This window comes from Danaus plexippus (assembly GCF_018135715.1).
Source record: "Danaus plexippus chromosome 3 unlocalized genomic scaffold, MEX_DaPlex mxdp_25, whole genome shotgun sequence".
Lineage (NCBI taxonomy): Eukaryota > Metazoa > Arthropoda > Insecta > Lepidoptera > Nymphalidae > Danaus > Danaus plexippus.
The window spans coordinates 1283539-1343271 of record NW_026869844.1 but is presented as its reverse complement, the minus strand read 5'-3'; the positions used below and the strand labels follow the sequence as shown (position 1 = coordinate 1343271).

At 30.9% G+C, this 59733-nt stretch overlaps 7 protein-coding genes across 8 annotated transcripts; 1 reads left to right on the top strand and 6 right to left on the bottom strand.

The window, feature by feature from the left end:
* Positions 1–1425: 1425 nt before the first annotated feature.
* Positions 1426–16806, bottom strand: LOC116769039 (MFS-type transporter SLC18B1-like). Of its 2 annotated transcripts, none has more exons than XM_032660021.2 (10): positions 8939–9166; positions 5155–5324; positions 4765–4912; positions 4311–4497; positions 3967–4082; positions 3595–3788; positions 3275–3370; positions 2726–2894; positions 2254–2405; positions 1426–1963 (listed from the first exon to the last, which is right to left on the bottom strand). In XM_032660021.2, the coding sequence occupies exons 1-10, from the start codon at positions 9047–9049 to the stop codon at positions 1792–1794; spliced, it is 1515 nt and encodes a 504-aa protein (XP_032515912.1). In that variant the 5' UTR covers positions 9050–9166; the 3' UTR covers positions 1426–1791. The 2 variants fall into 2 exon arrangements, with proteins under 2 accessions (XP_032515912.1, XP_061382772.1); XM_061526788.1 differs by lacking the exon at positions 8939–9166 and adding an exon at positions 16738–16806 and having other exon boundaries at positions 1427–1963.
* LOC116769952 (uncharacterized) lies at positions 10600–23025 on the top strand. Its single transcript, XM_032661188.2, has 5 exons — positions 10600–10889; positions 19250–19490; positions 20452–20585; positions 21489–21638; positions 22065–23025. Exons 1-5 carry the CDS (start codon positions 10796–10798, stop codon positions 22214–22216), a joined length of 771 nt encoding a protein of 256 aa, XP_032517079.1. The 5' UTR covers positions 10600–10795; the 3' UTR covers positions 22217–23025.
* An 80-nt stretch (positions 23026–23105) lies between these two features.
* On the bottom strand, positions 23106–24529 carry LOC116770105 (protein takeout-like). Its single transcript, XM_061526635.1, has 6 exons — positions 24423–24529; positions 24262–24351; positions 23987–24134; positions 23768–23901; positions 23441–23593; positions 23106–23257 (listed from the first exon to the last, which is right to left on the bottom strand). Exons 1-6 carry the CDS (start codon positions 24487–24489, stop codon positions 23106–23108), a joined length of 744 nt encoding a protein of 247 aa, XP_061382619.1. The 5' UTR covers positions 24490–24529.
* Positions 24530–25571: 1042 nt separating this feature from the next.
* Positions 25572–27771, bottom strand: LOC116769985 (uncharacterized). The gene is made up of 5 exons (XM_032661264.2): positions 27627–27771; positions 27010–27256; positions 26395–26528; positions 25981–26121; positions 25572–25858 (listed from the first exon to the last, which is right to left on the bottom strand). The coding sequence occupies exons 1-5, from the start codon at positions 27742–27744 to the stop codon at positions 25707–25709; spliced, it is 792 nt and encodes a 263-aa protein (XP_032517155.2). The 5' UTR covers positions 27745–27771; the 3' UTR covers positions 25572–25706.
* A 1175-nt stretch (positions 27772–28946) lies between these two features.
* LOC133320065 (circadian clock-controlled protein daywake-like) lies at positions 28947–33416 on the bottom strand. Its single transcript, XM_061526790.1, has 5 exons — positions 33286–33416; positions 31256–31496; positions 30112–30251; positions 29726–29869; positions 28947–29228 (listed from the first exon to the last, which is right to left on the bottom strand). Exons 1-5 carry the CDS (start codon positions 33341–33343, stop codon positions 29071–29073), a joined length of 741 nt encoding a protein of 246 aa, XP_061382774.1. The 5' UTR covers positions 33344–33416; the 3' UTR covers positions 28947–29070.
* Positions 33417–38547: 5131 nt separating this feature from the next.
* Positions 38548–45956, bottom strand: LOC116769980 (circadian clock-controlled protein daywake-like). The gene is made up of 5 exons (XM_032661233.2): positions 45689–45956; positions 44476–44567; positions 41382–41530; positions 41120–41253; positions 38548–39354 (listed from the first exon to the last, which is right to left on the bottom strand). The coding sequence occupies exons 1-5, from the start codon at positions 45741–45743 to the stop codon at positions 39056–39058; spliced, it is 729 nt and encodes a 242-aa protein (XP_032517124.1). The 5' UTR covers positions 45744–45956; the 3' UTR covers positions 38548–39055.
* Positions 45957–50207: 4251 nt separating this feature from the next.
* Positions 50208–57515, bottom strand: LOC116769961 (protein takeout-like). Its single transcript, XM_032661200.2, has 6 exons — positions 57370–57515; positions 54031–54173; positions 52496–52590; positions 51555–51688; positions 51052–51201; positions 50208–50810 (listed from the first exon to the last, which is right to left on the bottom strand). Exons 1-6 carry the CDS (start codon positions 57437–57439, stop codon positions 50656–50658), a joined length of 747 nt encoding a protein of 248 aa, XP_032517091.2. The 5' UTR covers positions 57440–57515; the 3' UTR covers positions 50208–50655.
* Positions 57516–59733: the final 2218 nt, after the last annotated feature.

Here is a 59733-nt window from a genome sequence, read left to right as displayed (position 1 = left end):
GGATTGTATAAGATTTATCCTCTAATAGGCTAAGGAATGCTTTGATTTTGGAATTTATGCCAGCAATGTGTGAACGATCTCACTTGATACGGTGAAACCGGCTGAGACATGTTCTCCGCTTAAGGAGTTTAAGAAACTTTGTAGGTTAATTCCAACAAATTTTTAAAAGAAATTATATATTGATACAAAAAGATTTATTTAGTTATTTTAATCGTACAACGTATAAGCTGGAGATTATTTTATCGAGCTATAATAAGCAAAAACAGTAGCAGTGTAAGGATCATTTTTGTTTCACACAAATAAGCCTTCGCCTAGTTTACATTCACGACTAGTAAAAGGTGTGTATCAATTGGAGTGACAGCGCCTGATGAAAAAATAAAGCTAAAGATTAAATTTGGAGTATCCAAAAAGAAAAGCGTAACATTATTATTGTTTGTCGCTTCGTTGATTCTTTACAACGAACTGTTGGAAGTATGTAGATTTTGGACATATCGTATTTCATCACATTTTCAGATGAGCGAAACCATGTTAAATATCGTCAAATAAATCTTCACGTGTCACACTAATCACATTATGTACAAACTGTGTAAGTTTGTTTGCCGTGGAGAAAACGACCTGCTTTGTAAGCACCTAGATTAGCCAATAGTGTGGAACGTCCTTGCTTTCAAAAAATACTCGCCGCTTGCTAACAACTGAATACTTTATATATATATTAAAAATCCATGAAACTTGATTAAATGTTAATTATTGTTGATATTAATTAATGATATAAACATTTTTCTCGTCAGTTGCAAGCCGATGCTAATGACGAAGGCCAAAGATTATAAAATCTTAAAATGTGCATACATACTTGGGCAATTTGCAAGGAGAACTTTTTTGATTTTCCAAATAACCTCAGTGTATAAACAGAAAGATACTGGTATCGTAGTTTTTATAATAAAAGTTATATTATAAAAATTAATTTAATGGGCCATTTTATTTACAAATTATGCCAAACATTAAATATTCTGTTAATTGTCTATAAATAGTATCGTATAAAATTATTTATAAATATACATATTTTATAAATATACATATTTTTTATTTACAAAAGTTACTTATGTGTCTTGACTCTTTATATACCTCCGTTTTAGAATATTATCAGCTAGAAAGACAATCGCGAGGGGAATTTATTGGACTGTACTTCTTTTCTTACTTTTACGTTCCTACGTAGAGTAACCTCACAATGTCACTCTATTTGATTCAAAAAAACCTCTGCATGCATATTTTCGTTTCATAGGCATTGATTAAAAAATCCTTTTTTCGGTTTCGGTGACTTCAATTAAATGCTTTAGGAATTATTATCAAATAAAAGGCATTTTCTTTTATTATTTTGTATTTATTAATCTACAACTTTAATACAGTTTTAAATATTATAATTAGTATTTACAAAATCGGTAACTATCATATGAGTATAATTTTTGGTATAAAAATAAATATATTGAAAAAAAAAATAGTTTATCTTGATACGTTAAGCATCAAATAAACTATTTTTATGAACTCCCTAATACAACCTTAGCGATTTTGGTTTTTGTTCATAAATTTATATATATATGTATATTCATTAAAAACTATTATAACAAATATTTGAAAATAAATTGCGGCAGCGCTCTCTATGGAGGAGTTATAAACAAAAAGTTCGTAAAGCTTAAAACAGAGCCATCTTTGGGTGGACATAAACATATTTGACATAATTCGTAGGAGCGCCATCTGTGCTTACAAAATGTAACCAATTAGTTTTAATCCGCACCATTATGTAACGGAGAGGGACGCTCTGAAACGGTGGTCTAGGCTGCCGTATGAAGGTCGATATCGAGGTGTACGTTGGCTCCAAGGACTCCGACGGTTCTTGTAGCTGGAGCAAGCTATGAGGCTGTTCATTGCTGGCGGGCGAGACTGTTCCACGCTTATACCATACCGACGACTGAGGAAATAATAACTCTCATTAAATAAAAAACGACTATTTAAAACCTGTGTTTTAATGCTAGACTCAGATTTTGCTTCTCAGCCAAAATTTCAATCTAAATTGTTTGGAACATTAATTAGCCAAATAGAGAAAATTAATTTTTAGATATACGCAGATATTTTTCTTTCCCGCTAGGTCTCCGCAAATTCTTTTTTTCGTGGTAGATTTTTCTAACCAAAAAAATATATTAAATTGTAATTGTACTGACTGAGCTGGATAACAGTAAATAATATATTTTAGCTAGGTACCTCTTTGTTCTGGTCGCCGGTTGCATAAACTTCTCTCCTATGAGAACACTCTCATCCAGCGTTCCGTCCAGCTGCACGAGGTCGCCAGCTGACACAGACACCTCCATCTTGGAGCGATCACATGAGAACAGGAACAGGAACACCGCTACCATCTAGGGTTATGATGATAATAGTATTAATAGATGTATTTATGGAAATTTACCTTGTCTTAATGTCATAGGCAACTTTAGTAGTTTTTAAAATTGTTCATAGATTTTTACGGTATTTATTGTACGTTACAGTTCAACTTCATATGATAACACAATTTATTATTGTTTCACGAATATCAATACAGCAAAAACAGTAACAAGGTCCTTGAACGTAGAAGTCGAGTTTACATTGGTGTTAGACATAATGAATTCAGCGATACAATATAATGTACCAAAGGTTATAAAAAAAAAATTTCGCAAATATTCCAGTAGAAGAAACTCACAACGCACAAATGAAGGATAACTACAAACTGCGTGGAATTCCTGAATCCTATGGAATCGAATAATAGTCCGGATACAGTGGGTCCAATGAAGGCGCCCAAAGCAAACGTGGACGTCCACATGCCTGAGACCAGCCCATACGTTTCTATTGAATTTGGGAGACCGTTTGAACTGAAATAAAGAATATGAAACAAAGATATTTCAAATGAATCTGATTGTTTTTACTATAAACAATAAGTTTTTGGGATAGATATAAAAAAAGTTTTAAATGTACGAGGCGCTATGCTTAGAAATGATAAAGGTCATGAATTTCCTTATTTTAGCTGACATGAATTGTGATTGAGAACAACAAGGGTTGTAGTGAAGTATTCCATTTATTTTCTATAGGTAGTATTTAAATTAGCTTCGAATTAGATATGCAGCGTACACTTATCACAAATATTTAACTGAGGTTGAGTTGGAGGTCATAATTCAGAAACAAATGCGCAATAAATTATTAGAGGTTATCGATAATACTATTCGAAGTGAGTAAAAAGTATTAAAATACGTACATAGCAGTCCCGAGGGCGTCAGAGAACGAAGACACGAGTAAACTACCCAGGCCGAGTCCATGGAGTACAAGTCCGAGTATTGTCATCCATAATAACCTATAGCACATATAAAATATGAACAACAGACTCCCTAACACATTAGACATTTAGAGATTATTCAGCATATTGGTTAGATAATTATTGGTTATTTTTTCATACCTCATGTTCTTTCTTATCGAAAACATCTTCATCTATCAAGCGAAAACCAAAGATGTTTACGTATTTAGAAGCACCAGTAAAAAATATGGTGACAGCGTTTACAAGAATTTAATCAGACTTACGTTGGAATTTCCATAAAGGGTGCTGGCCCGACGATTAGAAAGGCTCCAATTACAAACATATGTCCAACAACGGTAATGTATTTTGGTTTTATTGAGGGATGGTCACAGAGCCAGCCCCAGCAAGGAGCGGACACCGCGTAAAGACCACCGTTGATAATGAAGATTAAACCCAAGATTATCGGTGAGAATTCAAACTGAAGGAACAAATTCCATTATTCGATTGACTGGTTAATTCAATTATATGAAAAAAATACCAAGGAGAAAATATTAAGCTGTTAAATAGGTTAGGGATTTGTATGGAAAGGGAGGATTTGAAGGGAGAAGTAGTTTGTTTCTCGAAATATTATAAATTTCGTGGTTTGTTTATATCACCTGTCTCAAGTGAGGTTCCAGCGTTGCCTGGAGGAAACCAAGACTCAAACTTGTGGAGGTTATCGTTATTGCTGTTAAAAATACACCAGGAATCTTGAGGAGCGATATCATCGTCGCTGAAAATGAAATAATAATATCAACAAAATGGTTCACCGGGTTTTTAAAATTTTTTTTTTTGTAAGTATATAACAAAATATGCACGTCATGGAGAAATGTAAAAAATATATCCTTATTTAGTTAGAAATGGGTGTTTAATTAATGCAATAAGAGTTTAAATAAGAATATTCTTGCTGATATCAATTGGTTTCTGAATTTATTCAACATACTGTACTGTCAACACTTACGTCCAGTCGGCCTTATGTCTTCATCGTCAGGGGTATTGGGTAAAGTGAGGTAGCAGAGTATGGCAGTTAGGAAGAGTATAAAGCCCAAAACTGCAAACGGGAGATAGTATCCTCCTACACTATATAATGATCCACCGACCAAAGGACCAACGATCAGACCGAGTCCGAAGAATGTTTCCAAGGAAGCCTATTAACCATAGAAATATACAGGATTTAGCCAAGGAATAAAATTCAGATAAAAAATTTGCTATTACAAAATTAAAGGCGTTAACGACAATTGAGATTTTGATAATATCAATATAAAATTACAGTGCTCTACATGATTAAATGTAATGAGTTTGTTATACTATTATGTGTTATAAATAGTATTATAATATAATCATTTAATTATAATAACTGCCGACATGTTTAAATAATAATGTTTATCATTAGTTAAAGCAATCAATTCACTTACAAACATAGTAGCAACATTGTTAGGGAATTCCTTGGCTATGATAGCGAAAGACGCTGTAAGGAAGGCAGCATTCCCCAATGCTTCAACTATTCGTATAGCAAAAGCCAGCGTAACAAATAGGATATGACCTTCAACTTTGTCCAGCAACCTGTCAAAATTTATTTACAATTTATAATTATTTAGGTTTAAACTGATTATATTACGATTTGACATTTATTTATTAGATTAAAGATATGTACTAAATAAAGAATTCTGATTATAATGGCAAAGTAAGTTGTATCCAAATGGAATTACAGTTTCTAGTAGATAAAATAGCATTAACTAGACATCCTTATTAAAAACTATTTAGCCTAGGTTTTATGTTCCTTCATTCTAGTACATTTAACATACCCGAATAATATAGCACATGTGGAGGTTGTTAAAATGCCGGTATTGAAAACCATTTTTGGGCCCAGCTTGTTCAGGTGAGCGCCGTAAAAAGGACTAATGATGAACACCACCAGCTCAAATATCCCGAAGACCAGGCCATATTCAGTTGCTGAACAGCCTTTCAGTTCAGCCTAAAGAAAGAACATAAATTTGTGAGTTTTCCTTCAGATATGCATTAGGATAAATATCTCTAAATATGTTTAATGAAGGGACCTTTTTTTAAGTCTATCATTTATTTGAAACAAAAATACATTGGAGATGCATACAGATTACAATCGAATCTCAAAGGTGACAAAAATTATCCGAAAAATTTACCTCCTTACAAAGATGACATATTAAAAGCCTTTTTAGTAATTATAATTATTTAGATGACATTACAGAAGATTATAATTCCTTTTACTACTATCGTACCCATTAACTCATTTAATAAAAACTATTGTAACCGATATGGCAGAAAAATTATATATTAAATATTTTTGAATATCTTTAGTTATACTTAACATATCTAGAACCCCCTTTCATTTGTCCTATAATGCAAATAATATTCTACCCAAACTTCTTTTATAGAGTAAAGAAGATATAACATTCTGATAAATTTACGTTAAAATTAAAATAGATCGTCGTTCAGCATATAAATGAACGAAAAATTTCAACACAGAAGACTGTAATTATACGTGCATAACTTAGATACTTATCGGCTATGTGTTAATAATCTTGTTGGTATCTTAATGTGGCATGGTTAATGAAAATTGGTTTTTTATGACAAATATCCTAAGGAGTTTGGAGTTTAGGTAGTGTTATAGTATATTCTTATAGGAAACCGTCTTGGATGCTGTACATATTAAGTTGCAAAAACTGTACATCGTTTGCGGTATTACGTTCCATAGAAATGATATTAATGAACGTATTACGAGACGTTACGGCCGTTTAATTTGTTCTGGTCCTAAATACATTGATATAGCGGCGTCGTTTCATTGTTTTGTCTCCGATAACCTGAGGGGTTATCAGTTTTACGTCATTGTAGGATGAACGGTTGCCTTACGCACTGGCAACAGGACATTTCTTATCTCTATGCATGTTTGATGCGTTATGTTACTATAGGGACCGTATAAAAGGAATTTGGGAGACAGTATAAGCAACTTACATAGTTGTGGCATGATTTTACGACCACTCATTAAACATATACATGTTTATATTGAACGAATTGTGTGTTTATATGAAGCGTGTTATGCAGGTGTCTGTGTAGGTAATCCTTAAGAAGATAAGGATTTTGAAATAAAAAATATACGATCATTTTTAGGAAGAATTCATTAAAGAAAAAAGACAGTGAAGTGAATACATATTCTGTTATAAAAGAGATATCCAGGAAATTTTAATATCATGACATTTGATGAAAACTTGTGTTTATTTAGTTTTAAATGTGGACATGGAATCTAAAAAAATGGCCATCATTGGACAGTTTTCCAACTGGAGATTAGTTTGGGAACAACATAAAATATATTCACTGAAGTTTATTATTTAAGATATTTAAACATTAGTTAGGAGGATGTTTTAACAGATAACTTGTTCATGACACCAATAATACCTACAGAAAACTTGTCGTCTGCGCCGAATATAAGCAAAGACCGAGGGCGAGATTGAACCGACCCTGGACCCTGTTATCTCTATATTTACATAACGATGTTACTGTTTAAAGATCATTAACTTAATTTTTACATTTTTAATTGCTAGGGTCATATGTTTCTGATCTTCTCTTCATTGAGATGGTCACCGTTTTATGTAACTGTTCAAAGGAATATGATAAAATTATATGAATTTTTTAAAAGCCTCCAACGCTTTCATTGTCATTTAACGATTATACAGCAAGCCTGAGAACTTAGTCGAGTAATCATTTAAGAAAATTGCCTTACATTATTTTAATTAATAAAGCTGACACTATACACTGTTGGACCTACATATATACAAAACACATCATAGAACAACCGTGCTTAAACTAGCTTTCAAATAAAACTATAAATGCATCGAAATCGGTAAATCTGTTTGAGACCTACGATCCCACAGACAGAAACACAGACACCAAGGTCAAACACCTCTCTTTTTTCTTGGGGAGTTAATAAAAATAATATTTTGTTCCAATGCTGGGGATTGCTGAAGTGTGACCGATCAATTCTTAAAACATGCAAGTGACATCATAGTTATACGGCTTATATGTGATTTACTTTATCATAAAGTGAAATAATGCTATTGATATTTTAGTATATAAAAGTTAAAAATACTATTTTTTTTTCCTTTTAAATTTGGTCTAATATGAAGCTTTTAAAAAGTAATCAGTCACAGAATAGTAATCGCCTACATTTATGTTTTTTACTCATTAATAAAACCAGCTGCAGAACCTAATCTGGCTCCCAGCGTGGAGGTTCTGGAGTTTGATCACGTTTATTTATTTTTATATTTGTCCAGGTCGATTGAGAGCAATGATGTGAAGAAATCTGCATATTTTGAAAAGAATTCTAATATATGTCTAATATACGTTCACATTGTGAGCTGTCGCGTAGGTTATGTGGACTATACTTAATAAAACCATTTCGTAAACGGTAAGCTTCATTAAATCTACCTTCACTGGAATTAAATCCAGTCCGCCAAAATCTTTTACGCGGTCTTCCTTCATATATTTGATATTCTTAAATAAAAATGTTGCTTCGAGGCCGTCACATGTATTCAATATTTTAGGTTAAAAACAAAAGGGTACTTCGGAATTGATAAAAACTGCCTCTGACAAAAAAAAAAATTGCCATTTTGTTTTATTTGTCAATAATTATTATAGAGCAATTACCAGAACTATGGTACTTATTTTTTTTTGTTTTAAACCTTTTATAAATTAACCTCAAGAAAAATGAAAAGAGCACGTCTTGAAGATTCTAAATCTGTATGAGATGATCAAGGGTAAGGAAGCATTTTAGAAGGGTACGTAGAAAATTAAAATCCTCTGTATTTGTGCCGTTAAAACAAAAAGTATCCATTATATTAAATATTTTTTTTTTATGAAATATTCGATTTGTCATCAGCCAACTACAAAATATGAAGGTTAGCTTTTCACCAGTATGAATTTACGGATTTATATAAACTACTCGTTTTATTTGTCTGCCGTTGTTATTATTGTTTTTGCTACCTGTTTTTTTCATAATATTAAGCCTATATAATTAGTTTTTTTAATAATTTACAATCATTGGCCATTTACGTAAGAATTATTTAGAAACATTCCAAAAATATCCAATAATAATGACTAACAGATGGAAGTGTTTCTGCATTTTATTAAAAAAATATTATTACAATAGAAATAAATTAAAAAAAGATGTTTCGATTACCAGCTTAGGATCGATGAAACACAAAACTGAAATATAAGTTGCTTAATACCAAATTATAATCACGTAAGAGAAGAGATTACAAAATTAATTTCATCGGATCCTTTTTTTAACACAAATGAATTACTTAATTTTGGTCTGTTTAGCTTTAAAATGGTTTAAATTGAATATAAAATTATCTCAATTTATATAAGAGATACATGTGTAAACGAACTTTCTGGAAAATTATTTATCAGTACGAAAAAGCTCACAAACATTTGCTCTCTACTACAAGTTTATATAATAACTAAAATTGCGAAATGAGGAAATACCCCTCAAGGTCGCCCGCCACAAGAAAAAGTCCAGAAGCTCAATAAAAGTACATTGGTTAATGTCAAACTGACCTCATGCGGAAAAAACGGAGCCTGTAGAGCAACACAGATAGCGTTGCAAAAATCAGCAGCTGATATGACGATCACAGTCAACCACTGCCTCCTCGTGAAGTTGAAGCCCATTTTAAAACACAATATCACAAAGATAATTTTAAAATTATATTAACATAATGCTCATGGAACACGTATATATTAAATCAAGCGTCTTATTTTCTAGACGCGCATAGTGAACTAATTTCGTGACATCTCGATTCGAACACCCCTATACATGATTATATCAAGAAGAAGATACATTATCTCCCCAGCTGCTGTACATTGAAGATTGATTAATAAAATATATGTTGTTTTACACGTAACAAGCAATGTATTATAAAAAAATTTAACCCATCAATAATTAGGGTCACGTATACTAAGTGAATCAAGAGTGTCGTGATAAATGGGCATGATAAATATCTTATATTATTAAATATATTTCTTTTAATTGTCTCCATTATTGTAAACACAGTTTCTTATCAAGAATTCGATGAGATTTGGTGTCAATGGCATGGTAATAGTTATATATTGCCACATTCAATGTGTTTCAGCCAGTTAATTATTAATTTAACTAGAATATGATTTATGTTGACACATGCCAGTGATCGCTTAGCATTTTTAAATGTAGAACTCGTTATCGTCTTTAAAATATAACGTTCAGAAACCTGTGGGATAGTACGTTAATTGTAAAGACTATATATTTTTTTAATTGTTAATTCATAAAAAATATGAGTATTTTATGATTTCATATAATGTTACACTGACGTTCTTTTCTATTATTATTACAGATTAGACATTATTTACAGAGAAAATAGGTTTTATATTGTCTTATTACAATGAATATAACATATAGTTTATAGATCTCGATTTTCTTTATTCATCAATTTGTAAGACAAAATATTAACATTATAAAATTTCATAAAAATGAAGTGAAAACGTCTTCTTAAACGTGTTATATAATGTTATATATTATTTATTTTTAGTGTCATGGCTGTTCAAATGATGCGAAAGCTATATTTTGTAATCTGTATAACATAGGCGTAGGATTCTCACGATGTATTAAAACGAATTATGTGATAATGCTCAGTTACTTCAAAAATAAATATATATATAATTACGTGCGCGTAGACAAAGGCTGTTGGCATGAGTGCTATTTTAATTGACCTTTGTGTTAGATAAGGCCTTATGCATAACGTCCTTAATCGTGAATTGTTGTATTTTCAAAAATGGAATCTACATAACATTCCATTTTTGAAAGTAAAAAAAGTAATTACAGCCAAATTAATTTTTAATATTTTTATCGATATATAAAAAAGGTTTATTGTGTTAATGGAAATTATTTTTTCTTCATAACTTTTATGTAATATGAACAGGCGTCGTCATACTATCCTGCATGATATAAACATATAGGAAAACTTTTATATGGGTGTATTACGAACGGTTACTCAAGAGTTGGAGATTAATCAGATCGGTCATATGGATCGAATATATGGGTATTAATAGGGACAAATAACAGAGTCCACGTGGGTTTGTAAACAAATGTGGGGGGAATAAGACGAGGGATGTCGAAAACATAGCAAGAATAAAACACAACGCGTGATGCTTTCACTTCAAACAAAATGAGACGCGAGCCCGTCCGCCCAACCGACCACGCGACTATTGCCCACTGAATCTGCCGACCAGCGGACGCGGCTGAATTCGAAAAACAATCGAACTTTATTTAAAAAAAAAAACGAAATAAAAAAAATAAAATATAGTGCTTCATGTTTGGTGTTTGAACTGTTACAGAACTAAATTTTGACTTTATAATAAAAAAATATTAAAAAAAAAAGGAAAATGGCTCGTTATATTTTGAAAACGCTACTTTTCTTCTGTTTTACATTTGTAACATACACCGGGGAAGCTGCGGAGAATGATACGCCTACCATATGTAAGTAAATTATTTATTCAATAAAATCCAGTATTATTAAATAAATCCTTTTTGCTGCACAGAATATATATACAGTTTCAGAAAAATAAATGGTACAGATAATATAATATGAATTGTGAGTTTTAATAGTCATACAATTCTTGTCAGTGGATGAAATTCAATTGTTTTTAAATCTATTTTGCAATATTGGAATGTTTGGTATTATATTCTGGTTAGTGGCCCGCTGATGAAATATACGTTTGGCAACTTGTTCTGTGATGAAAAACTCTGACCCCCGCCTTTTTGCGCTTTATTATTATATAATACAAATATTATTCCGCAACGCTAATGCCCATGTTTAAACTGTAACGGTCCAAGCATAAAATATAGTGGGTTTAGCATGTTCCAAATAAATCAATATAAATTTAATGAATGTTTTCTTTTTTATTATTTTTTTTATTAATTCCGTTTTTATTCCTTCAAATTGATTGGTGACAGTCATTATTGCGAAAAATAATGTCAATGATGCTGAATAAGTCGAGGTTGTATAAAAAAAGAATAAAAAAAAAATATTTTATTTTATAATTATTTAATTTTATTGTATTCATAATTACAACCAAAATATTTCTAACAATTAATTATAGAAGAGTCATGTCACTACGACTTCAATTTTTTTTTATTGGTCTTTCGCATAATATATAATAAATAATTACCTTAAAATTGTTTTTGTCCAACCAAGATTTAAAATAAAATTAGGATGTTGAAAACATTGTTATCTTTAGATCTACAGTGTTATGTACATAATAGTTAAGTCAATAAAACAACTAACTTTAAAGAATAATATAAAGAGGAATGTAATGACGTTATGTGAATTATTTTAATGGACATTGGCATTATAATTTCAAAATAACGTATAAGTGGACAGTAATAACATAAAAAAAAAATGTTGAAGCTATTATGTACGATATATCAATACGAAGAATTTATGTCTCCATGCCAAGGTCACTTTCGACGATTTCGTTAAGAAACTCTGTTTATTGAGCGGCCACCATGTTTGTCGTTGCGCATACGGTCACGTGACCAAAATGGCCGACGCGGAAGCGCGTTCGGTAATTCATATTTTAATTTAAATTTACTAAACTATATGACAAGGAAAATATGTAAATTACATTAATATGGTAATATTCATAGTCATTATGTTCTTGTGCAAGGCTGATTGCTTTAATAGTTGTTCTTGTTACAACTGAAATAGCTTTTATAAGGCTAATGAGTTAATTGTTACCTACATATAATACGTATCCCTGTTTATGTTAAGTCATAGAAAGAAATTGATGCTTATGACTATTAAAAATAATAATATAGAAGAATCCGAACCCTTATATTATGAGTCTCGAAATCATTCGACGGAACATAATTACATAGATATTTTATTCGGGTTCTTCCGTTTTCACATTAAATTTAGATTTGTTTAAAAAAAAATCAATTGCAATTACTTAAAAAAAGGAAGAATCGTTATATTTCTTCAAGAAAATAATATCTCAATGTTTTTATTGTCAAGTACAGAATTCAAATCACAGTATGTACAGGTCATCCGACAGAATCTGACAAAACATCTAATTAATTCAACACACGACAGCATATCCTTGTGAATCTATTCTGACTCAGCATTTGCTTAGGACTATTTTAAGAAATAAGGCTTGATAGTCTTTATACGCTTTGTTCTCTTTTTACAATAATTAATTTTATTTATTTATCTGTTAACAATGATATATAAGTTTCTTGGTAATGTCATCATATTTTTGACATTTCTATTTAATGATAATTTTTTATCTGTGTAATAACGCTATATAGTCCTCGGTGTACCACGACGTCATTAAAAAAATATACTTAATAAACGATAATTGCTTTCAAACTGAAAATATTTATTTCAGACGAGAAAAGATACCATTTTTGTAAGGGCATGCAGCCGGTAAATAGCGCATACAAAAACACAGCTCAGATTACATAGGATTTTTCTTATATTTTCGTCTCAAAAATATTTATTTCAATCATTGCTTTCGTATCTTATTATTTTTCTGAAGCTTATTTGATGTATCGTTTATTTATTTATTACGAGCTGTGCCCGCGACTTTGTCCGCGTAGAAAAAGTACCTTACAACAAAATTTCTTCAAAAACAATGTTAGAAGTCGTATTAGCAGTTTCAGTGAGTATAAAAATAATTGTTGCATTGCTCACTTGAAATAAAGCTACATATAACTGTCCATGAGAAAAACAGGGCGTACGCAGATCTACACCGACATAACTATTGGTTTGTCCCTCGGCAATTAGTACATTAATTAAATACAACATGTCATTAGTAAACCCATTAAGTGTTCAATGCAAGTAACTATACACAAGTTTGGTTCAAAGTAGTTTAAAAATATTCTCATGGGAATGAGACATTTTCTCGCGGAAAAAGGTACCTTAAATGTTACATCAGGTGATCAGCAACCCCCATATAAAATGTTATTGAGATCCGTCCAGTAGTTTTTAAGTTATAAGTGTACAACAGACAGACAGACAGAAATTTCAAAAATCATATTTTTGACATCTGTTTCTTCTAGGAAGACCCCTATAGGATTTATTCTCATTTATTTTCAATGTACAGAATTGACCCCGTGAACGATTTTATTATATGTATAACAGATTAAACGGTTTTAGACATTGTTTTGCGTGTGTAAACTTATTACTAGGGAAGATCATACGGTTATATAAGTCTATGACTGGAGTTTAAGTGATGCTATTGAAGGTCTAAGAGGAAAAAAACCCAAGAAATTCTCGGTCTTTTTTACATTGAATGTTTATTTAAAACACACAAGAATGAAAGAAAGGTTTTTATACATGTGACAAATATATATTTTTAAAATAATATTTTTTCACATTGTTGGCGTCACTATTTAAAAACTAAGTATATTTTTATATGCAATTCACTTAAAATTGTCGGTTTAAGTGAATTGTATTACTATATTTAAATGAAACTAATATTATTCGGATATACTACGCGTGTTTTATTTTTGTTAAAAACTACATACTCCCGACGTTTCGGTTACTTTTCAGCAACATTGATCACGGGCAGACGAAATGTAACTATGTTTATCAGTCTCGCACAATAACAAAATTTTTCTTATGTTTAATATAATTTAAAATAATAATTTTTTAACTCTATATTATACAATTTTTAGTATTTTTTTTTTAATTTAATATAAATATAAATTTAAATTAAATAGTTTTCTTTGGTAGCTAATACATTATTTTTGTCGTTTTTCTTTATGTTTTTCGAATAAATAATTGTGTGTAGCAAGTCTAAAAGTGAACTTGATTCTTGAAAGTGATCAACATACAAAGTGACGTATTGATGAAATATTGTTTTATACAGTTGGAGATTTGAATCGTTTGTTAAATTTATTAGAGAAGAAAATTAATTTTATCCGAAGTAATTTAATGTAATGAAAATTTGTTTGGTTATAAACAAACAAATAGTTTGTATAATTTTTTTTTCCAAGAAAATATCTAAGCATGAATTTAAAGGAATGGGGATTTTTTTTAACTCATAACCATCCTCTTTTCTTAAGTTTTTTTAAAAATATTTCTATAAATAAACAAACTAGGGTTTTATTTCTAATAAAATAGTCTGCTCGACGTTATGACAAAGACATATAAGTTAAAAATGTATAATTTGTCGTCTAGACTTAAATGTTGGGAAATGTTTGCTATCGCGTCTCTGATAAACTTTAGGCCTTTTGTTCTGGGAGTGCTCATAACCCATTAAGAGTCACACTTAATACTGACTAGTCTGGCTTGATTAAGTAAATTGTACAACTGCTGGAAACGAGATATTTTCCAGCATAAGAGCTACAGTTCAGTATGACTTAAGTCCGACTAGTTTTTTTTCTTATTTAATTAAGATACTATAAGGAGAAAATTATATTTTTTTAGCAATACATATATACATATATAAATTTCTATATTTTCTTCAACAGTATTCTATAATTGTAACATATGAGGGGATTATTCAGGTAAAACATTTCTTTATATGATCATTATCACTCGTCGGGAAGAAGCAGAAGCATAACAAATACATCATCAATAAAATCATGACCATCAGGCATTAGTATTCACACACACATACAAATAAACACACACACAAACATACCTACGGAGACAATAATCCATTTACTATGCCATATGTGAGGAAGAATATAACGATATTGATTTATTGTTTTGGAAGGTAGTTCCATAGCCTTTGATTGTGTTTCCTATAACATTTTTGTATAAAGGTTTTCCTGGCTGCTTTTGGAACGTTTTATAAAATTTTTAAACGAGTTGATTATCTTTATACTAGAGCATTATTGTTCGTCATGACGTTGTGGAAGGTACCTCCACATTTTGATAGTTTCAATACTAAAATAATCCCTTTATAGTTATGCTTTAAACCTGGAAAAAAAACAGCAGTATAAAATAACATTACCGTTCTATTTGGATAAATCTATGAAAGCCTTACTTCGTATCCTAAATAAAGGTACTCATTTCGTTTAAGAAAGAGGCTACTATTAAAAACTGTATGAATTTTTATGAACAATTCCGTCTATAACATTTTTGCTTAACCAAACACATAAAACTACGTCCAAATGGTATTAAGTGTATTTGCTACAAACAAGATCTTCGTTTGTTAATATATAACGAATACGACGAAAAACCTTTTGCAATTATTTAAACTGGACTAAATGTTTCATTTAGTTAGAGACGTCAACATAGCCTTGCTGCTCGTATGAACAGCATACGTTTTAAAGAGAACTTCGTGCTGCGAATAAAATATCGACTATGTATTGGGCAACAGTGACATACCGCTCTATAAAATAGATGACACTGACCCAATAATTATGACCGGATAAATTGCGCTTGGGTCACATGTGCAATTTTGGAGTCGTAGTCAATTTGACTTTTGTTATCAAAATTGCTTCAAGGCTCTAATTTAATGCTGTCCTAAATTATTTTTTTTTGTTACTTAGTACAAATTATGTAGTCGGACGAGTTCTTTTGTGTTCGTTATGAAACGACTTCCAAAAAGAACGGAGTACTGAAGCTGACTATATTCTATTATACAGTGAGACTTATAATTAAATATATTTTTTCGATACTCAGAATAGACAAACAAAATATTATACACTATAATATTATATTAAATTATAATAATAGTATGTTATAAGAATGAATAGCTAGCAGAAGATACATAATAATAACAGCATTAATAGTGGGATAGTCCATAACTTAATTGCTTACAATTTGCAATATTAACAGAGTCGTTATAGTTGGACCATTGAGCGTATGAAAAGAATTCTTAAAGGCCTTGACACTATTGCAAAGATTTCGAAACTATTCTCGGCATCAACTTACTTTTACCCTCCAGTCATAGAAAGTATCGGATGACTGCTCATAATAATATCAATATACGTTTCCCACTTACTTTATTTCTGTTGTTATAATATGTAGGAATAAAAAATATTCATACAAAATTAGAAACTTAAAACATCATAGAAATTAAGTTATCTATATAACGCAATATACGTTATTTTTTAAAGTGATTCGGAGCAAAGATAGAGAGAGAGAGTGAGAAAATTATGTTTTACCTCAGACCTCTTATCATATATAAATACTATCTTTATCTATTCGTCTCGTTTAAACATAAAAATGACTAGACTTTTCCAATATTTGTTATTTCAGTCGGTGGCTTAAACAACAAAAATTACTGAATGTAATAACGGAAGATTGTTGAATGCCTTTTTGATATTTAACATAAAATTAAATAAATACATTTATATCCGTTCTTACCGTCACGACATTATTTCCTCACGACACTTTATGCATTATGTTTACAACCAGAATTGTTTTTCACCGAGCTCGGTTACGTTATAATTGTATTACATCAAAATGCAGTCCAGATTTTATCTATTCACAGAGCAGAACAGGGCAGCGTCTTTTATGTCTGACATTACGTAATTTACAATACACTAAGGGCTATAAACTTTCGAAGAGATTTTTTTAATTATTCTACACGCTTACCCTAAGTATGAGTAACTTTATTTCATTCGTAAATCTTCGCGCTATTATTAGTGTACATTATTTAATGAGAAATGTTAAACGGTTCGTATTTGGTGTTAAGATACAAACTTAGTCTAGCATGTATATTGGACTAGTGGAGCCACTCTAAGCAGTATATTATAGCATAATGAAACAATAAATAACCTTTGAACAATTATGTTATTTAAATAAAACAAACACTAAGGAGGCTGGTGATAAACAAGGACCTGTAATAGGCTATTTAATGTGGTCCTAAAATAAAAGTCCATAGTGTTTCAATCACTTTGCAATTAATTTAGGCGAAAAATTGTGATGTCCAAAATTATATCAATTCTTAAGCTATGTAAGGTTTGTGATATATATTCATTTAGCCCCAGCTGTCATCACACGAGAAACATACAAACTTGAGGGAAGTATGTTATTCGCCTATACTTTCAGTAAATATATATTTTTTAAGTATAATTGCATTTAAATAAGCATAAAATGTATTTAACATTACCTCATAAATACGTTTTGTATGTCAATATATATTTCGGGTTATGTTACAGAAAGTTTATTACCGGTCTCTTTAATAAAGACGATGATATTTAAGGTAATATTTTTCGCAATTTTTAATTATTATTTATGTTATAGAAATGATTTAATTTTAGGAACGAACATTTAAAACAGCTGTAACAGTGTTGTAACAATCAAAAAATATGAAATCGTGCCTCGATTTAATAATAATAGATTAATAATTTAAAATAATCTCATAGAAGAAGTCAAGATCATTTGAATAAATTTGTCTGGCAATAGTTTTGCATCATGTTGTATGCGAATTTCTTACGAAGTGGGTTTCCGTGTCGCTTACATAAGTCTGTGTAACTGACCTTGTGCAACAGTTTGTTGGACAAATAAAATCGTTCAAGTTCAAAGTGGTTTTGTTTTTTTTTTTTACATTTTTATTTTTATTTAGGCTCGATTTATCTTAATCGTTCTATTTCTGAACGAAAGTCGCGTCAGTGTGCAAATTGTTGTTTCTGTGGCAATGAAAAAATTTAAATATTTTGGTTTAATTTTGCTGTGGAATTTAAAAAATACTTGTAACATTACAATAATATTAGCAAAACTTAGTCTGATGTTAGTAAATTTACTTATTTAATTTAATAAATTAAGTTACATAAATATACACATCTTTATTAACAATATCAAATATGCAATCTTCTCATCCATGGGTTCTATTGGATTGGAATTAAATTTTCTTATCGGATTTTTATTAATTTTTCATATATATTCTAAACAGAAACAGTACACTCAATTTCTCAACTTGTATTACGGTTTCCCACTAAGACTATACCGTGAAATATAGAAAGTTCTTCACTTATTTACCGCGAACAAGATAACTTTGCATTGAGGTCACCACCATCACCATCACCTTGCGACAAGTGACCAGTTGACCACCTCACAACAGCGTCTATCACAAATACATCATATTATATAACACCTGTCATAGTGACAGATGTATTGGCTTATATTATTTTGACGTGTACATTGACTCAACTCGAACGTAAATTCAGCCAATATATAAATAGCCTTTATATTTATATCATTTATTAACTGAAATTGTTATCTTAATATCATTAGTTATTTATTCATAATGATAATAAATAAAAAATTCCGTTTAGTGAAATACAATAACTGCTGTTTCTCACACTTGCGGTTACTTACATCAAAATATAATTGACTTTTTTAATCTGCGAGTCCATTCTACTTCTATAAGGCGATCGTTGGGTCGTTTTAAGGGATGTCCGTTAATTTTAACTTTGTTATTAAGAAAAATATTATATTAAAATTGAAATCAAAATATGGTAAAAAATTTAATATAAAATTTTCAATATTTTGATATGAAATGCACATTTATACTATAATATACAACATTAATATTCATGTCACGAAGAGCAAAAAGAAATATGAATTATTTTGAAATAATACATGTAGTAGGCTTTGTTGAAGTAGGTAGTTATTATTTAATACTGCGTTATTACCGTGTTAGTCATAATTTTCATACATAGTTACCACGTTAACTGCAATTATTCGGTAATAACTATTACACTTGATGACGCACGAAGTAAATGCGAGCGTTATTTACTGTTGTCCCACAAATAATCCGCATAATAACAAATCAATGTTTTCCATAAGAACTTGAAATACTAAGGAAGTGATCAAAATTTTCATAAAGTAATTTATTTATGACTCGTCTTTAGAATATATTTCTGCTTTTCAGCTGAGTATCTTCTACCATGCAGCCGCAGCGATCCAGATTTGGACAACTGTATAAAGGGATCGTTCAATCATTTACGGCCCTACCTAGCGAGGGGTCTGACGGACTTAAACGTTCCACCAGTTGAGCCTCTGTTTATAGACAAACTGGTGATGGAAAATGATGCGGGACCAGTACGAGTGAGAGCGACCTTCAGCAACATCACTGTAGTCGGACCTAGTAATTATACTGTGACTAAAATCAGGTAACGTCAAACAAGATATTTATATACTCAAGTAAGCGTTACCTCTATTTATATATAATTATCGATTAAATATATTTTTTGTCACACAATATAATTTCCTACAAAATTGTTATTTATCCACTGTCGTCCAAGTTCACAAAAGTCTTAGTTTACTTGAATAGAATCATATTTTTTTAACATCTCCGATCACCCAGAGTCTTAAGCAATCATAAAACCGCTAAAGATTTTGTAATCAGCTTTGACAGCCACTAATCCGTCTTGCACAATGTTTGGTGAAAATCAACATTAAGTTGGAATAGCTCGTTCAACGTCCGACATTAGTTGCTCGTAAATTCGTTGTGCATTTTAAATAGTAGCAATATTTTTCTAATAACGACGATTTCAACAGTACTATTATCATACAAAATGTACGAAAAGGAAACAATATACAATGCAACATATAATAATTACATCTCATTCAGTACGACAACACAATACCTAATGTATGTCAAGATCAAAGATTATTGTCCACTTTGGGGGACATAAAATTCATGGAAAACACTTTTGTTGCTTACGTTTGTCTTGTTCCTATCCTAAAGCATTGTTTTGGAATTTGTGAGATGCGTATGTTTTCTTGACACTGTGTAAATAACTAAAAATAATTTGCATAAATCTTCACACTCTTTTGTTGATTTATCAATTGACTTGAGAGATCTAAAACGCATGTTTTTTTTTTATTTTGGCATCAGAAAGAAGAGTTTAGTTATACATATTATTTGTATATATTTATCCTTCCTATTTGTGTCATTGTTTTGTTGTCAAACTAGAACTAATTGATGGTTTTAATCCAAAATATTGTTGTTTAACTCCTCTAAATTTCTTATGTAGAGAATAATGATTATATAATCAAATAAGCTTTGGGTTATCGATAGTAACAAAGTTGTTGGTGTGATACTTTATATAAAACACGAATTAATTGCAGATCTGACTTGAAAAAGCTGAGAATCGACATGGGGATCGTTCTACCTCGCATCGAAGTCACCGGTCACTACGAAGTGATGGGTCAAGTTCTTCTTTTCCCCGTTCGCTCACAGGGAGACTTCTGGGCTTCATTCAGTTAGTATCTGTATATTATAGGATTTTTTTTAATATCCGAGGGAGTAAACTAGCGGACGGCCTGCCTGATGGAAGGTCACCTTCCTACGGACATCTACACCGTAAGGGATGTTGCGAAGCGTTGCTGACATTGATTCTAGGAGCAGAAAAGGTGGAAAAAAGGATAGGGCAACCGGCTTTCTCACTCATCATATGAAACGCAGCCTTTACAAACTACTTAACGCCGATCTTCTGTGAGAGGGTGGTACTTCCCCGGTCGAGCCAGCCCATGTTCGAGCTGTAGTAACTAACCACAGCTTAGCTCTACCACCTTAATATATTTTATTAACAATTGTATAATATTCTGGCATCAGGTGAGTAATATAAGGACAAAAAAGCAAATAAGATGACTATACCATGCAGACTTTCGCCAATATAATGTATGTGTGTCAAGAGCACAGTTAAGTTACAGAAAGCACCCATGATGTAAGAGAGGTTATCGTCCACACCTCAAGGTCGTCTCCTGAAGTAACTTATTATTTTAAATGTCACTCTTGTAAACTTGTCTCATACAGATGTTAGCCTCGATTTTATTTGTCGTTCTGTACTCGTATTTATTTAAACTTTTTGACTGCGTTTTTAATTTAAATGGCAAGAATTTAAATATGTTATTACAACGGACACTCGGAGTATTCTTTTGAATGAGTAGAGGATGAATATGTTTTTAAATAAAAGTAACTTTGAGGTAGATTCTTTTGGGTTGACGGCCAATTGATAAATTTATTAAAGTCCTTCGTAGAAAAACGGGCGTTCATGATTTGTCACGTAATTAAAATAATGTAGCCCGCCGCTAAAGAAAGATTGCATTAAATTGAAAAGAGCTATTAAAATGACAAAAAGAAAAGAAGAGATTTTGTATTACAGACGACGTTGTTGCTATCGTGAAGATATTCGGGAAGGAGATAGAGAAGGAGAACGTTAAGTATATGACGGCAGACAGGATGGTGGTGGACTTTAAACTGAAGAGCTCCAGGTTCAAGGTCAGGGACACCGTCAACCACGGCAGCGTCATTGGTAAGTTAGGCACTTCTTATTGTACTTACTTCTATTTCAAAACATATCTTACAGGGTGTTAAGATATTCGAAACATATGCTTTCAAAGTCAAAGTTATATTAATCTGACTCTTACTTTTCTTTAAATTAAAATATATCTATTGAAATATTCCCTAATTATAATTAGGATGACTCGAGGATATGCTTTAGGATGACTAGAATATCAATAATTCGAGACCAGTCCTTTAAAACTAATAGTTAATTCTTCTGGATGTTTTTTATCGATCGATGATAACCAAAGATATTTGTGCCTCATGGAGCTGATATCTTGAGTAGACAGACCCAAAATAAAATACTTGGTTGCGGTACGAGTTTGTAAGTCATTGTACAAATGTATTTATGTTATCGAATGTATTCAACATCCCCACACAATCCATATCGTCTCAGGGGAGGCGATGAACCAGTTCCTCAACAACAACGCTCACGAGATCATCGATGAGATGCGACCAGCTGCCTCCGCTGCCATAGCGAAACATTTCCGCACCTTCCTTAACGCGGCCTTCGAGAGAATACCTATCAACGTTTGGTTGACACCTTAAACTTTATCACAGTTCACTGACAGCATAAGATTCGTCAAATATAAAATTAAATAATTTACACTTAATGAATAAGTACAAGGTATATTGTTAAGTAAATTTTAGTTTCGTAAATGGACTTTTCAGTGAATTATATTTTAAAATAAATATTAATCAGTTTTGTGAGGAAAATAATAGTGTTGAAGTGTGCAATCAATCCATCAATCAATCATAGCGTGAATTTGATCCAACAACCATACTTCTTCAAATGTATGTGATAGTTTTGTTCCGTACATGACTGTTTGTTTTATGAAATATAAACAAAAGTGTTGGAAAATATGTGAAATAAGATGCTAGACGATTGATATGCTCGTCTGTGTTGAATGAAAGTTTTCGTCGAATAATTTCAGAATTACAAAGTTTATATCTAACATACGCACATATATGGAGTATTTTTAAATTTTATTTTAAAACGCTAATCACGTTTCTGCATCAAACCGTCACTTCATCTTTACGGACCATTAAAAATATGTTAAAATACAGAGAATTTTTAAAAAATATGTTCAAATGATCAGCATTATTTTCTTTCGATATATATATATATATATATTCGTAATCAAATTCGTCTGTTTAATCGTGACTGATTTTAGTGTGATTCTGTTGTTTCATAAATCAATTTATTGAAAATTTAAAGTATAATTAAGTCAAATAAGTTCATCTCGATATTAGGAATAGGACATTTATTTATTTAGTAAGATAGTTAAAACGTATATGAATTGTGATGTCGATAGAGATTTAGGGATTGTCTTAATGAATAAACATTATAAAATTTGTGACTTATTTTATTTCGTACTCCATATTTTTGATAGCTTAACAAATTAATATAAATAAATAACTAATAATATATTATTAATCACGTTAGTAAAATGTCGTCAGCGTTTAAAGTACCAAACGAATGATCCGCCAGCGGTTTAAAGAAACCTCTCAATGCTTTTTCTATAGGTACTTGGAATTCCTGTGACAATTGCTCCCAATTTTCATTAAGGAATTTATTTAGAGCGCGTCCTAAAAAAAACAGATTTTTATATAAACATATAAGTAAATCCAACTTTCAATACAAAATATGGTCTGTATACTACGAAATACCAAAACTACATTTAATATATTTAAATATAAGTGTTAAATAATAAATTCAACGGTCTTTTTGGTCTACCTTCTCATACTGCCAATTAATTCTGGATATCTTACCCAAATCTCCGTCACCACCGAACATGTTGTCCAACTTCACAGACGCGTGCCCAGCGTGGAACTTAACGTCAAGGTCTCGACATGCGAGGGCGTCCACACCACCAGGTCGGGGCCGTCTACCAAGAATTATAGTTACGGTCGCATCGATGTTGCCTACAAAATAAGGAAGCATCCGATAAAGACACAATTACAAGTAATATATATAATATAAAAACACTCTATTTCGCACGTTTTGATAAAATATCTCTAGTGTAAATTAACTCAAACAAGAGAAAGTAGGAAGATGATTAAAACAAATGATTGTCTAGGTATTGGTATTTAACTTACCGTACTTGGCAATGAATTTTCCACTTGCCTCTATGGGTATCATCAAAAGCTTTCCCTTCAGATCATAATTACCCTTCAACTTGAGCTCTGGTATATGAAGTTTCGCCACTATTTCGTTTTTGGATGAATCGACGCTGTAAATAATCACCAATTAAAAAAATTCCCGAGCTTTATAGCATTATTGTAAACTACCTTCGTTTTAAAATACTTTGAGCTTACTTGATAGTCTTAATCTTCATAGTGGAAGGCCCTCTCACTGTGATATCAGTATACGAGGACACCACAGCTACAGGTCCCCCGGATTGTTCTATTGTCATTGTTGGTATAAACAGCGGTTCACATGGCGGCACGTCAAATTCTGGGACACCTGATTTATAGCAGTTCTTGTTACAATCGTTTCTAATCAAATAAAGTAATAATGTGACTTTTATCACAAGCCGTTAAAAGATATGTTTAATGTTGAAGCCAGTTTTTTTTGGTATAAATTCACTTACCTGTAACTAATTGGGGTATGTACGAATTTAAAGCGTCACGCAAACAGCGACCCAATGCTTTATCTTCCCGAGGACATACGAAACTGCCCACTGAAATCATTTAAAAAAATTACAGATATCCTACTATCATTAAATTGATGTATTATACAAGGTCTACTAACAATTTAGAAAAGACTTTTCACTGTACACGACGTTAATCACGATCACTAAGAAAAAAATTCGTCTCATTTTGAAAACTCAATCAAAACACGGATGGATTGTCTCCAAGAGCTACCTATAAGTAAGAAATATGAAATAAATTTTAATTTAAATACAAAAACGGTACGTGATGATAGTTTAAACTCTAATCATTAGATCTTTATCTGACTTATCACTTTTGATTAATGCCCGTGGATATAAAATTAACTGATTGAATGAGATCTAAGACTTTCGCGAGTTTTATTCATTTAAATGAAAATAATATTTTTCGGATATACTACCGACTATGCGTGCTTCATTTTTTTTAGCACGTGCTTTGAGTAGTAAACTACATAGTTTTAATCAAAAAATGAAGCGTAGTATATCCGAAAAATATTAGTTTCATTTAAATTAACTGACTTTAACTTACCTATATGACAAATAAATATAACAAGACAATTTATAATTCTATTTAAAGTTAGTTACAAATTAAATCTACTAAACGTAAACAATACGTCGCTTTCTATAACGCAAAATTGCAGCTTGATGTAACTGCTATGTAGCAAATGTTGTAAAATTACATTAGTACAGTCACTTTTAAAATATTGTGAAATTTATTTGAAGAGACACAATGATGTTTAAAATTCTACGTGTGCTATGTTATTTTAACTTAGCAACAACATAAAATAACAAAAATGTCAATGCTATCCCTGTTGTTGATGGCGATGCAAATTTTTCATGCACTTTTGGAAATGTTGTCAGAGGTAGATCGAAATTAAAATTTTGCAAAGGAAAATCAGTCTTACTGCACAAATAATATAGCAGTGAATCCTATGGATTATATAAGTAGCACAGCAATCGAGTCGCAATGTTGTAATTTGAATGACGTAACAAATTTGTAGGCCTGTGACCGCCCGGCATAGTGGCACACTTCGAGAAAGTGGTACAAGTATAAACGATCCGCGTAAAGAGTGTTAATATCGTATCTTAAGCATGAAATATTTATAGAAAATATGGTTTACAACGAAGGAAAGGCCTCTATGAATATTTCATAATGAAAACGATGATTGAAAGTAGACCAACGACTTCCCTTTTCATAATGGCCGAAGGTTGCATCATTAAAAAAAAACGAGTTCCACTTAAACGAATTTGGTTCATTTTATTTGTTACAAAAAATAAATTAAATAAATTATTTTAAAAAAAATCTTGAATCTGTTAGTCACGTCACGTAATTACAGACTTAGACTAGTTTAAGTGACCCTGTCTTCCTATATAGGGAACACCATGTTAGTGGGTATGTGCTTGAGGAATTTATTGGCGATATCTTCAAGGACCATAGCCAGAGCTGTCTCTACGGCCGGTTGCACTTCCTTGGCTAGCTCGCTTGCGTGCATTTGAATTATGTGGTCAGTAATCATTTCTGGAAAGTATATTATTACAATTAATATTCAATAAACAAGATATATCTTTTGGGAGGGTATTTTCTATCGTTGTGGTATGTTAAAGAATTAAAATATCCCATCCTATAGTCCATCTACATACCCATCTCGCTAGTAGTGGAGTGGGCCTCCATCAGGCTGGCCTTGAGTGCTCCCGTGCAGCGTAACTTGACATTGGCATCCTTGATTACTATTCGTTTGTGAACCTTAGCTCCAACAGCATCGAGAGCAGCAGAACAGTCAGCTAAAAATATTTGCCAATTGGAATGTTTATAATTTTTTTTTTTAATTTCAGATAATAAATAAATTCTAACTGGTTTCGTATAAATACTTTTATTTAATTATTTAGTCTCTTATATTTCCAAACATAACTCGTTAATATATGTGCCAACTTCTTTAAAAAATATATATTAATACTCCTAAAATCGTAATTAATCGTAATATTTTTATTCTATGGTCATGAGGTTCAGTACAAAGGCTAAACGATTATACAATAATAAATCTTGGTAACACTTACTGAAGTTTGCGGACATCTTTCCTGTGGATTCCACTGGCAACATCTGGAATTCCCCAATGACAACATACTCTCCCCCCATTACAAGTCTTGGTAGGCTTATGTTCCCGTTGACTTTTATCTCTTCTGGATATACACTGAAAAAAGTATTTGTAAACACTCATTAACATTTAAAAACAAGATTTATTTGAAAACTTTTCTACTATGTTATTTCATGCTTATCATTGCATATGCTGTGGATTTTTTATTCTTAAAAGATAAAGGTTGATCTCATTGACAGTGGTCTTGCTGTTGTCATTTCCTGTGTAAAAGCAATGTCATTACCAAGATAAGATCAATCGATATATACATATATATACATTCTTACGTACTATTTTTGACAGTAACCGTTTTAATGTCCGTTGACTGTTTAAGACAATATTCGTTTAGAAACAAAGGATGTTCTAAATACATTTTTTTTTAATTTTTATAAATTAGCTCTGAGTGTAAGCACATATGAACTTAGTAAAAGCTAGAACGATTCAGATGCGCTAAATAAAAATCATCTCCTCTTTGGAACAGAAAATATATCTTCAAACTTGCTTAAAGTAAATAATTTGTCTCTAATACTAAACTTACTCCAATTTATTGAAGGTGTAGTTTGTTAATCCGTTTAGAGTAAGGTCAGTGAGCCAGGCATCATATTTGAATCTTGCTTGCGGCATGTTGTGTTGTCTCAACCTGATGCTGGGTATCTTCAGCGGTTCTAAGGGCTGAATGCCGAATGACGGGATGCCGTGAGCCAAAAGTTGCTTGGCCTGCTCTGCTACGCGTTTGATACATTCGGCCACGTTGGGATCGCTGTAGTGGCACACTGGCTTCTTGGCTGATCGAAATTTATAATGTAAAAGTTTGTCATAATATTACAATGATTATCGAACATCCGATACATGCATTTTTTACTGAAATGATCTCGAGGCGTTATTGAGAAAATTATTTACAAAAAATGACCGAAGTTTTAAGAACATCAAACAGAATGTTACAATATCTGATTTTGTCCAAATTCCATAAAATACGATTGAAATATATATTAACTCAATAAATATAACTTAATCATAACTACGAACACTAACACAAAATTTAGTTACTGCTATATTAAATAAAATAAAAAATCTATCAAAACTACGAATACACGTACCTATCCATACAAATTTAGTTACCTATTAGCTTTAAAATATATCACTCAAATTACTCACCCATTTCGTCCATGTTACTTCCATCGTTCAAAGTTGAATTTTGATCGGTTATCCGTCTGCAGATAACATGATGTGATAACGCTACTACCAATAAAAACTTGACCAGTTCGATCAACATCTTGACCACGTTGAGTTAGATTTCATCTAAGACTCTGAATGACATATTTGCCTTTATAATAGCAACAGCTGTCACCATATGTGGATAATATGTAGCCTCGGTCTAAGGTCCATTGGAGTAAATAATGTTAGGCACACTTTCTGACTTGAAGTCTTTTCTATGCATGTATTCTACAAGTAAAAATGAAATAGAATTTACATAATTTCACAAAGAATTTTCATTTATTTTTGTTTTATATTATATATATAATAATTTTACTATTTTTTTCTGTTTACGCTGGAGTAAAGAGACTTATTTTCGTTTCTTGATTGTAAATTGGCTTTGAATAATTTAAAAGTTGGTTCAAAATAATTATTTTGTATTTATAATAATTGTGTCACATGTTTTTTATTACTTTACACGGTTGTTCACTTTGGTATGACATCGTTCTATCCACTGGAAAGAGGAAGTCCCTTCGGAAAGCGAATGCCTTCAAGATTTTACATAGCTGATATCCGCGACATCGTACGCGTTTCTTTTTAATATCAACAAAGTTTTATGTCACGTAAAGATGTATCACTAAACAAATAGTGCCTTTAAAAAGAATGGTTTCCTAAAACTGTAATAACTCTTTTAATTCAAATATGTTAGCAATACTATATTAGATGAAGCCTGGACTATTACAGAAATATTTTCTAAAATATTACAATGGAAACTGTACAGAAGCTTATGCATGAGAAATTTAAAATACAGACTTCAATTATATTATTACTATAGATATAAAAACGAACTTGAGCTGTTTTTAACTTTGAATAAAACCGGTTTTAATGACCAGGAAAAGAACTATTTTAAAACGGATATAAATTTATATATAGAAATGATTATAAAAAAAAACATAAGTACGTGAATTCAGTATTTTATATAAGTAAAGTACATTAAAAGTCAAAAAACGAAAAGAAGATATTAATTGAAGTGTAGCAAGCAATGTCATTATTAAATTTAATCAATTCATTAATCTAGAGTCTAGACTAAACACAAAACGGGCAGACGAGGTGTGATCACGTGATCACGGTTGCTGCAAAGTAACCGAAACGTCGGGATTATGTAGTTTTTAAATAATAAAATCCGCGTAGTAAATCCGAATAATACTAGTTTCATTTAAATGAATACTCGCGAAAATCTTAGATCTCATTAAGATTAAAAATGTTTAAAATAAAACGCAATTACCGTCATTAAGTTATTGTTTATTTATTATGAAGTACAATAATAATGTATATACTAATTTAAATATGACTTAATCTTAAATCTATTTATAAATAAGAGGCACAGGTACATATTCAATAACAACTAGGCGTCTTCTACGAAGATCTCCTTTAACGGGATGCTGCCCAATATTTTGTTGATAAATGCTTTGAAGATGGCCGCACTACTTTCTTCAATTAGAGGGTTCAGGATGTCCAGCACTATATTGGGACTGGCGTTGAAGAATGCTGCCGCGGAGGTTGCTGAGGGTAGAGTTCATTATTGAAGGTACATTAAGGTTTGCGTGTCGGAATAACATACTAAACATATTCTCATACATACATACATAGTGTGTATGAATTATAAAAAAAAATATTTATAAACTTTCAAAGACTTTTCGTCTTAAAAGATTTCAAACCGAAAAATCTTGGTATTATTGTGTGTTTTTAAACGACGCAAAAAGTTTTGTTATAATTTAGATGTCCGTCTGTTATTCTATCAGGGATTTGTTTTTATTTGCATTAAACATGTATATTGTATTCATTAAGATAACTGTGACTAGAAAGTGATCATGATAATTTGAAAATGTGTTACAATCTTATTTTTCATAAGTTGTTACAAACTAAATTACGCATTACAAACATACATTATTTTGTTTGTTTAAATCCCACACCAATTTGTTGTACATAACAACTGTATAAACTCTTTTAATCAGACATAAATATAATATCACTTTTTTAACATTTAAGTAAATATTTACCAGCCACTGGTCGCTCATTATCGTCAATCACAATTTGTGCGTGTGTAATTCTTATTTTTGTTATAGCCTTCTCAGCTTGTAAATACTCCACACCATCCTTTGTGATTGGTTTCGCGTTTCCCTTTGCTACCACTGTTATTCCAGCTGTAATCAAATATTTTTTTCTAAAATCTGTATAAAAATAGTTACTAATATATAAAAGTGAATAAAAACGATCATACGCGCTGAAGATTTTTGGTAAATTTGAGATTTTTAAGGAAACTCTCAGTTGAAAGATTTATACATTATAGTACCCAAAAATATCAAAAAATTCTTCAATTTAAATCATCTAAACAATTAATGCTTTAAGATAATCTAGATTGTAGTGACTTAAGGGCGTTACTCACTGATGTTGCTTCTGAATCTTCCCTGGCCACTGATGTCCAGGGTGAGGATACGGGATCCCTTCACGTCGTAGTCAGCAGTTACCACCAGCTTTGGGATGCTTAGTTTGATTTCCGCCACGTACTTATTGTTCAAGTTCAATCTGAAATATGAAAACATTTTTCATTATTTGATTATATTAAGGATTCATGATCGTGATTTACTTGGTACAAAATAAATATCTCGTGGCTGAGGTAAGTTTATTCTACATAGTCACGTAAATTGGAAAGCAATTGTTAAATTTTTCGCTTGTTAATAAGCTGAAAGAAGTCCATCTAGTGTGTATGTCTAGATCAAACGCGCTAAGCTTTTCCGATTGCTAACGACGTCAGTAATCTGTAGATCAACGTTTGGCATCGATTCACTAACCGCTAACAATACTTCAGATAATGTAATTGCTTTTAGCCATCTGTCATCCATACAAATATTTTCTTAATTATTTCGGATCAAATTTAAATCGGTCTGTTTAGGATTAAGGCACTGAGCTTACGACGAGGATAATTCCTCTTTTTCTTTATTTCAGTTATTTATTTGAAGTCTTTCCTTAACTTAAATTTACAATCCCATCTCGTAATACGCAAGCTTCTGGTTCATGAGTTAGTTATGACGTCCAAGCTTTAATACAATAAAGAAATATAAGCTAAAGTTCATATAGTTTTGAATTTGATTTACTTATTGTGAACATTGTGTCATAATTCACTTTTACCTTTAAAAACACGTTTCAAATGTATTCAATATTATTTACTGTTACTGTTATTAATGTAACCGTAAAATGTGTTGCAAATTTTAATCATTTGATTGCATGTCCACTTGTTCGAAATGTTATATGCAACGTAAATCTAAGTTAGTGTATCGCATCTGTCCAAACACTTGCCCCAGATTTTAGCACGACTGGTTTAAGTTATTTGTAACTTGAACATGGATTAGTCATTACTTTGCCTATCTATGTCATTGAATACGATTATAAAATAGCTGACATTCGAGATTTTAAACGATTACTTTAAGAGATATTTACACGTGAGCTAGTTGTTGTATTATTTATGTAACGTATTTAACCAATGTCAGAAAACAGCGTTAAATTCGTATCACAAAGAGTAAATGGCGCACCTGAATTTTTCAATTGTAAATTTGGATCCACCGACGGCTTTCATATTTTTAATGTTGGCTTTCAATCTCAGATTGTTGGCAGTCCTATCCAGCTTCAATGTTGGCACATTGAACGGCTCCAGCGTTGGTATGTTGACTTCAGGGATGCCGTTTAACAGCCTCGGTCTGACTACTTCGACTGCTGCTAGTATACACTTCTCCAATTCTGGATCGTTCCTCTTGCATTGCGGAAAATCGTCAGCTGAAAAAGATATGTAAATGTTACATGTAACTTAACTCTTAACCTGTCGTAAGTTTAAGAAATTATTTACAACATTCATTTGTATGCACTGAGGCTATGCAACAGTGCATACACGCTTTAACATTAACTAATTACTTCGGGGTGAAGGATCATTTTCGTAAGTTAAACGTGATATACTATATATGTATGTATGTATATTTAATCATACAAATATATATACATTTAAAAAATGAATTGAAGATTTCTATGACACTATTGGACAACATAATTTTTTTAATTCTTAAATAAATGCTGTTTGTTAAATAAATCTATATTAAATTTATTTTTCGTTAAATTCAAACGTACAATATATGTATATAATGAATTGACAATTATATTTCGTCTTCATATACATTATCAAGTCCACCGGGTCTTTGTAGACTAGTAACGAAATTCCGTCCAAAGCAAGTTCACGATTTGGGCCAGTAACTTGTGTCCTTTTTGTTGCAACATGATTTATGCGAACGCTATGTTGACATTTGAATTAATAATTTTATGTGTATTTTGTAAGACGTGACCTACCGCTCGATATTACCATACCTTTATAACTATACGACATCTATAATAAAATCTGTTCTTGTTAACCTTTATAGGACAGTGAAAAAGAAAAGTTCAAGCTCGCTTGACAGTGAAAGATAATACATATATATATATATATATATATATACTATACAGTTTCAATAGTATGAGATATCAGAATATAAGGAAGTAGTGAAATTATGAGTATACTACTGTTAGGGTCAATGCCGGATGGTTCTTAAGATTTAAACTTAAAAACCGTTAATAATATATATATATAGAGGGAAATAAATTTCAGTATATAGATTGCTGTATAGACGTGTAAGCTTTTATGATGTTAAATTTACACACACTGAATTAATTTCATAAGATTTTGTCAAATAGATTTGTCTTGTTTTTTATTCCATCTCTCGCAATTTTTTTCTAAAGCGATAGTTCAATTTTTTTATGAAACCCTCCCGCTGACAAATAAAAATCATTAATGATATAAAATTACTCTTATTTTCATTGTATCCCTTTGAATTTTAAGAGAAAATTTAATACTGGAAGTACCATTAACGTTGTAACACCAGAAGTTTTGTGTAGAACTTAAAATTATTATAAAATATTTCTCAAAACACCGTCTGAGAGGTTACACCATCAGCTATAAACTGCATAACGTTATTGCAAAAACACTTTCTACGGGTAAATGGAGTTAGTTATATGTTACGCTTTATAAATGCACAATGACGTACAATATTTCATATAATAGTGATCATTTTTTGACCTTTCATTATTAAATATATACATACAAAGTCAAAAATTCGTCGCTCTATTCAACCAGTTCGCCTCTTAAATATCCTTATATGATCTGACAAAGATATAACGTGTGACAAAAAAACCGTCTCATTATAACCCACCAATTTTTTTCAGTCTGGATAAATATAAAAGATTAACAATAACAATATTTTATTACACTCAAAAAAATGCAACAACAGAAAAATTTCAACGGCAAGTTACATAAGGATTATGATCAGAAAATGGTAATGACCAAATGAGCTGCCATCAATTACGAGGACAGTAAACAAAGAACAGAACAAGAATCCCGTATCAATGTATAACAAATAAATAGATTTTTTTAAAAGATATAACTACAACAGCTTTAAACATTACAGCATATAAAAAAATAATTATCAAAAATGTATATATTTGTGTCTAGTTTCATGAAACAAAAATGTCATTAATAACTTACGTAATATCTTAGCTGAAGCTGCTACGGAACACGTGACAATTAACAAAATGATCTTCATACTGTTACGGATAAATATACGGATAATTCACAGATCAGCTCGCAGCCAGCAACAGTCAGAAAGCGAGTGTGGCATGGCGCGCTATCCAGCAATATTTGTATGAAAGGAAAAGGTGGTCGGCAGCTTCGAGGCTGTTGAGCAATGTAAACAAAATTAATTAATATCACTTCAGGGGAATTCTTATCGACCAAATCTGTTTATGATTCATTATATCAGTGCTATCTTAAATTGTGAATACTAACATTATCTTCCTATGATTTTCGCATTATACCCTTTATATGTTATTATTAAATACGCTATTACTTGTTGATAATATATATATAAATCGACCGTTTTTGTTTTTTCCGTAGGCTTTTAATTCTTCGAAGTCATTATATTTCTTTCTATATACCAGATATAAAACTGATCACAATTATAAATACATGCTCACACAAACATTAGCAGAGAAGCTGTCAAAAACAGCATAAGCAGATGAAAACACACCGCGTATTTTATAATCTAGCCTACATAAAGCATGTTCAATATAATAAAGGCTATCAGTTATAAAGAACAGTATTATTAACAGAAAACTATTATTAAAAACTCTCGATGTTATTACTGCGTTGCAATCAGAGTACAATCCAACAAAAACATTCCATAGCCGTCTACGGCGTTACATAAATTTCGCTGTTGCGTATTTAGGATTAAAGCTATCACATAACATATTTTTTGCAGATTGTTTTTAATATAACAAGAGCACAAAGCTGGGAACTGGCTGTTAATTTTTGTTGTTTACATCATAATACAACAGAAGACATTTTTAGTACCTGCTAAAGTGCTTTGAATGTAAATATATATATAATGAAAAATAATATAGGTCTATGTATTATTCAGTCTTGGGGAAATTTGAATTTTTTTGAAGTAATTGTAATGTAAATGGATAGCCTGTCCTTTAACTCTTATCTCTTGCAATGCTTCCTCGTAATTCTCTGAAGGTTGCCATCGTAAGAGTAAATTTCACCAAATGTTACCAAACAAAGAATTATATTCTGTGAGTAAAACATACTAATTCCTCTTAGTGAACAGCCGAACATTATATTTTTCTCAGACAGCTTACTAAGTGTTTTAATTGCTGTTGACACATAAGATTTTTTCTATTATGCCTGCCCGTCTCACCTGTAAATGTGATTTAATTTAAAAAGTTATTAAACTTTTTATTCTAAATTTAAAAACTATACAAAGAGTTGTATAACCAAAAATTTTGAGGCCAATTTTTTTTAATTACAACCATTTAATTGTTATAGTATTGAAACGATAAGACGATTAGACAATTAATTAGAAATCTGTGACAATTTATATTCATTGATTCCGTTCCAGTAAAATTATATCGACCTTAATCTTTATCAACCGGCATTAACGCGACTTCATGTTGAGATTTTCGTTATAGTTATTTATATATAACTATGTTATATCTATTTTATATGTATCGAACCTGCAAGCGAAGCACAAAGCGATACTACGACACAACACCGATGATGAAATTGAATGTAATTCATAGAAAAATTAACTGTTTAATATTAGAATATACACGGGAAAAATATAACTTTCGTATCAAGTATAACAATAACTATTTAATCTAGTGTTTAATAATGTCACATTACATTATATATCCATGCAATTAGCTGTGTCGTTTCTAAAGGAAATTCTTGCAATTCCGTATACACAACACAAATGTACATATGACATTAATCTAAGTATATTGTTCATATGATGATGTTATTAGATGAATATTCAAATATAAATATTTATAAGTATTATTTTATTTCACTTTACTTATTAATGACGTCACTCATTCCAAAACTTGCACACTTCTATTTATTATTAGTTCTACTTCTACAGAACTAATAATAAATAGAATATCTTGTGTTTCTTAACAGTTACTAATATATAGAAAATCCTGTGCAAGTTTGTCAAATTGTCTCCTCATGTATTGAGACAATAATTTTCTTGACAGGAGGATAACAGCTGTAAGTGTTTCTTAAATTTACAAATATCGTTATACAAGTCCTAAGTGACATACTTTCCAAATTGAATATGCTTTAAACATTACCAAAGATTGTGATCTAGTTTTCAAGAATTCTCTTGAATTTGAAATTAAAAAAAAAAATTTGGAAATATCAAAGAGTAGCAAAACCTCTTTATTGAGACTTAAAAGTTTTACAGCTGATCATTTAATGAGTAGTAATTTAATTTTCTGTTACAAGGGATGTGACCAAATTTCATGTTATGCAAGAAACTGTACTTTAATTCTACTGGCGTGTTATTATTTATAGGCGATTGGCTATTACCACACGCATGTTATGGCGGTCGCTTCCATGTATAAATTATTATTTATAGATGGAAGCATTAGCCAGTGAATCCAATAAAAAAAATCTTACCTTGAATCTTCCATGTTTCGAAAAATTTTATTAATAAATTATAAAACTTGATACATCACTGAGAATATTTGATTCACCCAATTTGGCAAAGAGATAATTTTCAATCCAGAGAAGGCAATCAAAATATCAAAAACTGCAGAAACAGCTAGTAGGCTTATGGGGGAAAAAAAGAACTAATATAGGTCGATTTTCGTAAAATTTTCCAACATGTTCGTATTGGACAGGAACAGGAATTTAAATCTTGCAAATAATTTTTGTTTGGATCCTATAAAAAACTAACTTTTTCGAATGCTACCCTGCACTTCTCTAGGATGCCATCATCAGATCCTGGTTTCTGTATCGTATGTCACCCTCAGGCCATCTTCTATCCAAAAAAAAGGCATCCTCAAAACCGCTTCTTGAAAGACCGAGTTAAGCTTGAACTGACATTTAAAAGTACGGCCGAATTGAGAATCCTGATCCAGTTTTTAAGAGTTTAAAATTTTAAAAAATGAATCGCAAACAAACAGTTATGCGGCAATCACGATGTGTTTTTACTACTTGCAATAAAAAAAATATATTCATTTCATTAATACATTTTTCATAAGCATTAAAGTAATCTTATACAATGTTAAGTGCTTTTATTCATTGTGTTTATTTATTTAAATAGGAAGCCAACGTTGTATACAATTTTAGTTCTTAGTCTTAATTAACACTAAATAATTTAATTTGTTACATGCATTAATTGTACACCCCACTTATAGGCTAACTCGACATTCGCATGTACATGATATGTAATAAAATAACATTCTTTGCATGTTCACTCACGAACAAAAAAAAATAGTAATAATAATAATAATCTAATATTAATCTTAAACAATAGCAAATGTGATACAGTTGAAAGCAACAATTGGTAAAAAATGAGGTACAAATAAAGTAAAACAATTACAAGCACTGACTTAAGGAAAAAGTAACGAGAACCAAAAAAAGAAAAAGTGTGATCACAAATCATAATCAAAACGCAATAATAATACTGGGCTGATAATAGAGTAGTAATAAAAAATTATGATAATACTAAGCCCAAAAAGCAAGACATTCTTGCGCAGTATATTCCACAGAGACCTTACTTCGTAGAATTACTGAGACTAACCTCAAGTAGTCAGATAGCCTTTTGCTAGTCTTTTGAAAGGTAACACAGAATGCTTGAAAATATCTAACCCAGCTCCTTTAAATACGTTATTATAAGTTAGAATCATTCTGTTGATGGGAGCATTACGGCCGATGTTAGTCCTAGCAAACCTTTGTGTTCTTTAAAATAGTTTTTTTTTTCACCAAAAATAAACCACCTATAACAAGCGTATGAAAAAGAAGTTGATTCAAGTGAATTGTCGTGTGTAAATCAGACTTTTTGATTTGTACACTTATTATCTTTCTTGGAAACAACGTTTACTTACGATACAATATATCAAAGAAAGTTATTGAAGATACATTTCTGGCAGGAGTAGTTATCCTCATATTATTTTGATGGATGCACACTTTTCGGTAGAGCTCTACTATACGCTTGACAAAGCGATGGCTCGTACATACCTTGCTCACTCCTACGATTTAGGCACGATTCAACCTCATTTAATTAATTAAAAAAAAATTACACCTATGTTTAATTGTGGAACAGAGTTGTAAATTCCACTTCAAAATGAAAACATATACGTTTCCTGTTTGATTACTTCTTAGTGAGGCCAAAATTGAAAATAATTCTTGGCCCTATTTAAAGATTTATTTTAAAAAAAATTTGATTGACACTGTGTATAGCTTCCCTCGGTGTATATTTTATATACTTATATTTACAATATGTAAACTATTGTGTATATCAAGACATAAACTGTATATATTTAAACATACAGTAATTATATAGAGTGGCGACCGAAGGTTCTAGGAAAACTACTAAACTTACTTATATGTATATTATAATAAGAATAACATATAAAACTTATAATCTGTACATAAGACTACATGATTGTCTCAATTAGGATTATTATTATTAGAATTAGGATAGAAATTCCATTCCGTAGCTTGCGTGGTATCAGGAATCTTCTGGTTCACACGGCTTGGTGTTCGTTCCGTGGAGTCAGCAGCGTCACTCGTAATATGACATTTTATCCAAACAACGATGTGTCCTGGGCGATGTTCATTTATTTTTTAATGTGTCGCGAGTACGTAACACAGTAAATAACATCTCAAAAAAACAGTATATCTAGTAAAAAACAATAATATATTCGTCGAGGTGACACCGCTCAAGCCATTAGTTTTAAGTCTATTTTAAGGATATTACTCTGCTAGTAGTTCATTTTGTTGTTAACTTTTATGTTTGTTTATTTTAAATAAAAACTGATTGTCGAATTGTCAAATGAATATTGTTGTTTTTCTTAAATTCGAACTTAATTCCTAAACGTACATGTATCATCTAAGACATGCATGATTACCTCAGTATTTCTGGAGTACCCCGAAAACAAAAATTAAAATTCTAAACTCAAAATATAGATCACAATAATACCAATGAAATTTTATATCGAAAGAAAAGAGACTTGTGATAATTGAAGATTTATATCATTCTGTAAATAATTATTTTATTTTAAAGGTAAAGGAACTAAAGTGATATCTAATTCCAAGCATTTCTCTGTCCTTATTATTTATCTACATAGTCTAACCATTATGGAAACTTCCAAAATATTCATTATTTCATATTTATGTATTCAGTACTAAAAACAGTTTAATTGGACAAAGAAAACTCAAAGTGTAGATAACAAGGTTTGCGAATAAAACAACTTATATATGAAAAGATTTTTGTAAAAGCCTTAAACTTAAATTTCTACAAACTAAAAATATATTTACTATTTAATCTTAAGTATTCAATGCTTGTAAATTTAAGAAGTTTCCTCAAAGTTTAATGAGTTTCATGATGTATTATATTTTCATAAAGTCAATTGTAAAATGTCCTTTAGATGTGTATATATTAAATTGCAAGCTTTGCTACGCCCTCAAGGTACTCAATAGCGCACTGATTTTTCATTTTATAAATTCTATACAGATCTGTAAACCACCAGGAACCATTTAAAAAGTATACTAAGTCATATTTAAAATAGCGTAAATGTTAACATAGGGGTGCGAAGTTTTAAAATATATAAAATTTTCATCAAACCAAAAAAACTATGACAAGTTTTAAATACTTATGTGCGTTGAGCACTACTTTTGGGATGCTCCAAATCTCATAATTCATTTAAAAATATCACATTTTTCCTTAAATCAACATCCAATAAAGTCAAGGGAAAAGTTCTTGGTAAGTAAATTTGGATGTAATCTTATTTGCCATCTCCGTAAAGAGATCGGCGAGCGACCTTTCTAACACTGGACTTATTTCCGAGAGGAACACTTGTGAGTTTTCGTTGATAACCCTGTTGGTGGCTGGCCCGAGGACTGGATCGCCATCGAAGAGGTTGGTCAGGTAGATGGAGGATTCTCCCACGCGAAGTTTGACCTTCATAGGCTCGAAGGTCAAATATTCATTATCACCGCGCTTGTCTTTGTGGCCGCGCATTGTTACATTGCAAGCGTAGTCCTCTGTAACATATTAATTCATTGTTATGTGAACCATAGTTTAAACACATTACACACGCGAGCTTTTGATTTTTAAATTTCTAATTCAACCGTCCATCTCCAGCCAAAATATATGTCCGTATCGCCTCGTGATCAGTGTAACTTGTCCTAGATGTACCCTAATGCAAATATGATCAGTTCTTTTATCAAAATTTGGTAAAGGCCCTTCATTCTAACTGCGATTAAGTTGAGAGCATGGAATAATATTTTTATATCAATATAAATGTTTATATTATATTTACGGCACCTAATGGTCTTAAATCAAATATTTCAATAAAGAGAAATTTAGTGCCGTAACAGCAAAAAATAACTTAACAAGCAATTTGAAATTCAATTTCCAAACGTATAAATTATATAGTTTTTGGAAACTAAACATACGACCTTAGAGATAGGATGAGACATTGGATAACATTTTAAAAATCTTGGCTTTCCCTTAATACCGAATAACTTCACCTCTGATCTAAATACCATAAAGAAATAGCGTCATTACTCTTCTCTGTATAAAAGGCCAATGTTTTTCTACGAGTATTTTATATATCTTTATAATTCATACACAACGTAAGTAGTATCGCTTTAACAATATTCCACGGTATTTACATCAATTCGTTTGAACCATCTTTCAAAACAACCGTTTACGATGTTTGAGCATTGAGTATAGCATACGAGGGCCTTTAACCCACTTGTATCTGGTCTCGTAATAGCAAAAACCCCGGTTCAGCTATTAACGTAACACACCGATTAACACACGCCTAAACAAACAGGTGATGCATTTATAGATTTTATTTAGGTACTGACTTTATTATTATTTTTTATCTCTCATTAAAATATTATACATAAAACGACATTAGTATTATTATTACTTAAATTTTCTCGGTATATTAATGTTATTTGATTGTTATCCGTATTAAAGGATTGTGATAAATTATGAAGTTGCCGAACAGTACGGAAATTGTTGTTGAAAATTACATTAAACATTTACAACTACAAGGATTCATATATCGTTAGTAAATACAATATTACTCTAACTAAATGATGGCACTACTCTACCGGAGGTGCTGTCAATGCCTCAGGTTTAACGATAATACTCAATAACAGAATGAAAAAAAATATTTTAATACACGAAATTGGTAAAATTCGTTTTAGACAGGTATGGCATAATAGTATCCCATCTCCCCAAGCAAAAAAAAAAAAGTATGGCATAAGGACTTAAACCGGTATATGAAGCAGATTCCCTCCTTCCCTTCTCTTAAATAACCTTAATCAAATTGAAATGTTCAAAAGCTGCGAGAGTGAGTTCAAGGTTACACGATGGGTTAGAATAAAAACAACAAATAAATAATTTTTATTTCGCTGAATTAGAATATCCTTTTGTTATTAATTAAAGCCGTAAATCCAATTTAAAATATATAATTGCGTCGTCAGTAAATATTAATATTCACTGCCCCGCCGATAGCGAACATATATAAAAAACTTATTTATATTATAAACCAAAAAAAAATATATCACAAGTATATAGCATAATCTATTATCTGTGCTCATTCTCTTAACACTTTAAAATTAGCCGTAGTTTTTTATACTTCACTAACTAATTAATAGATTGTTTTGGAATTTGGCTAGCCATATTGTCAATGTTACCTTGATGTGGGTAGCATAGTTTTTTTACTATAGTTTCATAGCAGAATATTTCTCATGACTTTTAGTTTTATCCGCATAAAATAATTTAACTTACTGAATGAACCTGTAATGTTTCCCCTCCCTTGAAGTCTCAACAACAACACCTGTATGTCCATCTTGTATTTTCCAGCGAAATCCAGTTTTGGCAGAAGAAGCTTGAAATCAAATCTATTCTTGTCGAGGTCCGACCTGTAACACAGAAACAAAAATTTTAAAAGTGGTTAAATATATATTTTTTTTAATGAAAGTAAATATTTTCTTTTTTCTATATGTTCGATTTATGGTGTAAAAACTTAAATAGCTAATATTAAACTTACTTTAACTCTTGTATAATAAAATTGCTGGGTCCCCTGACTTTAACATCGTTGACGACAGCTGTGAGTTTAGCGCCCTGAGGTCCGCGGGCCAGAGCTATCTGACCGAGACTAAGAGGCTCAATTGACGGTACTTCCAACTCAGGAATGCCCTGGAATTAAATTAAATTCCCATTAAAATATGACTAAGGTGGAAAATAAGAACGATATAATAATAAAACTAAAAAACAGAGGCTAGGAATAAGCCCGGTTTATGACGTATAAATAATGATTGACAACACCAGTTAAAATTAATGGCAGTTAAGTTATTGATCAATTAATGTTCCACAATAGATAAACTGTATCATAATTTAAATTTTATAATACGTCTGAAGCAGGTTACTATATAACATAAAAAATTTAAGACCCAAAATATAATTTCTAGATTATAATTTCCAAAATCTACAATTTACCTTCAATTTGTTTCATGAAATATTTTTTTTTTTTTTGGTGTCGGGTTGGAAAATCCTCATGGAGCCCCGTTGCCCTCGGGGAAGGGCGAAGGGGACTGTCAGACTCTTACTGACTAAAAACCAACCCGTGTTCCTCATGTACCCATATGTCAAAGGGGCGGGTATCGCCAAAGCATTCGTCGCCATCCCCCCGACAAGTATCATCAAATAAATTGAATGAGCTTCGATGTATCTTTCCAAGAACCTTGGGCACATTTTAAAGCACTGTCCTTTCATAGCCGGAGTGTAAAGTTTGTTTAATAATTATTATTTTTGTTATGCAAATACCGCGAATCTATTTTGTATTTACGTTAGCACTTATCTTGACACTCTTAACTTGTTACGAAATTCAATGACAATGACACACTTTCAAATTTTCGCTAAAAGGGACTTTTTTATTAATTGCATTTTTCTATGTCATCATATTTTTAATGACATTCATTTATGTTATTCAAATATAATATAGTGTAAATAATGAGCTGACTCAACAACTGTCATTTATTTGAATGATAATAATTGTCACAAAACAAAAATGTTTCTCACTATCTCGTCTTTATACTTCTATTTTCTTGCAAAACATGAAAAGGGTTTAACAAAGTATCATACAATTTTAATGTCACGGAGCTAATAAAGATATCTACTCGTAAAAAAAGATATGTAAAAAAATGTACATCCCAAGTGGCCTGTAGAAATTGTCTAATAATATTATAAATAAAGAATAGGTAATATTAATTTTAAACCTATTTCATACTTACAGCTTAAATTAACTTGCTATTTTTATGCCTAGTGTATTGCTTAATGAAAGCCAGAGTTTTATTTGTTCAGAACCAATTTGCTACTTGTTTTTGTTTTGATTGCAAACCAATAATGACAAATCTATTGTAGCACTAAATAATAATTAATTGTTATAAATTCCAGCGTGTATGTCATAGTAATATTTAAAACACGTTACAGTAAACACAAGTAACCACTGGTTTAAATACCTAATAATAAGTACATATAATAATAAAAACGAGTTGTCACTATTATATTGAAATTTCACGGAAAATATTCGTCTATCAGAGAGAATACATTACAGATTCGGTTCAAAAACAAAAAGTGTTTGTATTGAAACAATTCTTATAATCATTCGTGTGGCATTGACGTAAATAAAAATATAAAATATTTTATAATGACACCTGAGCTAAGATAGTAAATGGGTTTAAAATGTGAATCCTACGTGAGTTTTAATATATTGATAAGGATAGTGATTCAAACATGACAAAGGATTTAAAGTTATATCAACATGTGTTATGTATAAAAGGCTTGTGCAACATTTTTATAACAACGAGTGCTGAATATGGGGCTGTATACTACACTCATTGTTATTGTGCTTGCATTAATTTGTGAGGTAAATATACATATATAAGTAAAATTTTTATCAAAATAGTCTGTCACATAAGAGCTCACGTTCTTTTCTAATGACGATTTCTAACTCGTATGATATAGATACATACACTTTTATTTTTTTCAGAATAAATTTGTTGCAAGCCGGGCCTGCAATGGACGAAGTACCGTAATCCAAGTGAGGGTACCCTCAAAAACCAACGTCACTATCAAATACCCATCTGAAATCGATCCTGTGAAATTTGTACCAAATCCTACCAAAAAAGATCCTCAGTGTTTCAAATGTCGTAACAATAGATGTGAAAAATGTAATAATTTTAATCCGAATGCGAGAACCGTAATGGATCGGAGACCAACGTCGCGGACCAATATTGTTATAGATCTCAAAGGAAAACATCCTAAAAAAGCCAACGAAGCTAAAGACAAGGACATTTATGATACACTTGTGTATGTTGGAGATAAAAATACAGCCACCAGCGTTAGCAACTCTACAGCTAAAGCAGCACAGGGTGCTGCAGCTTCGACGTCGGCAGCAGCTTCGACATCGAACACTGATTTAATTGCTGCCTTTAATGAGAAAAGTAACGGGACTTCCGGTAATACAGAAGACGTATACGTAGAGGATACTTCAAAATCAAGTGCAAATAGTTCAGCCCTCGCAACAGCTGGAAAATCAGAGCCAAGTAAAACAGATTCAAATCAAAAACCAAATATTTCACCTCAAAAGCAGCCAGAAGCACCCCAACAACCTTCTCCAGCTCAGAATGGAAGTCCAGGACAACCTCAAAACCCAAGTTCACAGCAGCAACCGACATCTGTGCCGGAACCAACAAAACAAACGCCAGATAACTCCGCTCCAGGTCAAGAGTCAGCGCCAGGAGGAGACAATGCACCATCACCCAGTCCCGCGGACTCAGGGACACCTCCCAAATCTGCACCTTCAGGTAACCCACCAGATGCACCTGCAACTCCTGCCGCCGAATCACCAGCTGCTGAAGCACCGGTTCCAGAAACACCAGCAGCTGAAAACCCAGCTCCCGAAACAACGGATGCTCAATCACCACCTGCCGAATTACCACCAGCTGACTCCCCACCTGCTGAAGCACCGACTGCCGAAGGACCGTCTTCTTAGAGTCAAATTTTATATGGACTTTGCTTTTTAGATGCTTGAAACATTATTTCTACATGTCATTTACAATGAACAACATCTTAAAACTTACCTCTTTCATCTTTGGCCGCAGCTCTTCCACAGAATTTATGATGCACTTGTCGACGTTGGGATCTTTTCTCTGACAAACTTTTATGTATGGTGCTGAAATAAAAAAAATATCTGTAAGTAAAAGGACCTTAATTCTTTACGTTGCCTTTTATATTATTAACAGTCTTTATTAATTAATTATACAATATTAAGGCTGTATTAACAGGAAATGAGTTCTAATAGAAACCTTGGTCTAACGTCTGTGGTCTATTTTCTCCGATCGAATAATCAAGGTTTGTTTAATGATTTTTGTTGCTTGCAAAAGTTTTGCTGTGATTATTAAGCCACAACTCGGAATAAGATAAATTATATGCAATCGTTTGACTACCAATAATTTTAATATAACGCTTTTCAATTTACTAAATATATATACTAAATTCTAATTTAAGTGTGAATATTGATGATTTTGAAAGATTGGCTAGAAATAAATAATGTTCAGAATTCACTCAACAACGTTTATGGATAACATTTTTTTTTATATTTCTTACGTGAATTTACATTTACATTCATTTCATTATTTTAAAATTCATTTATTAAAGTTAATAAAAACAAAACATTTTATATAATTTATATCCCAGTGGCAAATGTATCTCAAAACATAGTTGAAAAAAAATTATATCTTATTGTTAGCAGTGATTATTTCTGTTACAAAATATCAACAGAACATTTATTTTAAATGCCTCGGGTCTTGTAATTCCGAAAATACTTGAATATAACAACTACGAGATAATTGTTACTGTTGTAAGTCAATCCTCCTGAACTGATTTTGATAAAATTTAACAAAACACAAATACATACACATATTTAATAGGTAGCTCATCGAAAGTAATCGTTCTCTTATTGAGTGGTGCAAATATTTAAATTATAAATTGCATATATTAATAATATTAATAATCAGTAATCAATTATGTTCGTGAGAGTGTTTGCGATAGAAGTAGAGCGTGCCGCAACTCTGTGACAACACTGTCCAAGAGATCATTACAAGTTTTTGTAAGCCTTCATTATAAAGGACTGGCCCTGACTTAGATGCTGATATTAGTTGGATGAATGAGAGCAATCATTGATGTCGAAACGCAGAGAAATATTAAAAACAAATTACGTCCAATGAAATAATCCGAGGAAAAGAAATCATTGATTATCCAATACGGATAACGAGAATGCAGTAAACAACTTACGTATATCAGAAGCCGCGAAATGCAAGGCGAGCAAGAGGAAGATGGGAGTCAACATGCTTGCACAATTCAAATAACCGCAAATATTAAAATCACCGCCGTAATCGGCCAACCGGCTCGCTGTTTCGACCGGCACTGCGGCTGCTCACTCCAATACAACTTAGGACACATGTGAATGTCTCTGGATGAGGTTTGCTCAATGTTTTATTGCGTACCTTATCTAATTGGTGACATGTGAGCAAGACGGCTTTCTATTTTGGAGTGGACATATCCGCTCCTTGCTGGTGGAAGTTTAGTTACCCTGGACGCTGAATTCCTTCGTTGCACGTGAATGGATCACGTGTAAGTTGCATAATGAGTGGTGCAAGCTGTACCCTGCAGTGTAATTTATGTACAAACAAGTTTCATTATTATTAATACAACTACAATTTTTATTATACATGAATCGATTCTAATAATTTCCGTAAAACCGTATTTCTTTTTAAATTAAATTTATTAAATTTACTTGGTTTCTTTTAACCCAATTTATTTGAACCAATAATATTACTTATATTATTTTTAAATTATGTTATATAATGATGAATAACAAAGTGATAATCAATTTGAAAAATCAAAACTATTTTTCACCCTTTTTGTTTCTAAAACCGTTTTTTTTTATATATAATTTCACTTCATTTTTTATACAAATTGTAAATTAACATTAATTTCTTTTAAATTTTTCCTCCGATATACAAAATAAATCTATTTCGCGTAATAAATCATCTACAAATACTATTGTTTATTTCTTCCAATACATAATTCTTACAGAAAATATTACTGCTAAACATGGCCATTCAAAAGACTCAAATATAACGAGCAAATTGAAATATAAAAAAAATCACAAACAATTAAATAATTACCTTAATAATGTTAAGTATTTATAAATTGACTTAATTTAACTTATTGTTAGTGATGTTTACGAAGTACCTTACCATGCAGTGTCAACATTTAACTAATATTTTTATAAATTAGGTACAAGACGAGGACTTTTGAATAGTGACAGCATGTTTTTTGTTGAATGTAATTCGTTACAATAAAATGTCTTTTAATGGGATCTGAATCTAGTAGTATCTGGAATTCCTTCAGTTTTTGAACCAATACATCAACATTTACAGATTCCCAAAATCTATTAAAAAAAAAAAAACAAGTGTTGTTCATGTCATTTCTGTTGTAAACACGAATTTTGTGCCTCTAGTAGTCTGGCATTTAAGACATACAAAAAAAGATTTCGCAAACTCATCAAATAACTTAAGGACTTTAAAATAAAATTATGAATTACGGTCTTTATAACCTTTGACATTTAGCACATAACTTACACCTAATGTAGTCAAAGAGCTTCGTTAATTGTGCATTAAAAATGTATGTTATCGTAATTATTATATTAAAATCCTTCTTTCTTCAGATGCCCAACTTAAAATCATTGGTACGGGACTTTGTCCTTGCTGTTGTAACTTCATGATAAGCAGTAACCGTGTTTATTCTACTATTATTCTTCTACAACTTCAATTCTAGCAGTTCTGCTTGAATACCTAAGCTAAGTAATATAATTTCTTCCTTCGCTAGAATTCAAAATTCCCTTTTTTCCATCAGGTCGGTGATAGTTTTGATGGAATAACAGTTAAGTTCAGTGAGTGTTGTGATGTTTACTTTCATTCAGATTAAGATTCTATGAGGAATCATGTTATTAGCAGAGATTCAAGTTATTAGTTATGGTATGTGTATAATATTGAGCGAGAGCTGGAGTCATTCTATTTGTCACTAATATTGCGTTATCTTACTTCGTATTTTTTCTTTCTAAACCTTGAACCATATATTTCATCTAAACCCTTATTTTTAATCTAAAAATTAATGTTAGGCCCTAAAAATTAATTATGGACTCATCTTATCTATGGTGGAATCAGTATTGACTGAAATCCACATGAGTCTCTTTTTTTCGAACGGTACATAATACAAACTAACTTAATGTACGCAAACCTAGAGCCATAAGCCATTCGTAAGGATAGATGCTCCCTCTGAGTATATAGAACAAGTGCAAAATAATTATTTTAGAAGTCTATTTAATCAAAATCTACATACCCGACATTGATTAACGTTATGGCCTCACAGAGCTCACAGAGAATTCGGGCTGATCTCTTACCAGTGCTTATATCTTCTAAGTGTTTCAAAAAGGCAGTAGTTTTTATGAATTCGATAAAAATGTTTTGCTCCAAATATAGAACAAAGGACACATTCGCGTTTCCCTTCACATTGCTAATATTTATGTGAGATGTTAACCTTTACATTCATGAAGATTGACCCTTTATATATAATTATATACAAAACAGAGATTATTAAGTGCTAAAAGAATATTTATTTAATTACCACGTATAATTCTCTTTATTTAAACCCAAAATCTAACAAAGCGACTGCTATAACTATGATTTTTCGGATATCCAACTTATACATAGCTACATGGTATAAATCTAACAGCAGTTTTTGGATCTCAGGGGTATATTAGCGACATGAATTCCGTTTCCGTCAGCGAGTGGCGCTGGGACTGTGAAGCAACTGGTCAAGGCGATCCGGCGTATATTGGCAACTGTAGAAATAAGATCTCACCACCTTTACGTAAGTATCATCAAACAATACCACGTATTACTGTACTTAAAACTCTCAGCAGCTCTAATATCTATGTCAAAGTTCATCGTTGTTGTCAATGTCAAAGTAAACAAGAAATACCGTGCTAATAATAAAAAAGAGTTGAATAAAATGAACTAATTGTATTTTACTAACCTTCTATCTTTTTGGCTGAATTAACATTCGGGTTTTTTAATAACATTTTTGTTGTTTTTTATTTACTCTTCTAATTTTATATCAATTTTAAACATTTCGCTAGGTTTCTTATTGTGCCTATATACATTTTTTTGGCACAATCAGTCGATTTCGATGAAGTGCCCCATAATTATCTTAATGTATATATCGGCGCAAGCAGCTTCAATGACGGATGGAACATGAAAATAACTCAAGACTGGCATCAATTATTATAACGACTTATTGGTCGTCGTTACTATTGTTAAAAGTAAAACGAAATCAAAGAGAACAGAACTATGTTTGAATTCTGGTATAAATATGACGTCTGAACGCACGACAGCGGACTGCAGAGTTCAGCGAGTGCGGAGCATAAAGAACCTTCGAGAAATACAAGAACATTTAGAAGAATTGAAGTTTCATTTTAAAATATCTAGAACGTACTGAAACAAGTGACATTAGTGACGTCAGCGAGGCTGGCGTCCTGTCTTTAAAACAATGAATTTATAATAAATCCGATATATATGATTTTATCATTTCACAAGTGCAAAATACAATTTGTCAAATTCAGTGACACTTTTTGCTGGTAAGGAATGTTAAATCTCCACACGCTCACAGTCTTAGACCTAACACAAGTTCAACTTAAAAGGTACATATAACGATCCTTTATTGTTTGCAAAATTTTGCTTTAATCGCAAATATATGAATTAATACTATTCACATAAGTTGTTGCGAACATTAATAATTTGTTCTTACAATTTTCTTCAAATTTTGAATTGTTTCAATGGCCTAATAAATTTTCTCTGTGACTCTTTGGTCTAGAATTAAACTAACCTTTTACGAAACTCCCATTCTAAGTGTTGTTGACAGTATTTACATTTTCTTGTCAACCAAAGGTATAATTGAAAAATGGAAAATTTTCATCTCGTCTGTCCGTGATCACGATTGATGCAAAGTAATTGAAACGTCGGGAGAATGAAGTTTAAAATAAAGCGTAGTAAACCGAAAATATTAGTTTTATTTAAATAATAAAATTTTAACTTAATATGCAATACGTTTGTCTTTACTACATTAAAATAAATATGTCTGTCGAGCACTAGTACTTTAAAAGTAGTCGACTTGAAAATTTTAATACGCATATATGTTATAGTGGAGGCAAGGAAACAAAACTCAGGTGAAGCTCTAGACAGAACATAGTCAACGATTCAAAGAAAATTTTGTACAATAAACAGAACGACTACAATGAAAATTTCAAAACTTTGTATATATTCACGTATTTTGCTGGTTTTCAGTACATGATTATCAAACGTATTTCCCAACCGGGTATTACGCACTACGGACGGCTGGTAGGATGCGAACCAAAGGAATTCATTATCCGCGAATTAGATTAGAAAACGTTATCCAAGGTTTATGAAACTTGAAGTAGGTATAGAAATTGATTGAACTATATAACTTGTCACTGGCTAGTTCTCAATTTGAATTTTTTTTATTTTTTTTTACCGTCCCAACATCTGGCAAATAAGCTCTCAATAGTATTCCACGTTCTAAAATTTTAAAAATCTTTGTACAAGAATTTAAGTTGCCTATGTTCATTAAAAATATAAGACAGTTCGGCTACATTATAAACTCAATAAAGAGTTTTATACGAGGTCGATAAAAAGGAGACAAAGATAAATGGCGAAAACAATAACTCAAATTTATATTGAAACGTAATTATTTTATTATTTGCATGAAAATAAAAATATATATATCAATTATTTACAATAAATAATAAATTTCAAACAACTGGAACTAAATAAATACAATTGCCTGTAACTGTAATTATCGTTACAAAATTATTATCACACGTAATATAATACGTTGCCGAAATAAATAACGTTGCTTACGGTTACGTAAAAAAAAAATTACGTAGAAAAAAATTAGGGTCATTTCGGTATACGAAAATATTAAATAACTAATGCAATGTACATAACAACTAGTGATTTCGTTTTGCAACAAATGTTATTGGGTTTTAAACATTACGCTGATTACATGGAATAGAACGTGTACGTATGTTGTTTAAATACCTTTAAGTATTAAACATTTGTGATGATCTAACATTACATTGTCTTATTCTATATAAATATATTATAACTCTTATAAAACTAAACTTTAGGTAACATTTCGTCTAACGGAAGGTTATATACTATTTTGTTCGCTGCGTCTAAAAGTATCTTAGCGACTGTTTTCTCTATGTAAGGCTGCATTGTCTTCAAAAACTCTCCTCTGTTTTGGTTGATTGCTTCATTGGTTGCATCTCCTGTAACCGTAATGGAATTTTTTACAAAACGACAAGACCTTATATACCTTAATTACACCTACATATTCGCTTTTAAGTATACAATCAAAGACATGTATAATAAACGGATAAAGGACGATTAAATTATAGTTATATTCCAGTTAAGCCTACATATGTATGTGTCCCAATACCTATATAATGAACAAAAATTGTCTCTAAAACGACAAATTTATTCGGTTAGTAAGTTTCTCGAAATACAAACCCAGAGCCTTGTTTCCATTGAAGAGTCCGTCCAGTCTGATACGGTAATCTTTGATGAGGATGTCCACAGTCATACTGGTGAACTTCATGTACTGCACACCGTCCCTCATGTAGGTTTCCGCCTTCAAAACCACGTCAGCGTCGCATTTTACTGAAAACGTTACAAACGATTAAAGAAACTATCTAATATTTTTGAGACATCTTCTTCATTAATACGTTTTTTTTCATCAGATGCAAGTGCTTTTTTATGACGCCAAGGAAATTCATTTTACTCGTAAAGCTCTGAGGATCGAGTGGCTAAAGATCTACAAGGTGTTGTATATTGCAAGCATTTAAACATCATTGTACCTAATCGCTGATAATATGACCTGTTTTATAAAAATTCTTTAGCTTCTATTAGATATATGTATATAAAATTCAATACAAGCCTCATATAAACCAAATCTACATTTTAACTTTGTATTTTTTGTATTATTATTCTATATACATTAAATAAAACCATACTAGCATCAGCCACCAGATTCCCTTCTCCTCTCAACGGCACGATGAGTATCTGCGTGTCGAGGTTGTAGCGGCCGTCTAGGTGCAGGCGTGGGAAACGTACTTTACCGTGTATCAAGAGAGTATCAACATCGACACTGTCGAAATATTACATTGAATTAACTATTAATAATACTAAAAGGATTTAAAATAAATCGTTTAAGAGATAGTGATGAAATATTTCTTATAAAAATGGTTTTATTTAGCCTACTCCGTTTTTTTTTTATTTTCTTTTATTACTTATCTTAGGTTGAGTCTTAAAACACCTAACATACAACACTACGACAACATTTCATTATTATTACATGCTCTTTAATTAATTTTCTGTAAAAGTCACTGATATACCCATTTTAGTAGACAAATGTTTCAACCAGAACTATACGGTAGAAAATTATTATTAATGCTGCCATCTATTGTTATAACTTAATACTAAAGAGACACCAGTTGCCATAAAGAACAAATAGGATTCAGTCACATTTTAAATTAATGTGTGAAAGATGTCGTTAACAGTTTATTCATAATTTATACAATAGACTCAGTGAGGTAGTAAATTGGCTTTATTTATGACTACTTCTTACTTGCGACTTCGCCCGTTTTGCCTTCGGAATTCCGAATTAGGCTTACACAGAAGTGTATAGGCTGTGTAAGACCTTAACTTTTTTAAACTAACCAGTAGCGACATCTATGGGCTTCTTGTGGAAAAGTGATCTCACGCGGATTGTAAAGATTTTCGTTAAAGGTTATAGCCCATATCTTTCGTAAAGTTTCACAAAATAAGGAACAACAAACATCCACACACTGTCACAAAGTTACGTATTTATAGTATTAGTTATATTTTCATTTCATATAATCCAAGTGAACTTGTGAGCGGAATAGTTATAATTATGTCTACTTCAGGGACTTACTCGATGCTCTTTATAGTAAAGTTTCCGGCGCCGGATACCTTAACATCTTTACCAGATGCTTTCAACGGCAGCAAGTCCCCGCTGACAGCGACGATCTAAAAAAAATTATTTTGTTACTACATTGTATTATACGTGAAAAATATTGAAACTGGCCTAAATGTTGTTTTTTTTAAGTTGTATAAAATGCAAATTTTGTTAAGTAATACATAACATATACTCGTAATTTTAAACAATTACAAAATTTTCTGTTCTAACTGGTATAAGTATCGTAACTAACTTTAAATATATTTTTCTTCTCGTCTTATTTGCACAATAACTGTACATAAAATCTAAAATATAATTTCATAGATCTTAATATATAAAGCATTATATAATATATTCGTACGTACGAAATCAGTCACGTGCGTACAGAACTGTCGTTATCAGATTTATCACACAAAACCCGTTCCAAGGGAGTATTTTTTTCCTGTTTTTTCTATTTAGAAAAAGTATCTATATAAAATATGCAAGCAAATAACCGGTCGGACATTAATCTCTATTGAACAAGCCGCCAAACTTAAATTTCTACTTAACTTACTTAAAAAAAAATTAAATCATGCTCTTTAAGCAAGCTTGAATATTTTTTTACGAGCTCCAACACCGACCGATCCAAGGTTTCTTAATTGATTAACGATTTATTTTTATAAAAAAAAGGTTTCGCTAATAAAAAAAAAAATAATCACATGTTGACATATTACCTTCATAAGTGATATTAAATCATTATTAACATTATAATTAAACATACAATGTGTTTCTTTTAAACGGGCTTGTGTCATTGTTTGTTATTGCCTCTGATGTTCACGGTTACGTTCTACATATATATCTACATAACTAGGAAAATAAAACACTAAGAGAATGCAATCAATTAGTAATCCCACGAATTAATAGACAATTGTATTGTTGGACTTGTCTTTTTTATAACATTCCCGTATCCTAGTGATGTAATTATCGATTTCTACTAAATCGGAATCAGAGTTTATTGGATATCATCATCATTATCGATAATTATAAAGAACATGTCGTAGTAAGCCAAATGTGATATTTTTCATTATTAAAAAATATATATTTCGAAAAGGATTAGAGTAGAGAGTTATAGATTAAAAAAAAATGAGTTCTACGTACGATTTTAATAGCGACTTATGAATGAATATGAAAAAAAAAACAGATAAAAAAATCGAAATAATGAATTACTTATATCAACATCAATTAATATAATTGACTTAACCATTTTAGTTTATTTTTCATTTCATTTTATTTATTTAATAAACGACTTTTGTATCAAGTAGACAGATTTTAAATTCATACAAAAAGCTACTTATAAAATGTAACAACAATAATAATTTTCCATAAAATTTTCCTATAGTGAACACAATGTTTTTCATAAAGAGTAAGCAAGAATTATAACTACGTAAGCAGATTTTAACGTTTATTTAAATTTAATAGGTTATATTTAAACAAAACCAACATATAATGCTCAATGACACCCAGCTTCTTACCTCGGGTATGTAGAACGGTTCTAGAGGAGGTACGTTCAGCTCAGGGATGCCAGCGATGAGGTTTGGTCGGAGGCTGTAGATGGAATTTTTGACGCACTCATTGATAGTGTTTTGTTCTCGCTTGCAAACTTTAATGTAGTCGGCTGGAAGCAACAAAAAAAAATATTCCTATTAAGTAATGTATATTAATAACTTCCTTGGTAATAAAATGCAGTGAACTTGTTTGTGTCTCACTGCGTCCTGTTTGAATTAACAAACGATCAACCGTCATAGATCAATCGTCGGAATGTTTGATAGAAAACAAAATAAATTAACACACAACATCGTAAATAAAGACACAACACGAAGTAATAGTTTAAATATTAGTCATGTGATATAAACATGAGGTATTGCGGAAGCGTTTATCGCATTAACAAAAGCTGTAACAAATAGCCAAGATCAAGCAATAATATAGAATTATCTAGAACTCGCTATTGGCAGCACTTTGAACGTACTAAGACCTATTTTCATTACGTGCCAACCAACTATACACCAACAGTTGTAATTAAATTCATGTTATGTTTTCCTATAAAATGTATTATAATATAATATAAGTTAAATGTTTTAGGACCTTCGTTTAAGGTTTAATGACAAGCATTGAAACCAAAGCTCATTTGTAACAAGCGTCTTTGAAACTAATTTTAAAGGAGGTGATAATATATATATATATACACCGTCCAGCAATAAGTTGTAACAGACAACTGAATATGCATTTATTAGTAAATATCTATTAAAGGCTCAGCAAAAAATAAAAAAAATATCTATTCGAAAAAGCCATCTAAGACCTTTAATCTTTTATACGTGTAAAAATATATCGGCCATGTTTTTTTTTGCATACAAAGTCTATTAGATACTAATTGGTTAATATTTCATGTTCCCGGTTTATTTTGACATATTTTTTTTTAATTTATTAATAACAAATTATTTTGGTTGTCGTCGGATGCCTTCAAATCTCATTTCGAGAAAGAATTAAATAAACAAGTAATTTTTATTTCATAAATAGTTTGATACTCTAGGCTTAAATGAATTGAAGTTAAGATTCCTACAAGTGATGTGCTAATGATGTTATATGTAATACTTATTAATTAATAAGAACCGCAAACCGAGTCGTTATAGATCCTATCTAACTAAACCCTTAACCCACACAATATGAACTTTTTCTTTTCCTAACGCGTTTTCTAAAAGACAACCGGGACAAGAATTGTTTATAATGAGATCTAAAATTTTCGCGAGTTTTATTCGTTTAAATGAAACTAGTATTTTTCGGATAAACTACGCGTGATTTATTTTTGTAAAAAAATAACATACTCCCGACGTTTCGGTTACTTTTCAGCAACCGTGATCACGGGCAGACGAGATGACTCATATGTATGTAGTTTTTTACAAAAATAAATCACGCGTAGTTTATCCGAAAAATACTAGTTTCATTTAAAAGAATTGTTTATATTGTAACAGTTTTTATACCTGCATTAAACATAAAAATCACAACGCACAAACAGAAAAAACATAATACTTAAATTTACATAGCGAAAAAACTTGTATAGTTTTTCAAAATTTACGAGATCGAACGAATTACATTTATATTAAATAAAAAAAAAAATCAGTAAAAAGTATTTATGTTTAAAAAATACGTAATAAAACTTTTTTTTTTAAATCTATCTTAAACGCAAAAGATTCCGGTAATCGAGCCATCAATGAAATATATTTTCATTTGTAACATTATTAATCAGGTCAAAACTCGTTTGACTGGTCTAAGACATACCACGCTCATGTGGGATACCAGGAAACACTCCTGTACCAGTTTCGTATATTAAATATTCCGCAGGTTTTAATTCCATTATATTATATTATGTTATTATAACATGATGTTGTAATTTGCATTTGCGTCACGCCGAATGCCTTGTTTTATACACTTTATTACAAGAAAATGTTTTATATATACAATAAAGTGTACGGGTTATAAAATGATTATGAATATTTATATATTTTTTTCATTATTTTAGTAAGTCTACTCGTGCTCCCTTGGAATTAAAATGTCAAGTTACTTATACGAAGGCCGTTACGAGTCGTGGCGAATTTTTGTATGGTTTTTGCCGATTTCTCAGCCTTTAGTTTCGTTAGATAAGACTATTTGTGTTTCAATGTAATCCACTAGTTATTGAATTTTGATTAATTAGATCGTTTGGACTTGATTTATATGGAAATTATAAGAATTCAAGGTATTATGCGCTTATTAAAGACGAATTAATTAATAACCGAATAAAAAGAGACTGTTTGAAAATGAAATAACTGAAAAATATATTCATATTTTTAAACTCCACAGCGGAGTTGAACTGAAAAAAAAAATAGTTTTTTTTTGATACAGAACACCTTGATATTAAAATAAATTTAGGTCGATAAATGAAGTTTATATAGCAAAGAGAACACGATGTGAAAATCGATAATTAAGTAATTTGTTTTTATATAAAACAATTACTTTTTTTTTTCTAAAAACATAGACAAAACATGCTCTCAATTTAATATTTCAATTGAAAATCAAATCAATACATTATCCTTTTATAGAAAAAATAATTGAGCATCTCCAAAAAATACGGTTCTAGCGATAAAGTCATTTAATATAACATGAAATGGAAAAACCGTGTGCTTTAAGTTGTAAGGTCCGGCTTTAAAACAATACAAGTGAATCAATTAGTGCATACATTTGCATAAAAACAGTTATTTTCTTAGACGATTTTTTTGTCTGTATGTGTGATTTATACGACATAGATCCTTTGTCTCATATTTACATCTAAGTACATAGATAAAAAAAAATGTTTAACCGACATTTATATGACAAATACATTTAATGTTATGTACACTATAAATATGCTGAATAAATGAGATCGTGATCTCAATGTAAACAATGCTATAACAAAAAAAAAATATATATATATATATATATATATATATGCACAAATAAATAAAATAAGTAAGCATTTATTAATTATTGTTTAAAATTTTATTTAATAAACAGTTATTAATATTTTGTTTTGTTTAGTATTCAAATTCCAATGGATGCTGTTATTTATATAGCATAATAAGGAAATTATATATTGGACTATTCTTGTATTTATTATAATACATTGGATGTTTTTATTTTACCTAAAAAAAATTTATAACTCATTCGTTTTGGAAATTCTTAAGCCTCAATAATAAACAACTCTATTGAGAAACAAATGAGTTAAGGAGTTCGTTATTTTTGTAGTTAAATAAATAATTTAAAATATATAATGAATTTCTAATATTATTTTAAACACTTACGTATAACGGCGTGAACGCTTCCACTTATCACAGTGAACAATACAATATTTATTAAGTGAACCATTTTCATTATATATTTTTTTCTACACGTATGTGTGTCTGTGTGACGGAACGAACACTGAACGACATGATGACAACGAATAGTTTTATATAGGTGATGATTTTGTTATCAAGGTGAACGAAGGAAACGTATAATGTTAGCTACAATTTAATGCGACCTTTTTTGTGAAGACTCCGCAGATTTTTTTTTTTATCTGTATCTTTTTTGCACATCTGTGTTGTGTTTTGACATTAAAATATTCGATTAGCTGATTGAATAGGTTTAACGGTTTTATTAGAAGATATTTGTATTGCTTTTTTTATCGTAAAAATTTTATAACCTTCTAGAATCTGGATGACGTTTCGACAATTCGTTAGACGAAATACATACTATTGAGATCATCAGCCATTAGCCTATTAATTATATTAGTAGTACGTAACATAATGGGCAATTTTTTCGTTTGACGAAGAACTATTGTCATTTACAATAATCTTCGAGAAGTTTACTTATGGATCTATTCAAAATATTCTTTCTATAAAAGAAAAAAGCTAACCATGTAATAATGGCTATATATATATATATATACATATAATAGAAATATTTTATTTCATTTCTATTAAAACGCAGTCCAGACATTATTAAAAAGTTTTTGAACGATTATAAATTTGATCTTAAGAATTAAAAAAGTTATACATAGAATATTCCTTATATATTCTTATGTTTGGAAAGCTTGCGATTTGAAACAGTTTTGACTTAAAATAAATAAATTTGTTGAAGGAGACTGAATATAAATAAAATTTTTAATAACTTTACAGATCATTTTCAATTTTTTTTTTCAAGAATTGATTTTTTTTCTTTTCAAGAATATGATAAATATATAACTGCCTTTATTACATGGAACTATTAGTGTTATATAAATATTTACTTTTATGTGGTTTCTTTGATATTATTAATGTCTTGAAATAAAACTCTTAATTAAAATCAAATTACGTCAAACACCAAGATGTTATTATAAAGGTTATTAAATTTAAACATTATTGCACATTATAAAATTATATATATGATATATAATAATTTTATTCTGTTATGATTTATTTCAATTTTTCCGTCGCAATACTTTGTTTGACAGCTCGCAAACAAATTACTCAGAACATTTTTGTTTCCAATTCGACGCCTTCAATAATTATTTCGTGTATTTATTATTCATATCAAAACATTTATATGAAAACCGTTTTATGTATTATCATCTCCCTAATGGCGTCGCTGTTTCCGGCTTAAAATGTCAGGGTGGTCATTATAAAACAATGCATTTGATATGCGTGAAGTGTAAAACTTTGTTTATGGTCGAGTCGTAGAAATAGTTTAACAAAATTCTATAAATAATTATAAGTGCTCAGGATTTTATACTTATATATTATACGATTCATATTTAGCTTTAAGCGGCCTAGAAAAGAAGAATACAAAAAAACTATAGCTCTTTCCTTCAAACATAAGTAAGAAATTTCGTGAAAATTTAAACATTAAAAATACATATAGACATTTTAGAGCATTGGTCCATTGTAAGATTTGTAAGAACAGAGATTTACGTAAAGACAGAGTAAAAGAAAAGAGTCGGTCACTTTCACCCCGTCGTCAAAAAAACAAAGAGTAACTTTTAATAAATCAAATATCTATTTAGATAATATAATAAAAACTCACTATACGTCAATAAAGCCTAAGATAAAAAAAAGTATCAGAAATAATATTAAGAGGTGGAAAGGATTGTTTATTTATAAATATTTAACAGGAGCATATAAATCCGGCCAAAGTTCCAGTGTAAAGGTCCTAATTAATGACCAAGGAGCCGTGGTATTTTGATAGGTCGAAAACCTTCACGTCTCAACCTCGGAAGGAAATCCGGAAATGTTTCACTTTAAAATCACAACAAAAGTCAATCTATGAGAATGTCAAGTAAAATATAAACGTAAAAAAATATAATCCCGTTCACGTCTTTTACGTTTCTTTTGATATTTTAATAATGTTACCGGTGTTATGTTAGTTTTATTAAAATATATTAGAATTAGAGATATCTCTGTGAAATTGTCACAACTTCCCGTCAGTCGAAAGCGACACATACTTTATTGGGTTGTATTTTGCTGTTTTTTGCAAGAATTATGTATGTATGTATGTCAAAAACTTTTTACTTTTTTTTTTGGGGTTGTTGGTTTCCCAACTGACTGTGAGCTCCATCAACACAAGGCGCTGTAAAATTCGCGAATACAGAAATACATCAAGTCTGGCGCCGGCGCACAAATGTCCTCTGGGATCTTATATTGTTCCTTATA

Excerpts from the sequence above, each read along its gene's own strand:
- LOC116769039 (XM_032660021.2), bottom strand. The coding sequence starts at position 9,049 with ATGGGCTTCAACTTCACGAGGAGGCAGTGGTTGACTGTGATCGTCATA. Across the intron at positions 5,325-8,938 it reads CTCCGTTTTTTCCGCATGAG|GCTGAACTGAAAGGCTGTTC; the intron begins GTCAGTTTGACA and ends TTCTTTCTTTAG. Across the intron at positions 2,895-3,274 it reads GACGCCCTCGGGACTGCTAT|TTCAAACGGTCTCCCAAATT; the intron begins GTACGTATTTTA and ends TCTTTATTTCAG.
- LOC116769952 (XM_032661188.2), top strand. The coding sequence starts at position 10,796 with ATGGCTCGTTATATTTTGAAAACGCTACTTTTCTTCTGTTTTACATTT. Across the intron at positions 10,890-19,249 it reads GAATGATACGCCTACCATAT|CTGAGTATCTTCTACCATGC; the intron begins GTAAGTAAATTA and ends TCTGCTTTTCAG. Across the intron at positions 21,639-22,064 it reads CAACCACGGCAGCGTCATTG|GGGAGGCGATGAACCAGTTC; the intron begins GTAAGTTAGGCA and ends ATATCGTCTCAG.
- LOC116770105 (XM_061526635.1), bottom strand. The coding sequence starts at position 24,489 with ATGAGACGAATTTTTTTCTTAGTGATCGTGATTAACGTCGTGTACAGT. Across the intron at positions 23,594-23,767 it reads AAAATTCATTGCCAAGTACG|GCAACATCGATGCGACCGTA; the intron begins GTAAGTTAAATA and ends CTTATTTTGTAG. Across the intron at positions 23,258-23,440 it reads CGGTGGTGACGGAGATTTGG|GACGCGCTCTAAATAAATTC; the intron begins GTAAGATATCCA and ends TGTTTTTTTTAG.
- LOC116769985 (XM_032661264.2), bottom strand. The coding sequence starts at position 27,744 with ATGTTGATCGAACTGGTCAAGTTTTTATTGGTAGTAGCGTTATCACAT. Across the intron at positions 27,257-27,626 it reads AAGTAACATGGACGAAATGG|CCAAGAAGCCAGTGTGCCAC; the intron begins GTGAGTAATTTG and ends AATTTCGATCAG. Across the intron at positions 26,529-27,009 it reads TACACCTTCAATAAATTGGA|TGTATATCCAGAAGAGATAA; the intron begins GTAAGTTTAGTA and ends TACTTTTTTCAG.
- LOC133320065 (XM_061526790.1), bottom strand. The coding sequence starts at position 33,343 with ATGAAGATCATTTTGTTAATTGTCACGTGTTCCGTAGCAGCTTCAGCT. Across the intron at positions 31,497-33,285 it reads AGCTTCAGCTAAGATATTAC|CTGACGATTTTCCGCAATGC; the intron begins GTAAGTTATTAA and ends TATCTTTTTCAG. Across the intron at positions 30,252-31,255 it reads TTTACAATTGAAAAATTCAG|ATTGAACTTGAACAATAAGT; the intron begins GTGCGCCATTTA and ends TTCATATTTCAG.
- LOC116769980 (XM_032661233.2), bottom strand. The coding sequence starts at position 45,743 with ATGTTGACTCCCATCTTCCTCTTGCTCGCCTTGCATTTCGCGGCTTCT. Across the intron at positions 41,531-44,475 it reads TGCGGCCAAAGATGAAAGAG|GGCATTCCTGAGTTGGAAGT; the intron begins GTAAGTTTTAAG and ends ATTTAATTCCAG. Across the intron at positions 41,254-41,381 it reads TTTATTATACAAGAGTTAAA|GTCGGACCTCGACAAGAATA; the intron begins GTAAGTTTAATA and ends TCTGTGTTACAG.
- LOC116769961 (XM_032661200.2), bottom strand. The coding sequence starts at position 57,439 with ATGAAAATGGTTCACTTAATAAATATTGTATTGTTCACTGTGATAAGT. Across the intron at positions 51,689-52,495 it reads TTTACTATAAAGAGCATCGA|TGTCGATGTTGATACTCTCT; the intron begins GTAAGTCCCTGA and ends ATATTTCGACAG. Across the intron at positions 51,202-51,554 it reads GAATCTGGTGGCTGATGCTA|TAAAATGCGACGCTGACGTG; the intron begins GTATGGTTTTAT and ends TAACGTTTTCAG.